Genomic DNA, 60,948 nt, shown 5'->3' with positions numbered 1-60,948 from the left:
TCACCGTAGCCTTGTCAGTGGATTCGTCCACCAGAAGGGATAACTGTGTGCGCAAAAGCTCACAGAGCTCTTCGCGACTCTCCTCTCCAAGCACATGCTTTATGATTGCAGCGCACTTTGTCCGGCGGCAACTTAAGTTCTTTGCAATCTGCGAGTCGTCACACGACGCCTTGACAACATCAACTAAATGCCCCATGGCATTAAAAGGTAGATTGTGTTCCTTGACAAACGCGGCAAGTCTGATTTCAGCCTCTTTGACCGATTTGTCTACTTGAGTTTGCCCACTTATTGAAGACATGGATGTCAGCGCGCGGGTCGATTGCAAGCTTGCAGCGCTTTTCTTGTGCTTGGAGCTTGCAAGGTGGCGGTCGATTTCTGGTTTTCCACCTTTACAATCGGATCTGCATGCTTTGCAGGAAAAGTACAAGGGCCCTTTTTTACTGGCTGACAACCACCCTCTGTACTTCGGATCCGCTTCCCATTCGGTCAAATATTTTTGGTCGTACGCTTTCGCTTTTTTTTTGCTTGGCTCACCATCATCAAAGTCTCCTGGTCCAGAAGTTGCCATCTGACATGCAGCACGTTTGAACGGTGAAGGTACGCGGTGAGCGTAAACGTAGCGCGTTGATGCTGACACTACAAGTCAAAATTCAACTTTTTCTTTCGTAGAGCAGCAGTCACTCGTAGCGCCGGAGATCACACGCACGATTAAACAGTTTGAAAGTCATATGGTTTCGTTTTACCTCGCTGTGCAGCAGCCGATTATTTCCCGTTGCAGCAAAGCAAAGAGAAAATATCTAGATCTAGGGATAAATTCCTAGGGTTGGCATCACTGACTCTAGTTGCGTGAAATGGCCCTTGCGCCATTAAACACCAAACATAATCATCATCATCATCTAGTTGCGTGAATGAACAGCTGCTAAATTATAGTGCCTAGTGCTATAATTATAGTGCCTAGAATATTCTTGCTAGTTTGCCGAGGGCGCGCGCTCGCGTGGCGGCCGAGGCGATGCCTTCCCGCAGCCACCGCGTGGTGGCGCTGCCAATCGCTAAGGTGCCACCACGCCTCGTTCGCTGCCGAGGCAGCGTAGGTGCGGCAACTCTGGCGTTGGTGCGCTGCGCTTTTCACTGCGAAAGCCTGTCTCTGAAGGCTTTGAGAGCAGTTTTTGCTTAAAAACTCCACTGGCTGGAGACAATCTTACCGCCCTGGCATTATCCGAAAAAAATCCTGGACTGAAACAGCGCTCGGCGAAACGTTTGACACGTACAACCAGGTCCAGTGTGCTAAATTTTTATTCGTTTATTCTTTGTGGTGAACCGCGACAGGACTTAAGCAGAAGTCATATTGACCGGCTAATGTTCAGCGAGGTACCCAACTTCAAGTAAGCAACGAAATTTAATGCGTTGGCCGCATTACGTTGTTGTGATAGAACGATCGAGTATGGTCCGGACTCATTGTTGCTACATGGAAACTTAATTCTGATCGAGATTTTATTCGACTAGGGTCCACTCGATTGCGATCACGCATCGCGATCGCGGGTGAAAGATATCGTATACGCCTTCATGCTGAGTGAGCGCTCAGCCAGCTCTGTGCAGGTGGAAAGACCGAGTAGTGGCCCCCATTGTCAATGGCGAGCAGAACATCTAACCCGGAATGGCGTCGCATATAGGTAAAAGACAAAAGCAGGGCGCTATCGCTCTTTCCCACCACGGCTTCCGTCTTCAAAGATCGCATGTGACGATCAACACAAGCAGTTGGAATAGGACACACTATTGGTGTATTTTATTTGCAAGTCACAGCTAGCTTGCTTATAACATAAAATACTTACGCAGGTGTGTATGAGCTTGCGCTTCCCTTTGTAACGGAACAAAAGAAAATGGTGATTATACAATTGATTCTTATTTACAAATATGGAATACAGTAAAAACAGATAAAAAATACGCAGCAACAAAAACAAGCGAAATTTTGACATTATTTAGCTAAAGTTTTCATCAAATGAGACATTACACTGGAATCATTGTTGATTAGGTGAAAATAAATCATTTGAGGCTGGTTGATAAAGATTTACCGGGTCTACAATTTTATTATCAAACAAAACGAAAGGGCATGGAACGAAGCACACGCAAACCCCACTCAGAACTGGACACAAGTGGCGTCACAGGCCCGCTCTGACAGACGTCTAAACAAGTTGCTCATCAATACGAATTCATAAGCATGCACCCGCACACACAAACGGCTCATGGCCATGAAATTACACCATACTCACAATATATGCCCCCGCAGGGGCGTCTGCGCGAGCAGGCGTTTGGTGTGTTGCGACACCACGTACCCGAGCACACGAGGGTTGGACCCTCCCGCGTGTAGCCGTGCGCGGCTTAGCCGTGTCTGGGGAAAAGGGGATCCTGGGGGTTGAGCCGACGCTGGGTGTTTGGACCTTTAAGGCCCCCCGGCGGAGGCAACACACCTCTTCGGCCTCTGCTTCACATACACGGCACCCTCGGGCTGACCCACCCGGGGGAAATCGGTAGTCACCTCTTCCTGTCTCTCCCTCCTCGAATCTTCGTCTTTATCTCTCACTTTTCGACCTTTCCTGTCTCCTTCTTTCTTCTTTTTACTTCCTTTCTCCTGGCGGCAAGGGTTAACCCTGTGTGGCTATCCAACCTTGGGTACACCATATTCGGTTATAGTGACGGTGTACGACTGGCGTCGTGCAGACTTGCATGCAAGCTCTGCCGCGTCCCCTCGTTGGGCTCCGTGGTGGGCGGTCGGCGCTGTCGCCGAATGTATACATTTTTTCATAGAAACTCCTTTCCCCTCCCTTGCTGATCGCCCTCAGAAATGAGGGCGCACTGAAGATGCCTTCAAGTTTTTCGAACGCCAAACCCAGAATTTTCCCCGCTTCCACGTTATTCATTCCAAAAAGCCAAACAAAGCAGTGCGAAAAATTTCACCATTCCTTGTTTCAAAGTCCCTGAGCGATGTTTTTGGTCCAGGTTACAAGGTGTCGAGGATGGCAAGCGGCGACCTCCTCTTGGAGCTCCGCGATGTAAAACAATATGAGAAACTACCGCAACTAGTGTCATTTGGAGAGACCCCCATAACAGTAACCCTGCACCGTACAATGAACACCACTCGTGGTGTTATGTCAGATGATGATTTGCTTGAGCTGACTGAAGCGGAACTCCTGGAAGGCTTCAGCGAACAAAATGTGATCAATGTCAGAAGAATTAAGATGAGGCGGGATAGTAAAGAGATTCAGACGAAGCACCTAATAATTACTTTTGGATCAAGTATCTTGCCCGAATCAATCGAGGCTGGGTACATCAAGCTCCGTGTTAGGCCGTACGTGCCAAACCCACTCCGATGTTTCAAATGCCAGCGCTTCGGTCACAGCTCGCAGAGCTGCCGAGGCCGCCAAACTTGTGCTAAATGTAGTGCCCAAGAACACACCTCTGAAGCTTGTGAGAACGCTCTCCACTGTGTAAACTGTGACGAGGAGCACGCCGTATACTCGCGGTCGTGCCCCTCCTGGAAGAAAGAAAAAGAAATCGTAACGATCAAAGTAAAAGAGAATATCTCGTTCAAGGATCCCTTATGAAAATTAGTGTTGAATTTTAGTAGATATTCCATTGTCGTCTTATTGCTCAATCAACAAAATTTGAGTTGAAATATCATTGTCCCACTATTGCAGATTTGTTGACCAGCATTGAAAAGTGGCCACCGTGAAACCATTGTAATTTCATTGACCAATTATTGTCTTGATATCCTATGGAATTCCCATGGACGAACAATTGTACTTCCATGAAATGTAATGTGGAATACAAGAATAAGTTCATGGATTGTAAAGTGGAATGCAACAATAAGTTAATGGAGTGTAAAGTGGAATGCAACAATAAGTTTATGGATTGTAAAGTGGAATGCAGTATTAAATTTATGGATTGTAAGGTGCAATGCAACATGAAATTAACTAATGTTGATATTCGCCACTGAGGCATTGCTTGGCCTTGGGCCATTTTCAAGGTGCATTTTTTAGTTTTCCACTGCAAGGCCTCTTTTCCTGTAATGTCATGGAAAAGAAACTTACAACTTCGTGATTAAGAAAAAGCATGTGAATCATTCATTTTATAGAATATCAAAAGTTTATTGGACTTCGGGTTCCTTCAGCTCCCTCGCAAGCATGGATGACAGGCTATTCTTTATGTAGCCGAGGCTCGCTGACGGAAATTTGGAGCATGTGTAGTCTGGAAAAGATATACAGCATAAGATTACCAATGCATACAGAATTTTCAGACTTTCTAGTAAAAGAATAACACATTGAAGTCCTATGCTATGTCTAAGTGCAAGCCACACTGCTAGTGGAAGTCATAAACCCTCATCACACAGTAATTTAGCTATACGTTGTGTACTTAGCCAGGGTCTGCAGTTATCAGGTGTGCACCACGATGTTGTAAAGAGTAGAGACAGAATGAAAAAATTATGGGGTTTTACGTGCCAAAACCACTTTCTGATTATGAGGCACGCCGTAGTGGAGGACTCTGGAAATTTCGACCACCTGGGGTTCTTTAACGTGCGACAGAATGAAGATAAACATCTCAGTACTGGTGCCAAGCTCTTTGGCATGCATAAAGACAGGTCAGAGTGTTAGCAGCTATTCAGTGGAATTTTATAATTCATTTGCACGTACAGTTAAGCCTGTGTGACGAAGCCGGTAAAATCAGCCCTTTACTTCATTGCATAAAAATGTTTTTGACTGAAAATTTCACTTTTTGTAAATTTAATTTTCGCCACTGTCAAATTTTTTTACCCAAAAGAGCACGTAAACCTTATCAAATTATCGGGCAATCGGATAAAACGAATTTCAATGACAAAGAAAGTTGAAATTTCCCCCAAAAGTGGTAGCAGTGCTAGCAACACCAAAGTATCACTCAACTACATGAAGGCTAACAGGCGTTGACATGCAGCCTTGTTGGTAAGGCACACTTAAAGGGTCCCTGAAACAGTCTAGTAAAGCATTGCACAACAAGCTGTGTAAAGAGTCTCACATTAAAGGGACCCTGAAACGAGTTTGATGATTTTGTACAAACATACTGAACCGTTCGAGTATAGGTCCTTCTGATCATTAATTGACGCATCTAAGTGCTCGGGGTAAAGCACGTAATTTATTATAAGGTTTCAAAAATTTATACCGCTGCTGATCACAGCACACCACGCGACTGAATATTCAGCTGCCCTTAACCATTTGATGTAAATTGCCCTAATGATGCTAGTAGGGTGAGCTATCCGACTGGCTGCCCAGGGTGCTTCATCAATAATTTTTCTAACTTTATGTTGAACAAATGTTTGCAATAGTAGGAATGTTAGTTAATTTGTTTCTATAAAAAGAAAGTAACAAAGAATGCACACGAACAATTTCTCACTACACTTAAGCACTTCCGGCACACAGCAAGTGTCGTCTGCTTGTATTACAACATGCTCCATTTTGACGAGAGCTCCACGGGCAGTGTCAGTCTGTCTTTTCGCGAGAACCGTGATTCGCCTCTGTTGCATTGAGGGCTGCAAACGTAGCAACTGGCAATATGTCAAGCTGCAACATTGTGTCCCTCTGCAAGGCAGAAGACAAGTGGAGCGGCTGCAGCGTATCGGACTGTCGCTATCCAATTGGTGAAAGGATGTGCGAGTTTGTAGCCGTCACTTTGCACAGGAGGATTACTACTACAATAGCATTTCACGAGTCCGGTATTCAAATAAATGCAAGCACATGGAGACAGGGCCCGGCTGTTTGACTGCCGTTTCACAGGATGAGCAGAAGCGCAAACTGCATGGTGCAGTCACCTTGTGGCACAGAGCTCAACCAAACACAGTAGCAGTAACGAAGTGTATTCTTCTATGCTACTGGTGTAAATGTTTAAAATGCTTTACACTGGGTTATAGCAATATTAGCTCTTTGTTTGGCTGGTTAAGCTCTGCGCCAACAGGTGGCTAGACCGTGCAGACCAATCAGTTCACTCATGTACGTCTACGCTAAAGTTCCTTCATCAGCTTGAGTTTATACCTCCAGCCATCTGTCGAAATGCCCAGCTCACCTGTGGTTACCGGAATACCAGACACGTTCGGCGCTGCGACAGAATGCTCACAATGCATGCTGCTTCAATAGCTCTCGCTTGGGGTGGAGTACCAAACAGCCGGTGGAGAGGTTGGAGAGGCTGTGCAGGCTCGATCATAGAGAACCGGAAGTAGACGGCATGTGCCATCCTGATGCAGAGCCAGCGAAGGCAGAGCTTATATCGCCCCGATCACTTGGCAAACGAGTTGAGGAGGAAATGCATGGCTATGGAGGAGGGTAACTTGTAATCGTCCGTAGCTCTCTTAATATGCAATGCTTCACACAAATTGTGGTCTGAATGATTAACTTTAGCGGTATCCTACGTGTCTACAAAATTTGTCCGAACCGTTTCGGGGGCCCTTTAAGAGAGCTTTGGCCAATTACAAGTTACCCTCCTCCATAGCCATGCTTTTTTTTCCAATTCACCAGACTAAGCTCCGCCTTCACTGGCTATGCATTGTGATGGGACATCGTGTCGTCTCCTTCCGGTTGTCTTGTAGCCGGCATACCAAGCCTCTCAAACCTCTCTGCCAGCCGCCTGTCAAAGCAGCATTTGTTGCAAGCATTCTGTTGCAGTACCAAGCGTGTCTGGTACTCCAGTAACCTGAGGCAAGCTTTCGACATTTTGACAGATAGTTGGAGGTGTAAACTAAACCATCTCCATACTACTATTGCTGTGATAAGGAGCTTTAGCGTAGGCATCCGTGAGCGGCCTGATCGCTCTGTATGGTCGAGCTACCTGGTGGTGCCGAGCTTAACCAGTCAAACTAAGAGCTAATATTGTTGTAACCAAGTGCAAAACTTTTTAGACATTTAAAAAAACATGTTCATGATTACACTCCTGCCAAAATTTTACACCAGCAGCAAAGTGAAATACACTTCGTTACTGATATACCAGTTCTGCGTTTGGCTGAGCAATATACTACTAGATGGCTGCACTATGCCGGCCACTTCACTCGCATGTTGGCCTTGCAGAAGGACACAATGTTGCACCTGGACATGTCGCTGATTGCTACGTTGCAGTCCACAAGGCAATGACGAACCATGGTGCTTGCGAAATGACATATTAGGATCAATGCAGACCACGCAGCTTGCGTCAACACGAAGTACACTGTAACACAAGCAAATGTCACTTCCTGTGTGCCAGAAGTGCTTGAGTCTAGTGATAGATTCAAGCACTTCTGGAGCATTCAGGTCCTTGAGCATTCTTTTTCTGTTACATTTATTTTTTTATAAAACAAATTATCTAACATTCCAACTATAGTGAACATTTGTGCACCATAAAGTTGGAAAAATTATAAATGGCGCACCCTTGGCAGCCAATCAGATAGCTTGCCCTACTGACGTCATATGGTCATTGTGCGTGACTTAGTCAGGGGTGGCTGAAAACTCAGACTGGTGCCACTGCAATAGGGAGCGATGCACATACTTCAAACCTTATAATAAATTACACAGTTTACACGGACTGCTTAAATGCTTCATTTAAGGATCAGAAGGGCCAACCCTAACTCATTACATTTGTACAAGATCGTCAAAATCCATTTCAGGGTCCCTTTAAGATTGCAGGTTGAATTGTGAAGTGTGTGAGCATGCATTGTTTGTCAAGAAAAGAACTATTTTCTGAACGTGATTTACATTCATACAAAATTGTGCACCTGTTGTTAATAAGGCACTGGTTGAAGCAGGCGCTTGTACTCGTCTACTTGCTTGTCCCTGTGATCAATGTGCTCAAACAATCTTAACTAAGAAATTTCATAGTTTTACCGGCCATATAAATTGCAGGAAATATTCGCTTATCAATTAAATGAGCAAGCATCATGTCACATGTGCACACACAGGCAAACATGAGCAGATCTCACTCAATGACCGTGCCCCTACTGTAGCAACACTGCAAACAGAGGGGAGAAAATGCTATGACCTCTTCATTCAATGCGTTTCTACTACATATGCGCAAGGACTGCAGATATGCGTGGCTGTGCACTGTCAGTGTATGCACCGCCACGGCTTCACACCCTTGATAATGTTACCGTGCTGAGTTAGCTAAAGAACACGTGCAGAGGTTTATCGGCCATACACCACAATAATTGAAAAAGTGCAAATATTCGAAAGATGTCTTTGCATGCACTGGGGCATGATTTGTGCAGCATTTCAGCAGGTAGCATGTGCTATGAACAGTTGCTGCTTATATTAATGTAAGGAATGAACAATGTTGAGAAGATAGCACAAAGACAATACACATGCCAAACTGCAAAAATCAAATCAGCCACGTATAGACACCAAGAGGGCTTCCCACCTATGCTGGCGCATAGACTGCAATTTGCAGTTGTACCATTAGGATTGACATACATACCAATCACAGCTTGGACACGAACAGGGTCCAAGGCCTCTTTTAGTGGTTGGTTGAGGTGCAGATTGCTTTTTCCGCCCAGGAGTGTTTTGCCCCTTAATTCTTCTGCCGTGAAGACATTTCGCAAAAGAGCCCTCGCAAATTTGCCAGGGCCACTTTCACAAGCTCGGCAAAGTTTGTCGAGGGTGCCTTGCTCGACGCTTACGCCATGCCCAATGTCCACCTGGGAACATAAAAATAATCATTTGGGAGCTGTATAGCCAATTAACTTTTGCAGAGTAAGAGATTTAGAATTTGCTGGTAATGACATATCTAAAAAAATTAAATTGTGCTGTTTTACGTGCCAAAACCACGATCTGATTATGAGGCATGCTGTAGCAGGGGACTCCTGAATAATCTGGACCACCTAGGGTTCTTTAACGTGCACCTAAATCTAAGTACACGGGTGCTTTTGTATTTCATCCCCATCGAAATGCGGTAGCTGTGGCCGGGATTTGATCCCGCGACCTCGTGCTTAGCAGCCCAACACCATAACCACTAAGCAACCACTGCGGGTGACATATCTAGGAACAAATAGCAAAGCTTAAAGGAGAAAAACAATGTGGTAATCTGCAGCAGTTACTGACATGACTTGCAGCAGCAAGTTGTTTTCATCCAGAATCATTTTGCTTTATCATTTCTACACTTAAATAAAAAAATACAAATAACTTTCCCTATGCTTTCCTTGGCTTATCTGTTGGTTTCACATGACTGTGTTTAACAAAATCAGGCCCCTCAGTGCTCTTTGCCGTTAATTTCATAGTGAAGGTCTTGAATCAGGCAGGTTTGATGTCTTCAAGTAGCACACAAGTTTATTGGTCAGCTGCCTACTCATAAAGTTCATGTACTATGCGTCGGCATTGGCCAAAAGGATGGTCCACATCCAATGGATTGGCCTAAGTAGCACTGGCTAACACTCCGAGGGTTACACATACATAAATACGCAAGAATCTACTAGCACAATTTGTAGTGCAGAGGTTGTAGGTTCGGCTCCCACCGGAGGCCAGTTTGGTTTTTCTGGCACTTTCATATCCATTTATCATTTCTACAAACAGCATAAAGGCAGGGGAAAAGCTCAAGTGCATAATACTCTGATGACCACCATAGCCCTCAATATCGGGTCACTTTTTTTTCTCATGGAACACCAAAGTGACATGTATCAAGTGAAATTGTGCAGTCTCATGACATTAATGTTACTCTCTGGTGATCGTGTAAGTTATCAGTGGCTTAAAAAGGTTTGAACGCTAGCTCATTGCCACAAATTCGTCAAACAGTGCTAAAAAACACGGATGAGAAAGGAAGACAGGATGAGTGCTTTTTGGCAATAGTAAGTATAGGTTCAGACATGGATGCTACACAGCACATATTATATTAGGACTATACGTGATGTTTCTAGCCAGAAAGAAAAGTGCATAATTACAGTGAAGACAGTGACAAGTTTTCTCAGGGGTCAATCCTAATGTGTGCTTTCACAGACAAAATTGATCATGAAAAATGCAGCCTAGCAAAGAGAGGTCATCCTGCTCCCTCACTTTTTAAATAAACAGCAATTGCTGATGATGCACTGCTATACCGATGTGCATGTTCTTGCCTTCAACACAACTTGAAGAGACTTGGTGCTTGTAAAGAACAAGTTTAAGGATAGGGCAAAAATTCATTTTTCTGACAGTATCATTTCATGCATTTATGACGTTAGCCAAGACAGAGGATACAATAGATATATGTACCTTTGGGCAAGCAACAACGGCTCCAGCCGTCTGGTCGGCTTGGTTCTCAACTTTTCCAAGAACTCTTTTTAGTCTTTTCACTAATGTGGCAGCCTCTGCAAAATAAATTGGTTACAAAATTATGGAAGCAATCACTTATGGTTCTTCAGTATATCACAACAGACAGGTGCTTTTGGTTTTGCCAGTCAAAATGCAGCCACTGAGGCATGGCAGCATGTGAAATAAAATTGGAAATGGATAAATGCACAAGTTACCTAGAATGAACAAGCGACCACTTGCTACTTTGTTCATTTTATGGTGCTTTCTGCTGTCCCTTTCCAAGTCTTCGCGCGAGTGGATGCATGCACATTTTATTGCTTTTCTCTCATCCTTTGATCTCGTTATATATTGAGCCTGTAGTACTAAACACGAGCGTTACTGCGCCATAAGTAGAGGGTAGTGCAAACAGATTTTATGTTGATTCTTTCAGTGCTGGGATGGTACGAGCCACTTCAGTCAAGCAGAGCTGCTAATTATATCTATTTACCAGCACGTCGCTGTCTACTAATTGCCGGCTCGTCATCCTTACACAGTACTGGGCAGCATAATCACACCAACTTGTTTGATATTTAGGAGAATATAATGCAATTATTATTTTTGTTAATTATTGCATTCTGCCCAATTCTAACTAGTTTGGCACAGGTAGTCAGGTAGCAAACACGCCGGTATCAATGCAGTGCCCAATGCTGTGTAAGGGCACCAACCAGGAAATTAGCAGACAGTGACTTGCGGGTAAACACATATAATCTAGCAGCTCTGCTTGACTGAAGAGGGTCATAACCACCCTAGCAATGAAGCATCACCTTGGACTAACCTCTCTTTATTGCTACAGGAGTGCCTGTATCCATGCACTCTGTCTTTGGTGCCAAGAGGCTTCTTCCCCGCAGGGGCGTCTGCGTCAGCAGGCGTTTGGTGTGTTGCGACACCACGTACCCGAGCACACGAGGGTTGGACCCTCCCGCGTGTAGCCGTGCGCGGCTTAGCCGTGTCTGGGGAAAAGGGGATCCTGGGGGTTGAGCAGAAGCTGGGTGTTTGGACCTTTAAGGCCCCCCGGCGGAGGCAACACACCTCTTCGGCCTCGGCTTCACATAGACGGCACCCCCGGACTGACCCACCCGGGGGAAATCGGCAGTCGCCTTTTCCTGTCCTCCTCTCCAATCTTCGTCTTTCTCTCTCGCCTTTTTCATCTTTCCTGTCTTCTCATCACTTCTCCTCACTTCCTAGTTTCTCGGCGGCAAGGGTTAACCTTGTGTAGCTAGCCAGCCTTGGTTAAGCTGTATTTGGTTATAGCAGCGATGTACGGCTGGCGTTGGCAGGGTTTCTATAGCAAGAGCTCCTGTCACGTCCCCCTGTTGGGCTCCATGGTGGGTGGTCGGCATCGCGGCCGAAAACCCAACTGTACTTATGGAAAACGGTTTTCCTAAACTGCCTGATCGCCCTCAGAAACGAGGGCGCACCGAAGAAGTCTTTCAGTTTTTCGGACGCCAAGTCCACAATTTTCCTCGTTTTCATGTAATCCACGCAGAAAAACCAGCTAAACAAGTACGAACAATCTCCCCATTTCTAGTATCTAAGTCCCTCACCGAAGTTTTTGGCCCAGGATATAAGGTGTCGAGGATGGCTAGCGGTGACCTCCTCCTGGAGCTCCGCGACCAGAAGCAATTTGAGAAGCTGCCACAGCTAGTATCATTTGGGGAGACCCAAGTAGTAGTAACCCCGCACCGCACGATGAATACCACCCGCGGCGTTGTCTCGGATGATGATTTGCTGGAGCTCAGTGAGGCTGAACTCTTGGAGGGCTTCAGCGAACAAAATGTCATAAATGTCAAAAGAATCAAAATAAGGCGCGAGGGTAAAGAAATTGCGACCAAGCACCTAATCCTCACCTTCAATTCAAGTGTCCTGCCCGAATCAATCGAGGCCGGGTACATCAAGCTCCGTGTAAGACCGTATGTGCCAAATCCCTTGAGATGTTTCAAATGCCAACGTTTTGGCCACAGCTCGCAGAGCTGCCGAGGCCGCCAAACATGTGCGAAATGCAGTGCCCTTGAACACCCAACTGAAGAATGTAAGAACTCTCTACACTGTGTAAACTGTGATGGGGATCACGCCGCGTACTCACGGTCGTGCCCCTCCTGGAAGAAGGAAAAAGAAATTGTAACCATAAAAGTAAAAGAGAATATATCGTTCAAAGAGGCACGAAGGCGGGTAGCATACCTGCCAAAGAAAAGCTTTGCCGAAGTGGCGCGTCAGGGGGCAGCGTCACAACGGCCTCCGGCGGCTGTCCGACCCACAGTCAGTGAGTCGCTAGTTACGCCGTCTGCCCCCGCGGCGGTTGCAGCTAGCGCTGCTCCGCCAACCGAGAAGGGACCATCGACCCCGAAGGTGGGCGCAGCCGAGGCTGCCTCAACCTCCCAGGTCCCATCCAGCGCTGGCAACAGCCGGCGCAGCCAAATCCCCCAGGGAGCCCCATCGACCTCCGGGCTGGTGGGCGCAGGGGTCTTGCCCTCCAAGGCGGGACTCTCCCTGGTGACTTCTCGCTCGCAAGAGCACGTGTCCGGCGCCTCACAAGAGGCAATGGACACTACACCTATCCTCAAGGCGCATCAAGCGCCTAAGGAGCGGCGAGGCTCCCTCGAACGCTCCAGAAAGGGCAGAACCCCTGTTACAGGGCCTCGAAAGAGCTCTGTAACCTAAGGCATCACCTCCCTTTCCATAGACACAGCACTTATTTATTTCCAATATGGCTACACAAATAATTCAATGGAATGTCAGAGGTCTTCTTAGGAACCTTGATGACTTACAAGAGCTTATCCAAAAACACAATCCAAAAGTGCTGTGTCTACAGGAAACACACTTAACATCACAACACACAAACTTTCTCCGACCGTATGTCAAGTTCCGCAAAGATCGCGATGATGCTGTCGTATCATCAGGCGGTGTTGCCATTCTTATTCATAAAAGTATTTCCTGTCAGCGTTTACAGCTACAAACGCCCCTTGAAGCAGTGGCGGTTCGAGCTGTTTTTCTCAATAAACTCGTCACCATTTGCTCGCTTTACATACCCCCACACTACAAGTTAACGAAACATGAATTCCAATCCCCGCAGGGGCGTCTGCGCAAGCAGGCGTTTGGTGCGTTGCGACACCACGTACCCGAGCACACGAGGGTTTGACCCTCCCGCGTGTAGCCGTGCGCGGCTTAGCCGTGTCCGGGGAAAAGGGGATCCTGGGGGTTGAGCCAATGCCGGGTGTTTGGACCTTTACGGCCCCTCGGCGGCGGCAACACACCCCTTTGGCCTCGGCTTCACGTAGACGGCACCTCCAGGCTGACCCACCTGGAGGAAATCGGCAGTCACCTTTTCCTGTCCTTCTCTTCAATCTTCGTCTTTCTCTCTCACTTTCAATCTTTCCTGTCTTCTCTTCGCTTCTTCTTACTTCCAGACTTCCAGGTGGCGAGGGTTAACCTGGTGTAGTTTATCCAACCTTGGGTCTATTATATTAGGTTATAGCGGCTGTGTACAGCTGGCGTCTGCGTTTCCTTCGGGTCTTGTAGCGTCCCCATGTTGGGCTCGATGGTGGGTGGCTGGCATGGCTGCCGAAATAAAATAAATATGTATGGATTTATCATCCTTCCCCCGTCTGTCTGATCGGCCTCTTAACAAAAGAGGACGCACCGAAGAAAAGTTGCTGTTTTCTTGTCAACCTAAGCAAACGTTCCCACGGTTTCACGTTATTCACAGTGAAAATCCTGAAAAGACAGTTAGAATGATTTCGCCGTTCACGGTTGCGAAATGTCTCACTGACTCAGTTGGCCCAGGCTACAAAGTCACAAAAATGGCTAGCGGTGACCTCCTGCTTGAGGTGCGTGATAAACAACAGCATGACAAGCTCCCAAATCTGGTCTCCTTCGGTAATGTAAAGGTAACAGTGACTCCACATCGATCCATGAATACAAGCAAAGGAGTAATTTCCGACGACGACCTGCTGTATCTGAGCGAGGAAGAACTTCTAGAAGGTTGGAAGGAACAGAACGTCACCATGGTAAAGAGAATTATAATCAAACGGGAAAACAAAGAAATTCCAACTAAACATCTGATCGTTACCTTTGCTTCCAGTGTGCTACCAGAAACATTAGAAACAGGCTATACTAAAGTTCGAGTCCGACCATACATCCCGAACCCTCGGAGATGTTTCAAGTGTCAGAGATATGGCCACGGCTCACAAAGTTGCCGGGGCCGACAAACCTGCGCAAAGTGCGGTGTCCAGGATCACCTTTCAGATAATTGTAATGACGCGCTCCACTGTCCCAACTGTGGCGGTGGACATGCAGCTTTCTCTAGAGCGTGCCCTACATGGCAGAAAGAAAAAGAAATAATTACCCTAAAAGTAAAAGAGAACATTTCCTTCCAGGAAGCGCGAAAGCGCATTTCCTTTCTTCATACCGCAGGGTATGCTGCTGCGGCGCGTAAGGGGGCAACGCCGCAACTGACTCCGGCTTCGGCCCGGACCACAAAGAATGTGGCCGCGGCAGAACCACCAGCCCCCCAGGCGACAGCAGCCGGCTCTGCTGCGCCATCTCTGAAGGCGGGTCCATCGACCTCTGGGTTGGTGGCCTCCAAGGCCATGCTTTTCGAGGCAAGGCCTAACGTGAAAACACCCCGCTTGTTTGAGCGGAAGTCTAGCGGCTCCCAAGAGTCGATGGACACTACCCCGAGCCAGAAGGCGCATCCAGCGCCTCGGGAGCGGCGCGAGTCTCGCGACCGATCCAAAAAAGACAAAACCCGTACCATAATCACGGGGCCTGAAAAGGCTCCGTAAGACATTTCTCTAACTTGACTCCTCTTGACACACAGCATAAAAACACGAACAATATGGCTACACAAATAATACACTGGAACGTTAGAGGTCTTATCCACAACCTCGATGACATTAAAGAACTCTTACACGAACATAACCCAAAGGTGCTGTGTGTTCAGGAGACACATCTTAAATGCACACAAACAAACTTTCTTTGTCAATACGCCATCTACCGTAAAGACCGCAACGAGGCGAATACCTCGTCTGGCGGTGTGGCAATAGTTGTAGACAAGTCCGTAGCTTGTCACCAGGTCGCCCTTCAGACGCCCCTTGAGGCAGTGTCAATTCGGGCAATTCTTTTTAATAAATTGATCACTGTATGTTGCATATACATACCCCCTAACTTTCATCTGGAAAAAAGTGATTTTTATAAACTAATTGACCAGCTTCCGCACCCTTACATACTCGCAGGTGATTTTAATGCACACCACACCATGTGGGGGGACTCGCGATGTGACGCGAGAGGTCGTTTCATTGAAAACTTTCTGGTGAACTCCGGTTCATGCCTCTTCAACAAGAAGGAGCCAACTTATTATAATATCTACAATAATTCATATTCATCAATAGACCTGTCTATTGGCTCGGCTTCAATTTACCCGGACTTGCAATGGCATGTAATAAAAAATCCATATGGAAGTGACCACTTCCCTGTAATGTTAAAATCAATGCCTCAATATGAATGTCCCCTACATACACCCCGATGGAAACTAGCCTCCGCCAAATGGAATGATTTTAAGGAAGCAACTTACCTATCACGAGATTTTATCACTGATTTTAACATAGACAATGCTGTAGCATATTTTACTTCTTTTATATTCGACGCAGCTGAAAAGTTCATTCCCCAAACACAAGGTCTCTCTTGTAAAAGACGGGTACCCTGGTGGAATGAACAGTGCAGACTGGCACGAAAGAAACAAAACAAAGCGTGGGGTTTGCTGCGTCGCTCCCCGACAGCAGAAAACCTCATAGAATTTAAGCTCGCAAAGTCACAAGGAAGGCGCATACGGAGACAGGCAAGGAGGGCTAGCTGGGAGAGGTTTCTCTCGGGCATCACTTCCTACACCCAAGAGTCCAAAGTATGGAATGGCGTACGGAAGATAAAGGGGCAACAAATCCACCCTCTGCCCTTAGTGGACGACCAAGGGACTACCTTGGAGGACCAGGCGAACGCTCTGGGCGAACACTTCGAACAAGTATCAAGCTCCACACATTACACAAAATCATTCCTCAAATATAAACAATTAGCTGAACTTAAGACACTTGATCGCAAATGCCGTCCAGATGAACCATATAACCGTCCTTTTAATATTGCCGAGCTTAAAGCTGCATTGAGCACATGTAGAAGCTCTGCACCGGGAGCTGACAGAATCATCTATGACATGATTAAGAACTTGCACGAAGACACACAAATGACACTTCTGGCACTTTTCAACTCTATCTGGGCTGCCGGATACCTCCCATCCTCATGGAAGGAAGCTATTGTTATTCCCGTCTTGAAGCTGGGTAAAGACCCTTCCTTGGCAGCAAGTTATCGCCCGATAGCTCTAACAAGTTGTCTTTGTAAGCTCTTCGAAAAAATGATTAATCGTAGACTAATACACTTCCTTGAACTGAACAATATGCTTGATCCCTATCAGTGTGGCTTTAGAGAAGGGCGGTCCACAGCAGATCATCTTGTACGCATTGAAGGAAATATCCGCGATGCATTTGTACATAAACAGTTCTTCTTATCGATATTCCTCGATATGGAGAAGGCGTACGACACGACGTGGCGATACGGGATCTTGCGAGACTTGTCGGGGATGGGCATCCGTGGAAATATGCTAAACATAATAGAAAGCTATCTGTCCAAACGTATCTTCCACGTGAAACTCGGCAATGTACTGTCGCGACCTTTCATACAAGAAAATGGTGTACCTCAAGGAGGTGTGCTTAGCTGCACACTCTTTATCGTGAAAATGAACAGCCTTCGTGCTTCTTTACCGCCAGCCATTTTTTATTCTGTTTACGTAGATGATGTACAAATAGGCTTCAAATCCTGCAACCTTGCAGTGTGTGAGAGGCAAGTACAACAGGGCTTGAACAAAGTATCTAAATGGGCAGACGAAAACGGATTTAAAGTGAACCCGAACAAAAGTTCCTGTGTGCTTTTCACAAGAAAGAGAGGCCTCTTTGCAGATCCCAATATCCAAATGTATGGCCAGCAAATCCCTGTGAACAAAGAGCACAAGTTCTTAGGTATTTTCCTTGACTCTAAACTAACATTTATTCCACACATAAAATATCTCAAGGTGAAATGCTTAAAAACAATGAACTTACTGAAAATTTTATCCCATACTGCATGGGGCAGCGACAGAAAATGTTTGATGAATCTTCACAAAAGCCTCATTCGATCACGATTGGACTACGGTGCCGTGATTTATCATTCTGCATCCCCGAGCGCGCTAAAGATGCTGGATCCGGTTCACCATTTAGGAATTAGACTGGCCATTGGCGCTTTCAGAACGAGTCCCATACAAAGTTTATATGTAGAATCAAATGAGTGGTCACTTCATCTTCAAAGAACATACATCAGCCAAACATATTTTCTGAAAGTCCACTCAAATCCACAACATCCCTGTTTTAATATCATTAATGACATGACATATGCTACACTCTTTCGCAATCGACCCTCTGTAAAACAGCCTTTCTCGCTGCGTGTGAGGGAGCTTAGTGATGAAATGCATGTTCCACTCCTCGAGTTTCGCCTAATGCATCCAGCCAAGCTGCTACCTCCTTGGGAGTGGCAGCTAGTACAGTGTGATATATCTTTCCTGCAAGTTACAAAGGAAGCCCCAGATATCGAAATTCGAATGCATTTCCTGGAACTCCAGTACAAGTACTCCTGCACGGAGTTCTACACAGACGCATCGAAGTCACGCGAGGGGGTGTCCTATGCAGCCGTCGGCCCATCCTTCTCGGAATCCGATGCACTGCATCCGGAAACAAGCATATTCACGGCTGAGGCCTACGCACTACTGTCGGCTGTAAAGCATATAAGGAAAACAAAAATAAAAAAATCTGTTATATATACGGACTCCCTAAGCGCTGTGAAGGCTTTGATGTCATTTTGTAAGCACAAAAATCCAGTAATCAATGAACTATATTCCGTCTTATGTAAAGCGTATATATGTAACCAGCATATCATCATATGCTGGGTGCCGGGTCATAGGGGCATCGAAGGCAATGTTCTGGCGGACCAGATGGCCGCATCAATTGCATCGTATTCTGTAAATCCTACCGCTGCAGTCCCTGTTACAGATCTGAGGCCCTTCTTGCGCAGGAAACTGCGAAACTACTGGCAAAGCTTGTGGGACAGGGAAACAAATAATAAGCTCCACATAATAAAGCCACAATTAGGTTTCTGGCCTTCTGCAATAAAATCACGTCGGACAGATGTCCTATTCTGTCGTCTTAGAATAGGACACACATTTGGCACCCATAACTTTTTACTCACCGGAAATGACCCTCCAACCTGTGGCAGATGCGGAGAGAGGCTGACCGTGCTCCACGTCCTCCTGGAGTGTCGGAAAGCCGAATCTGAGAGAAGGAGACATTTTTCTTTAGCATACCATCAACACATTCCTCTTCATCCTGTAATGTTTCTCGGTCCGGAACCGCTTTTTAACACAGAAACAGTCCTAGGTTTCCTCAGAGATGTTGTACTACACGTTATTAGTCCCATACATTCGTAGCGCTTCCTCTCTAGAGAGGATGCCGCTGTGATAGTCATACTGTATAGCACAGGCCTCCAGGCTCTTGTGTTTCAAGGGCTCTGGCGAGGCAGTAGTGCTCCAGGTTATTTTAACATCTCACATATCTTTTATAATGCATCATTCTCTCACGACGGATTTTATTGCACATAGAACATGTCATTATCATCGACATAATTTTGTAACAGATAGTTTTTACGCACTCTAGAGCGATTTTTTTTTAAGGCCCCTTTACAGCCACGTTTCATGAACCTCACTGAACTTATAACTACATTGCGAATTCATCAACACTGGCTTGGCGCTCTTTGGCCATACCTGGCCCTTGCGCCAATAACAACCAAACATTCATTCATGAATTCCAATCGCTTATAGACCAATTGCCAGAACCTTATGCTGTTCTTGGCGATTTCAATGCGCACAGCTCCCTGTGGGGCGACTCTCGTATAGATGCGCGAGGACGTCTTGTCGAACAATTCCTTTTCTCTTCTGGTGCGTGCATTTTAAATAAGAAAGAACCCACTTATTACTGTCTTGCAAACAATACCTTTTCTTCAATCGATCTGAGCATAGTTTCCCCGTCCATACTGCCTGAACTCGAATGGGAAGTTACGAACAATCCCTACGGAAGCGATCACTTCCCCATACTATTAAGAACACTTAAAGAAAATGAATATCCACCACAGGCTCCTAGGTGGAAGGTTGACACAGCAGACTGGAAGAAATTCCGAAACTTAACTAGTATATCATGGGATGACATGTCTTCTTTAGAAATCGATGCTGCTGTAGAGTACTTCACAGCCTTCATAATAGATGCCGCATCTAAATGCATACGTGAAGTAAGTGGTTCGGCATGCAAACGGCATGTCCCGTGGTGGAATGATGAATGCAGAATAGCACGTAAGAATCAGAACAAAGCGTGGGGGTTGCTACGCGCTTCCCCCACTGCAGAAAATCTTGTCAACTTTAAGAAAATAAAGTCCCAAGGCAGAAGAACCCGCCGACAGGCTAGAAGAGAAAGTTGGGAGAAGTTTTTATCGAGTATAAACTCTTATACAGATGAGGCGAAAGTATGGAACAAGGTAAATAGAATTAGAGGGCGACAAACATATTCACTCCCTCTGGTAAATACACAGGGCGATACACTGCAAGATCAGGCAGACTCACTTGGGGAGCACTTTGAGCAAGTGTCGAGCTCAACGCACTATTCCCAATCCTTTCTTAAACATAAAGAAATAGTAGAACGTAAGCCAATCATACGAAAGTCCAAGGAGAATGAACCGTATAACCGGCCTTTCGGTATTGCCGAGTTGAGAGCTGCCTTGAACACATGTAAAAGCACTGCACCGGGACCTGACAGAGTCATGTATGACATGATCAGAAACATACATACTGACGCACAAGTTACACTTCTTACACTTTTCAATACTATTTGGGCTTCAGGATATCTCCCATCCACATGGAAAGAAGCGATTGTAGTTCCTGTTCTAAAACAGGGAAAAGACCCTTCTCTAGCATCAAGTTATCGTCCAATAGCTCTAACTAATTGTCTGTGTAAGCTTTTTGAAAAAATGATAAATCGTAGACTTATACATTTCCTTGAGCTCAACATTATGCTCGATCCTCATCAGTGTGGATTCAGAGAAGGGCGGTCGACAACCGATCATCTGGTGCGCATTGAAGGAAATATCCGCGATGCATTTGTACATGGGCAGTATTTTCTATCGGTATTCCTTGACATGGAAAAAGCGTATGACACGGCATGGCGTTACGGGATGTTGCGAGACCTGTCGGAGATGGGCATCCGTGGAAACATGCTGAACATAATTGAAAGCTATTTGTTGGATCGTAGCTTCCGCGTGAAAGTCGGCAACGTATTGTCGCGACCTTTTATACAGGAAACAGGTGTACCCCAGGGAGGAGTACTCAGTTGCACTCTGTTTATCGTTAAAATGAACACACTTCGTCGTTCACTGCCAGCGGCCATTTTTTATTCCGTCTACGTAGATGATATACAGATAGGTTACAAATCTTGCAACCTTACTGTGTGTGAAAGACAGGTACAGCAGGGCCTAAACAAGGTGTCCAAGTGGGCAGACCAAAATGGATTTAAAATCAACCCGCACAAAAGCTCTTGTGTTCTCTTCACAAGAAAGAGAGGCCTGGTACCTGATCCCTGTGTAGAACTGGGTGGACAACAAATTCCCTTCAAGAAAGAGCACAAATTTCTAGGTGTTATTCTCGACTCCAGGCTCACTTTCATTTCATACATAAAATATCTTAAAGAAAAATGTCTAAAAACCATGAACTTACTTAAAGTTCTATCCCACACTACATGGGGTAGCGACAGGAGATGCCTCCTAAATCTTTACAGGAGCCTAGTTAGATCACGATTAGATTATGGTGCCGTAGTATATCACTCTGCTGCACCGAGTGCGCTAAAAATGTTAGACCCCGTTCATCATCTGGGTATCCGCCTGGCCACTGGCGCATTTAGAACAAGCCCGGTGGAAAGTCTATATGCTGAGTCAGACGAATGGTCACTACATTTTCAGAGAACGTACATCAGCTTTAGCTATTTTCTCAATGTGCGCTCCAATAAAGAACATCCGTGTTTCAAAACTGTTAACGACTTAACGTGTCAAACACTTTTTCATAATAAACCCTCCATGAGACTTCCTTTCTCACTGCGTGCAAGAGAACTTAGCACGGAAATGGATGTCCCTGTTCTTGAACATCGACTAATGCCTCCAACTAAGCTATTACCGCCCTGGGGGTGGCAGGTGATAGACTGTGACGTATCCTTTGTAGAGGTCACAAAACACGCACCCGACATCGAAATCGCTATGCATTTCCGCGAACTTCAATCGAAGTACAGGTGCTCCGAATTCTACACAGACGCGTCTAAATCACATGCTGGTGTATCTTATGCTGCTGTTGGTCCCTCTCTTTCTATATCTGACTTACTGAACCCGCAAACAAGTATCTTCACTGCAGAAGCTTATGCAGTACTGTCTGCAGTAAGACATATACAGAAATTATATCTCGACAGAGCAATTGTATACACGGACTCGCTAAGTCTCGTAAAAGCGTTAATTTCATTACAAAAGCTTAAAAATCCTGTATTCATTGAACTTTACTCCCTCTTATGCAGTATTTATATATCACATATACATGTAGTAATATGCTGGGTACCTGGCCATAGAGGCATCGAGGGTAATGTACTGGCTGATAAAATGGCCACATCACTCACATCACTAAACACTTTTTCTGCAGCTGCTGTCCCGGTGACAGATCTGAAGCCTTTCTTGCGTAAGAAACTGCGACAATACTGGCAACGCATGTGGAACGCAGAAATAAACAATAAACTTCACGTTATAAAGCCACAGCTAGGTTTTTGGCCCTCTCCAACAAAATCACGGCGAACAGATGTCTTATTCTGCCGCCTCAGAATAGGGCACACATTTGGTACACACAATTTTCTGCTTACTGGAAGTGAACCGCCAACCTGTGGTCGATGTGGTGAGAGGCTGACCGTCCTCCACGTCCTCTTGGAGTGTCGCAAAGCTGAACCTGAAAGAAAGAAGCATTTTCCTCTTGCATATCGTTATTGCATACCTCTTCACCCAGCTATGTTTTTTGGTAAAGAACCATTTTTCAACACCAAAGCAGTCCTCAATTTTTTAAATGAGGCTGTCCTACATGTTATGAGCCCAATAAATTCGTAGCGCATCCTCTCTCCAGAGGATGCCGCTATGATAGTTGTTTTATATAGCACCTGCCTCCAGGCCCTTGTGTCTCAAGGGCTCTAACGAGGCCATGGTGCTCTAGTTAATTTTAGAAACCTATGCGTTATTTTATATCGTATCATTATTTTACAATGCACCTTAATGCTCATAGTACACGTCATTTGTCACCGCCATAATTTTATTAAACGTACATTTTACGCACTTCACAGCGACTATATTTTAGGCCCCTTTACAGCCACGTCACATCAACTTCACAGAATTCACAACTCCACTGCGAAATCACTAACACTTGCATGGCGCTCTTTGGCCATACCTGGCCCTTGCGCCAATAAAACCCACACATTCATTCATTCATTCAAGAGGCTTCTTGAAGTGATGAGATGTATTGTAAATTTCGAGACCGGTTGAAGAGCACTTGAAAATTCTTTTTTCCCCATTTAAACAAAAAATTATTCTATTAAAGCTTTTCAGTTTATTAACAATGCAATGAGCTATCACATGAGGCAGTGTTTTGCATATTTTTTGTCCCATTCATTGTTAAATTAGCAGACCGTTACAGCTCTCTTGAGTGGTCGTCACCTGTGTGCACTGTTGTACCATATTTCATCCAAGCCTATTTTTTTTTTTGCACTGTACAGGTCCTGACCACTTGACTGATGCAAGCTTTAAGCTTTTGCAGGAAAAAATAATAAATACACACCATTTTAATGCCTTTTGATGGCTTATAAAAAATTCTATAAATGAAAGATAATCAGCGAATGCATTACGGTGTAAAGCTTCTTTCTCTTCACTATCCTGAAAAATTTTGGTGTGCTCTCACAACAAAGAAAAAGTGTTCTTGCCAGCGCCCTAAAAAAATTATGGGGTTTTACGTGCGAAAATCACTTTCTGATTATGAGGCACGCCGTAGTGGAGGATTCCGGAAATCTCGACCACCTGGGGTTCTTTAACGTGCACCTATATCTAAGCACACGGGTGTTTTCGCATTTTGCCCCCATCGAAATGCGGCCGCTGTGGCCGGGATTCGATCCTGCGACCTCGTGCTCAGCAGCTTAATAGCCACTGAGCAACCACGGCCGGTTTGCCAGCGCCTTTTATGACATATAGTTTGGCACTTTAGGACCAAATTCACATGGTAATAACGGAAGTAAAAACCTTTTCGTTGAAAAACATGTTTCATGAAATTAATTTTTTTCTTATTTTGAAGGGTCTCCAACTTCTTTAAAAGCAATGGCAAGTGGTTAAGCACCAAGGTTAGGACAGCTGCCATGGGGTGACTGTATACACTGTAAGAAAAGTTTACACCTTTTGGAGTGCCCCTTCTGCCGCATAATAATAATCATCTGCGTTGATGTGTTTCCTTCCTTTAACGCTGCGAGCCCGGTACTTTCCAGTAACAAACGGCATGCGTGTTATCAGCATGATAGCCTTCCCGACAGGAAAGTAGCGGGCGCGGCGTTTACAAAAAAGGAAGAAACGCATCAAGGCAGATGACGATTATTGTTGTGTGGCAGAAGGGGCACTCCGAAGGGTGTAAGCTTTTCTTAGAGTGTATACAGTCACCCCATGGCAGCTGTCCCAACCTTGGTGCTTGACCACTTGCCATTGCTTTTAAAGAAGTTGGGGACCCTTCAAAATAAGAAAAAAATCAATTTCATGAAACATGTTGTTGTGTGGCAGAAGGGGCACTCCAAAGGGTGTAAACGTTCCCTAGGGTGTAATGTTATGGCAACATATGTTGAAAGGCTTTTTACCAGAAATGTAATCATGCTCTTCTGCCACCCGCTTCATCCGCTCCACTTCATCTTTTAATTCTTTGTTCTCTTCTTGCAGTGCCTTTATTTGAAAAGCACAGGTGCTGCATGGGTTGATCTGAAATTAAGAAAAAGCATCTATTTTTTAAAGACAGAAGGAACAATTGGTTTAGCGGCAGCACGCACACAAAAATTATCTGCGGGCAGTGCATTTTCACAGACTTTCTTTGAAGTTATCCACATGAAACCTTTTACAAACACCACTTAATTCAATCTTGCCAATGGTAGTTGACAAACTACTGAAGCACCATCAAATCAGGCCTTTGGCAATACCAGTTATTCGGTTGCTTGATTCACAAGTTATTCAAAGCCTAAAACTGGACAACCAGTGATTGGTTAGCCTGCATGGTTGTTTGATGAATAATATGTCAATGTTAGGATGTCCCAATTCTTTTTTTGTTTACTCCAGACCGTTTCAATGGCAACCAACCGTTTCACACAGTTTCAATGGCAACCTTACTTATTATTTAAATATCTAAAAAAAAGACAATGATCCCTTGCGTATGCTGTGTCAGGTCCTGTACATACTTGAGCGAATTTTTATTTGTACAAGGGTTGATCCAGAAATAAGGTTCCTAAAGAGCTCCAGCCACACAGGAAGGTGCGAGGCGAAATCCGGCCACACTGATGCATGCGGCTGTTCCCCCACTCTCGATTCCCCCCAGCCGCGCTTCGCTGCACCGCTCATTCTTGGCTCAGCAGCCGTACGATATGGAGGTTCTCATTGTTGATCCCGCCAAGTGCGAGATTCATTCCATAATTCGCTTTTTGCACGCCAAAGGAACTCCACCCATGGATATTCATTGTCAGTTGACAGAGGTGTATGGTGACAAGTGTATGTCCAAACACATCCGCAAGTGGGGCAGGCAGTTTAGTGCCGGTCAGAAAGAAGTCCGCAATGAAGAACGGAATCGGAAGACCGTCAGTTTCGAAGGTGGTTATTGAGATGGTCCAACGCGAAGTGCTTCAAAACAGGAGGATGACCGTCCGTGAACTTGTTGCTCAGATTCCTGGGAGTTCTTATGGTACAGTGGAAAAAGCTTTGACTGAGAAATTGGGGTATCACGAGTGCTGTGCTCGATGGGTACCGTGGCTATTGACATCAGAGCGCAAGGAGAAACCCCTTGACTGTGCTCGCCAATTTCTTCAACAGTGTCAAGATAACGAAGGGTGGTTGGACTCCATTGTTACAGGAGACAAAATGTGGGTGCATTTCACTCCCGAAATGAAACAAAAATCCAAATACTGGTGTCATCCAGTCACCAGTTGCAAAAAAGTTCAAACAAACTCCTTCTGCTGGCAAAGTCAAGACCAGTGTTTTTTGGGATCATAAGGGGATAGTGCTGAACGATTTCATGGAACGTGGGACAACAATCAACTCAGACAGTTATTGTACAACACTAAGAAGACTAGGGCAAGCTATCCAGAACTGCCTGCGAGGATGACTGGCAGCCGGTGCAATGCTGCATCACGGCAACACCCCACCTCACGTCTCCCGCCAAACCCAGGAACTTTTGACAAAGTTTGGTTTGACTGTCATGCCTCACCCACCATACAGTTCAGGCCTCACACCTAGTGATTATCACTTGTCCCCTAAGTTAAAGGAACATTTGAGTAGGAAATGCTTCCGGAGCGACGATGAAGTCAAAGAGGTGAAACGCTTCTTCAACGGGTTGGTGGCAGAGTTCTACGACATTGGGATATAGAAATTGGACCAGTCTACAAAAATGCATAGAAAAACATGGCGATTATGTAGCAAAATAGAGCAAGGTTTGATCTTTCCAATGATGTAAATTTCTATGAGAATGAACAATGTTGTCCATTTCTAAAATTGATGGGAACCTTACTCCTGGATCAACCCTTGTATTTACTTATACAGAAAGAAGTGACGAGCATGGCCGGTATTTTGTAACGACGCCTTTTCTCGATGCCAATGTCTTTAGTGCATATCGCGTTTATGAGTGGCCTCTTTCAATGCTCCGCCCGGTACATAGCCTCGCTTGACCACTCACAAAGGCAAAAAGCACTGAAAGGCAATGTCATCGGGAAAAGGTATGGAGGAAGGAAAGCGTGGGAGAGGCGCTGGCCAACACAGTCTGTGTTGGAGGAAGTGTGGCAGAAATCGCATGCTGTTTTTCGCAATGCAGCAATGGGAATGGTACCCAAACGTAAACATTGCCATAGCAACCATGCTCCAGAAGCTCTTGCTGCTGCTCTAGGCCTCTGAAAAGCGAGATAAGTTTTTTTCTACCTGTGTCTTTCTCGCAACACATTATGTTCACGAGACAAGCTGACCTCGGAGCGAGGTGTGTAAGCTTGAAAATGTTTTGGGTCTGTGAGTGCAAGTGTCAGTCAGCAACAGACACACTCAAGTAATCAAAGTGCAGGCCTTCATCATCTTCTTCAATGTGCCACGGAAGAGCACAGGATCGCGACGGCTTCACTAAAACTGTTACAAAAGTTTCATAGGCTTTGTTCTGATGCACGTCAGCAGCCCACACTTCTGGCAGCTCGTAGCAATGAAAGTTCAAAGCTTGTGCCTAACTGCTTCGGCGAGCTGATTGGAGGCACAAAGTGAGATGGCACACCAACGTGGCTGTATTTCCGGCTTCAAAAATGTGACGTCAAGGCCTCTTCTATTTTGTTTCTTTCCTCCATGGGAAAAGGCATTGCTACAAAAACCAGCCCGTGCTTGTCTTGACTAAATAAGTCTGGTTAAGTACCAACCTAGCTTACATAATGAGCTTATTCGCAACCAGCCATAAATGACGATTACTTTTTTTTAATTTACAAACATCTTTTTTGGTAATAGTGTAAAGAACAGCCAGCTATGTCATCTAACCTTTCAATCTCCCTCCTGTACTATATATACAGGTTGTCCCACATAACCTGAGCCAAAGTTTTAAAAATGAAAGGCACTCTGGACGCGAGTTTAATCGAATGCATAATGTTGGCACTGGCCTAGACTTACTCAGGCTATTTTTAGTTTTCTCCTGAACTAATGGATTAGTTATGTTTAATTATTCAACTTTTTAAGTATTGGCTGCAGATGCCAAGTGTGATATGCTAAGTTGTAGAGCACCTTGAGAAACCTCTCAATAAATTGTTTCCAACACTATATATCTCATGTGCTCCTTTTTTCCGCGTTCCAGTGAAAGCCCGCGAAATATGAAAAAATGGCATACGCACATTTTCTGTTGGCACATCAGGTAATGCTGCAGTAGACTCCGACACGAGACGTGCTCTCTTTTTTTCCAGTTGTGATGGGTTCCCTGTTAAGGAAATGGTAGATGCCAATATTTGAAGAAGAAAGGAAACCGAGATGCCCAATTTTTGTTAGTCATATCACAAGAAGCCAACAAAGAGACCATTTGGTAAGAGGATTGCATACGTAATGCAAGGTTGTGGGTTTGTATCCCATATGCAACCAGGTGATTCTTCATCCACTTTCATTTCCAATAATTAATCATTTGTTTAATTCATTTAATAAGTACAAGTAATTTCCCTTATGCTGTCTTTGTTCGTCGGTTTCTTATGATATGATTATTTAAAGAAGTATTTCATTAATGCATGTAGATATTAGCTGCCCAACGAAATGCCACTGAGATAAAAAAAATAATCAATATCTTTCAACAATAGCGCAACCAAGTGTTTGTTGTTAAAGGCACCTGTGCTAACAATAGTATTTCCATGTTATCAAATGAGCTAAAAAAAGAAAATTACTTAACCACACTTTCATAAAGTTTTGGTAACCGCTCTAGAGCGCGCGCACACACACACACACACACACACACACACACAAATGCATGCATGCATGCACTCGCAACAAATGCCAAAAGAGGACAACCACCCTTCCTTCCCTCCCTATCGCACAAAGGGGGTCCCTTGTTTGGTGTGTGTATGCGTGAGTGCATGCACGTATGCGAGTGTTTTCGTTGCTCTGGAGCTGTTGCCATGCCTACCGAGGCAATCAGAATCAATGTCGTGTTGCGGCAGTTTTGCAGAGATGTTTAAATAAAATTGACGTCTAAGAAATTTTCTTATTTTACCTAAAAGGCGTTCTCCAGGCCTAATATGGCTGATTAGTACATTTTCTTCCGGTCTTCATCAGCGGGAAATATATGCCGGACACGTCGCGAAGCTCGATCGTCATATTGATGTCTTTCAAAGACTACCTACTGTCAGCTTTTTCTGTGTGTGTGTCAGTGCGAAGGAGTCTATGTGGTAATGCGCAATTTGCATGTTCTTACCATAAGCAACAAGTGTCTAAGGGAGCACAATCATTAAGAGAGCACAAATTAACTCAAATGAAAGAATGTTATGCGACGTTGAAATATCGGCGAATTTCTGACTGGTGTTGCAGAAGTCGCGGTAGCCTTGCCGAAATATCGAGCAGAATGACTGATAGCCGGGCAAGCTAGCACGAATTTATGGCTAGGCTGTGTTACATCGCGTTGCTCGGGCATACGTATGAAAAATATCAAGGTCTAGCACAGAACCTGGTCGTGTCGATCATATTCGCTACGTTCTTTTTTTCCCCGTATCTTAGCGATCGACCGATGCTACGTGCAGCACGCTACACCGGCAACCTGTACAGCGCATAAACTTTTCCGAGACAGGTTCCGTGCAACGTGGATGAATCCAGCAGGCCTTAAGTTGGGACAGCCGTAAAAAACACGAGATGTACTCACCGAAGGCAAGAAGTACAGCCGGGGCCGGTGGCGCTCCTTCTTTCCAACTCACGCGTTGGACGCTTCCTCTTAACTGTTTGATCGACCCTTGCTGTGATAGCAGACGGAAGGCCACATCCGCGTCCGCCAAAGCATTCACGGGATACACGTCCCACTTTTGATCGTCAACCCACTTAACAAGGACGTGTGACATCTTTCACTCCAGCTGTCGCAGCAAACAAACGCACGTGGAGTCCGGGACACGATTAAGAAAAAAACGTGCAAAATGGCGACAAAAAATGACAACAAAAGAGATGTTATCAGTGTTCCCTGCTTATTTTTTAGAGATGGCTAAGTTTGGCAGAAAATGATAAAAAGTAACTCATGACAAAAACCTGAAACAAAACTTTAATAAATGTTTACAGCCCTGTTAGTGACATACTATTGCATAATACTATAAAATTTTGTTTCCCAGACTTAACTCTTTGATGCACTCATCTAACGTTACAATGTTGAGTCGTTGAGCGTCGAGGCAGGTGGCCGGCTGGCAACACTTTAGGTATTCTAGCGAGCAGGTAGGCGCAGTACACGTGGAAGTCGCTTCTGCAAGCTGTACTGCCCCGCATCCGCATTCGCCGTTCGCTGTTTTCCTCTGTGTTGCGCTCTATATTTTATCGTATGGTAATCGTGAAAGCCCCGTAGGTGCTGTGCCTGCGCCGTTCGCGAATAATGCCGCCGAAAAGACAATTTGGAAAGTACTTGTGGGACCCGTCCATCGACGTTCCCATACGTTCAAAATATAGGTTTAAGAAACGTGCATCAGTTGGTTCTTCGTCTGCCGCGTTGGACAGTGCACTAGGTTCTACAAGTGAAAGCGAAGCTGACGCTGACGAAGGCCACATCGAACCGTTCCCGTCAACTGATGCTTCAATTGAAGACTGCCGCCATCCATCGGAAAGCACGCGTGAAACCTCGTCGGCCTCGTCCTCTGAGAGCAGCGATTCGGAATGTGACGCTGATCGCGCTGATGTGCATCCGGACCACGGCGAGCAGCTGTAAGGATGACTTGGTAAGCGTTGTGGTGGCAGGCGTCATTTCCAGATATTATTTTGTTGCTGTAACATCCCAGGTTATCTCCTGAAGCTTCTGCAGCGTAGTGACCTAGTGATATAGTGAAAATATTGATGTGATGGAATTAGACTTTTATTACGTTAGTGTTCGCTGTTAAAATATAATGAAGTGGGGAGCGTACCGATGCAATCATTGCTCGCAGCAGTTAAGTCTCTCAATTAAGGACAAAACCACGCTGTTATATTCATATTACTGATGTAAACGCAGTTTTGTCGATATGCTGCGCGACAAAACTAGGTGCTGGTAAAGTGTAGCTGAGGTAGGCATAGAGCTTCAGAACAAGTAATGTGCCGATGAAATTTCCTAGGGTTTTCCTTCAGTGTTCAAGGGTTATCTTGGCGCCTGTTGTAATATATATACAGAAATAATGTGCGTGTGTGTGTGTTTTGATCGCAATCAAGCCCGACTCAGATGGAATTTCTCGGTCTTGATTGGCTCCTTTGCACAAAATGCGCGAGAGAGCCAATCGCAGTGGAGAATTTCGATCCGGAACAGTCCTCATTGCGATCAGAAGTGTACGTGTGACACCGGTATAATTTTGTCGTGTTCTGGCCAAAGCCTGCTTTTTTGTGTCATTTGCAATTGAAGTTCACAAGTCTTCCTTGAACATTTATTGTAACTTAATAGTGCTAATAGTTGCTGGATTGGGAAAAATTGGGGATAAGAGTTAATGGAGAATACCTTAGTAACTTGCGATTCGCTGATGATATTGCCTTGCTTAGTAACTCAGGGGACCAATTGCAATGCATGCTCACTGACCTGGACAGGCAAAAAAACAAGGGTGGGTCTAAAAATTAATCTGCAGAAAACTAAACTAATGTTTAACAGTCTCAGAAGGGAATAGCAGATTACGATAGGTAGTGAGGCACTGGAAGTGGTAAGGGAATACATCTACTTAGGGCAGGCAATGACCGCAGAGGGCAGGCAATGACCGCAGATCTGGATCATGAGACTGAAATAATCAGAAGTATAAAAATGGGCTGGGGTGCATTTGGCAGGCATTCTCAGATCATGAACAGCAGGTTGCTGTTATCCCTCAAGAGAAAAGTGTATAACAGCTGTGTCTTACCAGTACTCACGTACGAGGCAGAAACCTGGAGTCTTACGAAAAGGGTTCTACTTAAATTGAGGACGACGCCATGAGCTTTGGAAAGAAAAATTATGGGTGTAACGTTAAGGGATAAGAAGAGAGCAGATTGGGTGAGAGAACAAATGCGAGTTAATGACATCTTAGTTGAAATCAAGAAAAATAAATGGGTATGGGCAGGGCATGTAATGAGCAGGGAACATAACCGATGGTCACTAAGGGTTATGGACAGGAATTCAAGAGAAGCGAAGCATAGCAGGGAGTGACAGAAAGTTAGGTGGCTGGATGAGATTAAGAAATTTGCAGGGACAACATGGCCACAATTAGCACATGACCGGGGTAGCTGGAGAAATATGGGAGAAGCCTTTGCCCTGCAGTGGGCATAGCCAGGCTGATGATGATGAATAGTGCTGCAAAAGTACATGGTAAAAATATCTGCTGTCCCAAAGCACACATTTCATGGCAAGACAGCGCTTGGTCTCACTGTGCTGCAAGTACCATCACTACTTTAAAGAGGTTTCTTTGGTGGCCATCTGGTGTTCACCATGCAGAGTTGGCATCTGCATTGTTTTGAGGCAGGTCGCAGTGTAAAAGGGGTAGCTTAAAATGGTGCATTAAAGTTGGTTGCCAGGTTAAGTAACAGGTTAGCCAGCATAAAGCCTGTGCCAGAAAATTACTCATGAAGCCCTTGTCATGGCAGGATTTTCTGTCCAAATTTTTGTGTAGGCAACAAAACAGGCATCTACAAGTGTATGATTGTACTGTTGTACTTTTTCTAACACAGCCAATGTTTACTACCGTTCCTCTCTGCTTAGGATGAAGACCTATTCTTTGGAGCAAAGCTTACGAAAGCTGAAAGCCTCCTCATGGTCATGGCCCACAGCTTGCGTCATGGCTGCTCAAAGGAAGCCACCGAGAGCCTACTCCAGCTTCTTAGTGCTCACTTGCCAAAAGGTGTCGCATATCCATCATCAAAGTATACTTTTTTTCGACACTTTGCTGGAGCCGAAAAACAGTATGTTAAGCACTTCTACTGTAGTGTGTGCTCTGCCTATATTGGTGAACTACCAGAATCACCAGGAAATGATGTGGTCTGCAGTCAGTGCAGTATGAACCATGCAAGTGGGAGCTTACTAAAAAGCTCGTCATTTTTTCTTGTAATGGACCTGAAGGGCCAAATACAAGATGTGCTAGAGTCAGGAAAGCTGCAGTGCAGTAGAACAGGCACTTCCTTTGATGTGTGCGACATAACAAAAAGCTACCAGTACAACAAGTTGCCTGTGACATCAAATGACGTTACACTGACATTTAATACTGACGGTGTGCCCCTCTTTGAAAGCTCTAATGCGAGCATGTGGCCTCTTCTTTTGATGGTTAATGAACTTCCATACAAAGAACGTGTGCAGAGTCTTTTGTTGGCTGGGCTGTGGTTTGGCACAGGGAAACCATCAATGAACACCTTTTTAATACCGTTTGTGAAAACAATGAACGAACTATCATCCACTGGAGTTGTTTGGAAGGACAGCAGTGGTACATTGCACACGTCAAAGGCATTTCCTGGCCCCTGTACAGTAGATAGTGTTGCCAGAGGTGAACTAACTAGCATGACACAGTTCAACGGTGCTTATGGTTGTGCATGGTGTGAGGACTCTGGGCAGGTTGTTCCAAAAGGAAATGGGTTTTGTCGTGTATATCCGCCAAGTGCTTCTACAAACAAGCTCAGAACGCATGAGTCATTTTTGCACCATGCTCGTAAGGCCAAGGCCATGCAGGCCCCTAGTTGTGGCATCAAAGGAGCAAGTGTGCTGACACTTCTTTCATATTTTTCATTTGGTGAGGGCTTTGTAGTGGACTACATGCATGCCGTTTGTTCTGGTTTTGTTCGGGCAACAATGTTTATGTGGCTGAAGTCCACACAGTGCCGCCGATTTCATCTACACCGACATCTTGCTGATGCAGACGAATGTCTTTTGAGCCTCACCCCCACATGGGAGCACTCGAGGCTGCCAAGGTCTTTAAAAGACATAAAGGAATGGAAGGCTGCCGATTGGAGGAATTGGCTGCTGTTTTATTCCCCAGTCGTATTAAAAGGCCGCATTCCAGAGAGACATTACAATCATTGGTTGAAATCTGTTGAAATCATGCATTATCTTCTTGGTCCTTGCCCCGCAGGGGCGTCTGCGCAAGCAGGCGTTTGGTGTGTTGCGACACCACGGACCCGAGCACACGAGGGTTGGACCCTCCCGCGTGTAGCCGTGCGCGGCTTAGCCGTGTCCGGGGAAAGGGGGATCCTGGGGGTTGAGCCGATGCCGGGTGTTTGGACCTTTAAGGCCCCCCGGCGGAGGCAACACACCTCTTTGGCCTCTGCTTCACGTAGACGGCACCCCCGGACTGACCCACCCGGGGGAAATCGGCAGTCGCCCTTTCCTGTCTCTCTCACCTCAAATCTTCGTCTTTATCTCTCACTTTTTGACCTTTCCTGTCTTCTTCTTTCTTCCATTTACTTCCTTTCTCCACGGCGGCAAGGGTTAACCTTGTGTGGATATCCTACCTTGGGTACACCATATTTGGTTATAGCGACGGCGTACGGCTGGCGTCGTGCAGGCTTGTACACAAGATCTGCCGCGTCCCCTCGTTGGGCTCCGTGGTGGGCGGTCGGCGCTGTTGCCGAACATACTCATTTTCTATGGCAGCACAAACCTCTGTCGTCTATGATCGGCGTCTGAAAAGATGCCGCACCGAAGTACCATTCCATTTCTCCTTTCGGAGCAACGCTCCATCCTTCCCCAAGTTCTATGTAGTACACAGCGAAAGCAACATGCCAGTAAGAAAACTCTCACCATTCCTTGTAGCCAAATGCCTGAAAGAAAAAATCGGACCCACGTACAAAGCCTCCAAAATGTCTAGCGGGGACCTCTTCCTAGAACTGAATGATAAAGACCAAGCAGAGAAGCTCACTGACCTTACCAGTATTGGCGACGCCACAGTGACGATTTCACCACATAGAACACTGAACACAAGCCGGGGAGTGATTTCTGAAGAAGACTTTATTGGATTGAGCGATGAGGAACTCCTTGAGGGTTTCCAAGAACAAAATGTGACAAAAGTACAAAGAATAGTAATCCGCAGAAACAACCAAGAAATCCCCACCAAACATGTTATACTCACCTTTGGAGCAAGCGAAATGCCTACTTCACTCGATGCAGGTTATGTTAAAGTCAATGTCAGAGCATATACCCCGAACCCTAGACGATGTTTTAAGTGCCAAAGGTTCGGACATGCTTCACATGCATGCCGAGGACAAACAACTTGTGCTAAATGCAGCTCCAACGAACACCAATCTGAGAATTGCACCTCTTCCCCACATTGTGTTAACTGCAAGGGAGATCACCCAGCTTATTCACGGTCCTGCCCTTGCTGGAAAAAAGAAAAAGAAGTCATTGCTCTAACTGTAAAAGAAAAAATTTCGTTCTTTGAAGCCAGAAAGCGGCTATCATACCTTCCGCGAAGAAGTTACGCCGATGTGACGCAGTCGGGGGCAGCGTCACAGAGGCCTCCGGAGTCCTCCGAGCCCACGCGCAGCGGTGCTGCAGTGACTCCTCCCGCCCCCGTGATGGAAGCAGCCGACGCTGCTCCATCCTCTTCCAAGGCCCTGCAAACACCCGCCCCGCAGGGCCCTAAGATCAAGCGAACTCCAAGGCCCGAGGCACGTGTCTCGGCGCCAAACTCTCGGCCCTCCAGCGCCTCAGAGAGAGCGATGGAGGTCGACACTAAAACTCCGGTGTCATTGACACCGAAGGACAAGCGCTCTCTCGAGCGCGATAAGAGGGACAAAATCCCAGTAACCGTTCAAAATAAGAAAGCGATAACCTAAAGGTTATCGCTCATTTGTATTAGCCTTTTTATCCATGTCACCTATAACCCTACCTCTTAGTTTTTCGTAGTGCCATTTTTTACCTTTCAATTTCAAGATGGCTTTTATTATTCATTGGAATTGTAGAGGGCTTTTACACAACTTAGGTGACATCAAAGACTTGTTAAGTAACTTCTCGCCTGTGGCCTTGTGCTTACAAGAAACAAACTTAGGCGAAAAGCACAAAAACATTTTAAAAGGCTTCACTGTTGTGCGGCGCGATCGTACTCAGCCGAACAGGCTTTCGGGTGGTGTAGCTATAGTCCTACAGAGTGGCATTGCAGCTAGAGAAGTTGCCATTAATACTCACTTAGAAGCCGTTGCAGTCACGGTTTTAGCACATAAAACCATTACCATTTGTTCAATGTACATTCCACCACATTCACATTTTACTGTAAGAGATCTGGAGTTAATTTTAAACCAGCTACCTAAACCTTTTTTAATAGCAGGTGATTTTAACGCTCATAACATATTATGGGGTAGCAAAACAACTGACACCAGGGGACAAACAGTTGAAGATTTTATCCTGACTAACGAAATAAGCCTTTTAAACACTGGTTCGGCAACGTACTGCTCCCCAAGCACAGGAGCTATGAGCTGTCTTGATCTGGCGCTGTGCACTCCATCTCTGTTGATAGATTTTAAATGGAGTGTTATTAACAATCCTTATGGTAGCGATCATATGCCCGGCATTATTAAAAGAACATCTCCTTTCCCTACAGTACCATTAAGATCACCCCATTGGAAACTCCATCTAGCAGACTGGCCTCTCTTCAGCGAGAAGGCCAGTCTCGATGACATATCAGATGAGCAAACAATAGACGAAATGAATGAAAAGATTATTGCCTCCATACTTGCTGCAGCAGAACAGACGATCCCGCAATCCTCCGGTTTCTTAAGGAAAAAACTAAAACCCTGGTGGACGAATGAATGTACACAAACTAAAAAAGCACAAAACAAAGCGTGGGGTATCTTTCGGCGATACCCAACACAAGATAACCTCCTGTACTTCAAAAAAGCAAAGGCGAAAGCCAGGTACACGCGTAGGCAAGCCGAAAGACAGTCATGGCAAGCATATGTATCCACCATCAATAGCTCAATAACATCCAAAAGAATGTGGGATCAGCTTCGTAAATTTAGAAGCGAGTACGCTCCTTATACAATCCCCATTCTCTCACCTCCAGGTACACAGACGAATTTAAAAGAACAAGCAGACATATTAGGGCAGCATTTCCATAACATATCAAGCTCACCTAACTACTCCACTGAATTTCAAAAGTACAAACAATCAGCAGAAAAACAAAAGCTTCCGACAGCAGGAAGTTCCGAGAAACCATATAATGCCCCCCTAACACTTTCCGAAATTAACAGAGTACTCACTACTGGCAAAAAAACAGCGCCAGGTCCGGACAGAATACATTGCACAATGCTCGCACACCTATCTTCAAAAGCAGTTAAGACATTGCTCCGCTTTTTTAACATAATCTGGGAAACAGGAAAAATGCCGAATGCGTGGAAAAAAGCCATTATAATCCCTGTCTTGAAAGCTGGAAAGCATCCTACAACAGCTACCAGCTACCGACCTATAGCACTCACAAGCTGTCTCGCCAAGTCATTTGAGTCCATTATAAACATCAGATTGGCATACGTCCTCGAAACTGAGAACCTGCTCGATAATCATCAGTGTGGGTACAAGAAAGACTGCTCCACAACAGATCATCTAGTTCGGTTAGAACACGAGATACGTGCGGCCTTTCTACAAAAGCAATATTGTCTCACAGTTTTCTTTGCTCTTGAAAAAGCGTACGACACAACATGGAGGTTCGGTATTTTAAGGGATTTAGCGGATTTAGGGATCCGCGGCAGAATGCTTAAATGTCTAGCTGATTTCATGTCCGATCGAACATTCCAGGTGCGTTTAGGAACGGTGCTGTCCAGCGTATTTATTCAGGAAAACGGAGTACCTCAGGGATGCGTATTGAGCACAACACTGTTTGTGGTAAAAATGAACTCGCTCAATAATGTAATTCCATCTTCTATAATGCATTCACTATATGTGGGTGATCTTCAATGTCGTGCATCGAACATGGCAACCTGCGAACGACAAATTCAAATTACACTAAACAAACTAACGCAGTGGGCATCTGAAAACGGCTTTCGCTTCTCAAGTGAAAAAACGATTAGTGTTGTCTTCACACAAAAAAGAGGCCTACAACCAGATCCCATCCTTAAACTACAGGATGTCACACTACCCGTGAAACAAGAGCACAAGTTTCTGGGTGTTCTGTTTGATAAAAAGTTGAACTTTCTCGCACACATCAATAGTATTAAAATCAAAGCGAACAATGCACTTAACATTCTAAAAATCCTCTCCCAGAAACGGTGGGGCTCTGACCGTAAATGCCTGCTACACATCTACCGCACTTTGGTGCGTAGCATATTAGACTATGGTAGCATTACATATGGTTCAGCCAGACTATCTTACGTCCGACGACTTGATCCAGTCCACAACTTAGGACTACGACTAGCATGCGGTGCTTACAGAACATCACCTATACAGAGCTTACATGTTGAATGTAATGAACCTCCTTTACAGCATCGCAGAGCGCTACTAACTTTTTCCTACATACTCAGAATCCGATCCTCACCACAACACATATGCTACAACATCGTCACAAAGTGCAGCTCACGCTTACATTACACAAATAAACCAAACATGATTAGGCCGCTTATCTTGCGATACGAGGAATACTGTCGGGATTATGACATCCCTCGGGAAGTCCTCCAGGTTGCGAGAAAGCCAGAACGTTTACCCCCGTGGTGTGATTTCACAGCGTTATGTGATTGGACACTAACACATCTAAAGAAAAGAGACACACCACATCAACACATTATACAAGATTTCCGCTCTCTTCAAGACAAGTACATAAACTACATAGAATTTTATACTGATGGCTCTAAAACGGAAAAACACGTGGGTGTAGGGGCTGTAACAGAAAATTGGGAAACATGTGTTCGATTACCTCAGCATGCCTCTGTCTACACAGCCGAAGTGTATGCGATATGGACGGTAGTTCAAAAGATCATTGCTGACAAACTTGAAAACACTGTCATATACACAGATTCCTTAAGCGTACTGAAGGCTCTACACATGAAATCCCAAAGTGAACCCTTGTTAGGCGATATTTTGAATGCATTAACGTCAAACAAATATGGCAGATCAATTAAGTTATGCTGGGTACCAAGCCATGTTTGAATATTGGGTAACGAAGCGGCGGATAGATGCGCATCAATGGCAGCCTACAAAAACATTCAAAATACAGCACTTCCATATAAAGACAGTGTCAATGCGATTCGGAAGGCCTTGATGTCAAAATGGAAACGCGATTGGGACACTTGTTTAAGCAACAAGCTTCATCTAATTAAACCTGTCATTGGAGAGTGGAAATCATGCAGTCACCGGCAACGATTCTACGAGGTGATCTTGTGTCGACTTCGAATTGGACACACACATCTGACGCACAATTTCCTTCTCCGAAAAGAAAACCCGCCAACTTGCGAAAAATGTAATGAAGCTCTTACAGTCATGCACATCTTAATAACATGTCCACACATCGATACACTGAGACGGAGGTTTTTACACAGCCTGTATAAATTGCACATCCCATTACACCCTACCCTATTACTAGCAGATGACCCCCTAGTGCCATTTCCGAACCTCTTCGAGTTTTTAGAAAAAACTGGTTATTTACACCAACTATAATGTAATGCAAGTTTACCTGCCCTAACGGTTCTCTTTATTTTGTCTTGTGACTGGCGCAGCATGGCCTTAGTTGCCTTTGTGCCACTAAACCCAAACTAACTAACTAACATCTTGGTCCTTGCATCTGCGTCCAGCAGCTTGCCACAATTAGGAGAGAGATGAAAAAATTTCTGCTTGAGTACGAAGAATTGTACGGTATCGAGTACATGACATATAATGCTCACCTCCTTGTGCATGTGGTCGACAGTGCCATAAACTGGGGTCCTTTGTGGGGTTACTCCCTTTTTCCATTTGAATCTATGAATGGTACACTTGGACGATATGTCAATGGCACCAGATATCCGCAGTTTCAGATTGCCAAGAAGTTTGCGATTTTGCAAGCTCTCTCAAAGCTTTGGGCGTCAAGATGTGTGGAAAACATCCATCACACTTTAGGGTCTTCTTTTAAGACTCTTATGAAAGGCTACTCCCTACGAAAAAATGTTTGCTCTGTAGGTTCTGTACTGCTCATAGGCAAAGGGGTTGAGAAAGAGGACAGAACAGAATTTCAGAAAATGATGGTCGGGCCATTTACGTTCTGCACAGCTCATCTTGATAAGTCTAAGAGAAATAACTCTTATGCAGAAGCTAACGGCATTTTTGGTCGCATTATTGAAATTTTTTTAAGACGTAACTGCTCAAGTGGAAATAGCCATGACGTGCAAGTGTGTATGGAGGTTTTCAGAATGAAATCAGAATTGTTAACAAATCTTTCTGAAGTCAAATTTCTGCATTTTGTGGAGGTGGTTCCTGCTATGGAACGTTGTGTCATGAGCGCAAGAATCCTGAAGAAGTGCATTGTCTTAAATGATAAACAGTCTGTTTACTTGTGTTCAATGCATGAAAACTTGGTTCTAGAATCTGTGTAAGTTTGTAGCAGGGTGTCAAACTGAAAGATCATAAGCTTGGAAAAGCTAAACCAAAATGCTGTACTGTATACAGTCGAACCTGGCTATATCGAACCCGTTTACATTGAATTATTCTGTATATCGAAAAATTTCAGAACACGGAATAGTTAAAATAAGCATATATAAAAAAATTATGCATACATCGAACAAAAATTGCAGTGGCTCCCGATATGTCAAAGGACAAGCAGCGCAAAAGTGCCTCCAAAAGTTGGCTTTCCCCCCAGTGGTGCAGCTCCAACCAACCACTCTCTTTACTGTGACCACGCAGCGTGGGGCGAGCCGTCGACACCCGCCTACAAAAAATTATCTTCGCTTGCCCGCAGCGCTTGTTGGACAGCTAATGAGAGGCTCTTGCGCCCTCGTCGTGCAAGATGGCGCAAGTGCGAGTTGCCTCGCTACTTTTCTGGTTCATCGTGTTTGTGCCTTGTAGGCCTTCTCCCGCAGTGTTGCCGTGATGAAGTGGCAGAATTTGCCTTTCACCGTGAAGCTTGAAATCATAAACCGGGTCGACCGCGGTGAGAGGTCGAATGTCCCCACAGCGTGCAAGATTCTAAGGAGCACTCTTGGCACGATCTTGAAGAATAAGGGGGAGATTAGGGCTAAAGCGCACAAACTCGCGACCCGGTGCCCGTGGCTACCGACGCGTCCACACGGCTGTGTACAAGTGGTTCATCCGAAATTGCTTCAGAATGGCTTCCGCGTGCCCGTTAATGACTGAATACTGATGAGTGCGATGAAGCCGTTGCCAATGTCGCCGAAGTTTCGAGCGAGCTGTCAGTATTTCCAGAAGCCATTGATGCATCAACAGTCGACGAGTTTGTGAGTGCAGATGATGGTGTCGCGACCACGGGAGAGCCGCCCAATGATGAAGACTACATTGCCGACATTGTACCGAGCACAAGTGAAAATGGGCACAATTGGGAAAGCAACGATGGTCCTTTGCCCACATCCTCCGAGGTGATTGGTGCACTCGCACTAGTCCGGTGCTTCTGCGCGAATGCGGAAGGTTGCGGCCTTAGCTGATCCGACTCTTTAGACAATGTGGCGAAGTGCATGTGTCGCAGGTAGCGAAATTGCCTAAGCAGAAGAAAATACAGAACTATTTTATGCAAAGCTAAGCTAGTTTCATCAGTAAAGTGATTTTATAAATGTTATGTGCTTTTATGACATCCAATTCTTTAGCATGTTTATATCGAATTATGCCTTATATTGAACTCATAGGCATCTTTTTGCAAGTTCCATATAGCCGAGTTTGACTATATATTTTGTTCTAGAACATAGCTGCCCAACATATGGCCCTCAGGTTGCCTGGAGTCCATGAACAGATTTTTAGCAACCCACACCTAAGTTCAGACTTTATGTTGTACTGGTGCCACAATTATAACAAAGCCATATGATGAAAAAAATGATACTTTTGTCTCTTGGCATGATATGTGTTACAAACCACTGGCAGAGTCAATGAATTAAAAATAAATATGTGGGAGTGTTGAATCTTTTTTGGGAATGCATAAGGAAGGCATGCAATCATCCGAAGTGGTGCTCAAACTACCAGCGCCGAGACTATTGACAGCATCCATAATTCAACATGTGCTTTCTTTTCAGTCTTTCTGAATAATTGCTCACACATCACCACATCAGGGTTAACCTTCAAACAAAGGTTATTTTAATGTAGTAATATTGGTGCAAATATCACTCAAGGCTTTGTGCTAGGCCAATACAAATAATGTCCCCCTCTACACACTTCAGTGAGCTGTAAATTAAGTGGCCAAGGCTATTCACATGATTGTAACCTGACCTGTCAGGATTAAAATGTAGACATAGCCACTTATCATCCATTGTAACAGTGAAAGGTTGAAGGCTTTGGTCCATATATTGGAAAACTTGAGTGAGAATGGCTTTCTTCCTCAGAGTTTGCAGACATCCATGTATAGTTTCAACGGTGTCTCACTTAGTTTGAAGATTAGAAATATAGTGACCATCTCTATTGCGCCCTTTCTTGCCAGCTAGAGCTGCATAAGCAGCCACACATTTAATTTTGTAAAAAGAAAATGGCCTAAGTTCATCTCTGTGAGAGCACATACGTCAGTGAGCAGATATATTGTTCAATCTCTTTAAACAAGAGCAGCCTCCTGTATTTACCGATTAATGTCACATAAAATTTCCTGAGAATAGCAGGAAGTGTCGTGACATTAAACATGCAACTGCTCTTTTGCAAGCATGATGTGTAGTGTTTTTCACTGAAGAGCAGTTCTGTGGCTCCGAGAGAAGTTGGTTTTGTCCTTGCAAGTTTTGAGTCATGCGGCCTTGCTCTAGAATAAAACCAGTTACTTTTCGGGTTTAGTACAGTATATAATTGGACATTTTTAATTGGCACAATCAACGACTTTCTTTTTAAATAGTGCACACTGTTAGCTATTCTGCCATGGTCGGAGGCTGTGCGTCTGTAATCTTACCAGCATGTTCTGCTTTAAACATTTTAGTGAGAGCCACACTTCGGGAGCTGCTATGTGCTTTTCCTAAGGCACCTGTGTTTCAAAGAATAACAAATTCATGCACGCATATTTTTTGTGCAGAAATAGCTGTGCTAAAGCCCTAAGCCCTTTATGAAACACTAGTGTGTGCCTTGCAGGAAATTCAATATGAATGAGGAAGAAAGAGAAACCAGAAGTCTAAAGCAAGTCATAAAGGGGTCGTGAAATACTTTTTTGGCAAATGTGAAAGTATTTTGTGGTCAGCATAGCATCTTCTAAAAAGTATATCCCCAAAAGATGTCTTCTAAAAGGGCTACTGTTAACAAAACTGACTGCATTTTGGTTGTTGTCCATTATCTCTCAACTTCTTTGCTGCATCTTGTTTGAGGCACAACTGCAGCTGCATCCCACTAGCCATATCTGTATCATTCCACAGCATTTTCCCCCTTTCATGAAAGCTGTCCTACAAGCTGGTACATAAAGTAGCTGTAAAAGTGATTTTGTGACAGTTGTGTGCTAATAATGACTGCATCAGCTAGAAGTGGACTATTGCCCATTGTGAAAAGCTGCAGGTGAACATAATTGTTAACTGTGTGCTGTACTAAATAGTCCCTTGCTAACTTGCAATACAGCAGTTCGATATGTATGGTATCATTGTTCGCAGAAAACTTCCATTGTAATTTCACATCCTGCACATCCTCTAAAGTGATGCACCATTGTCTCTTTGAAGCTTAGCTTGTAAGGCTTCTATGCTGGCCTCGCGGATCACACTTGACGGGATCAAAGTGTCCGCTGTCCAGCTAGATAACGGGTCGAACGCAGTTGAACATTTAAAACAAACTTTAATTACACTGAGAAGGTCAAAAAAGCAAGTTAAAAATACACAAAACGTTCAGTTTTAGCCCCGTAAAAAAGTGGTCCGGTCTACCAACAGATACCAACATTCTTCGTCCACGTGAAGTGGTGGAGCTTCCTCTGCATGACCCTTGATGAAGAGCTCGTTCATGAAGTTCACGAAACGTTCCCTTGTTTCAGGATGTTTTCGCAGGGTACGCCGTAGTGACAGCAGACGAGACAGAGCTTGTTCTCTGTTGTTCGGAAGCCGACATCTCGGTGTGCGAAAGGGGAGAGGGGCGACCCAATTGTTTAATTTGTCTTGGGTGAATTCACTATTCATTATCTTGAGGAATGTCTTGTCTTCCATGGAGAGAGCACGCTGGTTGTCAAGTTCTGTTGTCTCGAAAAGATTTGGGGCCAGGGTGTCATCCAATGTAGCTGCCAATCGTAAATCTTTTGAGACCTTATCCGCAGAGTAGAAAATCGGCGCCTCCCTAACAAAGAAATGTCTTGGGCACGGCTCAAAAAGAGATGGTCGCCCACTGTCCAGCACATGGGTCTTGAACACGTTGACGCTGCCCGTTTTCCGCGTTCAACCAACGCAAACATCGCCGACAATGACCAATCCGAGGTCGAGCTTCTGAGCATACGGCGTCCGTTGAGCATACGGCGTCTGAGCGTGGGGTACGTTGATTGTCTGACGCACCTTGTGAGTTCTTAGGATGTCCCGGCCAAGGAGGAGCAGTATTCCAGCCTCCTCAAGAGGCGGAATGTGATCTGCTACAGACTTCAAGTGCGGGTAGTGCCTTGCAGCGTCAGGTGTCGGAATTTCATCTCTGTTTTCTGGAATTGCCTTGCACTCGAGGAGAGGCGGAAGAGGGAACCTGACTTCGCCTGAAATGCTCTGCACGAAAAAACCATGAGCGACTCTTCCAAACACTTCAGTACTGCCGGAGCAAGTGCGGAGCGTGTATTACGTAGGCGTCCCCTTCACTCCAAAATCGTTGAGGAGTTCTGGCCTAACCAACGAGCGATTACTCTGGTCGTCAAGAATCGCGTACGCTGCGTTTCTCGAATGTTCAAGAAATCGAGAGGTGTCACTTCCTCGCCTTTCTTGGCTATCAGCAGCATTCCATCGAGAGACAAATCATCCGTCAGCGTCACCTTTATGTTGGCGGCCACATCGCGAAGCAGTACGGCTGACATGTCTCCACTCACTTTGCCTTCTGAGAACATGGACTTAATTCTAGCAGAAAGTGTGGCGTCGTTGGGGACCACATTCAAGTTTACGACAGGTTTGCTCACAGTTGGACCCTTGTAGAACGCTTCTATCTCCGACGCCCCAGTGGTCCTTGTCCATTTGGGAACTGACACACTTGTTGTCTTTTGCTGACTTGGGAAGTAAATGTGGAGGGTCAGCTCGGACTCCTCGGGCCGGTAAGATGCTAAAGACGCCATCTTGACCCTGCAAGGACAAAAGTCACGTTAGTATACGATCACCCCCCTGGTCTCCGGGTACAACTCAGAGCTCAGCTAATCACAATACTCACTCGGCGCTCCTTGCGAAGCAATCTTAAATAACGGAGTCGAGTTTAGCACAAAGTCGTGTGCTAAAATCTGCCTCTACGAGGCAGATTTTAGCACACGACTTTGTGCTGTTGCCAGCGTTTGCCACTTCGGTACGCCTAGATGTGACTCTTCTTTCTGAGTCATCTGTCGTACTGTCATAAGACCCACTAGCCCTTGACGGCTCTGAGGTTGGCGGTGCTGGGTGAAGCGCTGTGGCGTGGTCGGCGCTGTCGCATATGAGGCATCTCACAACTGCCTGACATTGCCACTGCATGTGGTTTTTGGATGAGCAGCATCGTAGGCAGATCCCTTGCTTCTTATGAAAGATTGCCGCTCTTCCAAGGTTTTCTCACGGAAGGCGCGACACCTTTCCAAAGGGTGAGGTTTCTTGTGATATGGATACCACCTTTTCAAGTCCCTCGACTCTGGTTGCTGTTCGTTAGCAGTGGCATCTTGATTAATCTTGGCAAAAGCAGGATGCACTTCCGTTTTCCTCGCTGACACAGATGATCTTTGCTGCGTGGTCTTGGTAGCATTGTCTTCCTTCCTTTGATTGAATTCAGACGAATCATTTTGTGGATGCAAGATGAAACTCGGGTCGTTCCTCATGCTGGCCGGATCTCTAACAAATTTTCTAAAGAAAGAAAAGGGTGGAAATGCGGTGTCATGATCTTTTTTGTATTTCGACCCCGCCGACATCCAATTTTTTTGAAGTCCAGATGGCAACTTCGAGACAAATTTGTTGACCCCTCTTGCGGTATCCAAATAGCCAAGACCGGCAAGATACGGGTCAGTTTTCGCAGCCTCGAGTTCTAGCAGGAGGTCGCCAAGTTCCTGGAGTCTGGTATTTTCCCGGTAAGCTATTTTCGGGAAGTCTTCCAGCCGCTTCAGTAGTGCATCCTCAATTGCCTCAGGGCGCCCGAAGACGTCGTCGAGCCGTTTCCACACAACGTTCAAGCCCGTTGAAAAGTCATCCATGTGCACCGATTTCAACCTCCGAGCCTGATTTGACGATTCAGGGCCGAGCCATTTGATGAGAAGGTCCAGCTCTTCCTGGGCCGAAAGACCTAGATCTCTGACGACACCTTTGAATGATGATTTCCAAGCGCGAAAGTTCTCAGGTCGATCATCAAACTTGATAAGACCGCTTGAAACAAGGTCTTTGCGACACAGGAATTTAAGGACACCGGCTAGCTCTGTGCTTGAACTGTTGTGTGCCAGGGCGCGCACAAGCGGCTGCGGATCAACTCCTAAGTCCATAGGACGACTTGTAGCTCCAGCATGCTTATAACTTGGGTTGTTAGGGGCAGCATGGTAGTCAGGTGGACGTTCATCAGCTCGCAGGCACATCGAATTATTCGCAGCTGTGTTGGCCCTTGGCGACGTGCGAGCATTGTTTACGTCGTCGCTTGAGTTGGTAACGGCCTCCTCAGTAAACACGAGCGCAGAGTTGCGTAGGGCTTGCTGTTCATCGATATAACTCCTAATCTGCAGCGTTCGGTCCACAGGAGGGAGCGTGCACATGCGCTCCCCGCCATCCTGCTCCACGGCTGCCTCGAGCGCATTCGCCTGTGCGTTTGCAGCTGCCGCTTCTTTTTCATGCTGCAAAATATCCAATTCAGCCTCAATCCTTGCCTTCTCAATACGCATCGCGGCCTCTCTGCGACCAAACTCTGCTCTGGCCCGGACGGCTTCACCTTGTGCGCGTGCTTGTACGGCGGCTAGGCTGATTGTTGACGAACCCGATCGTCGTGACTTCGAACGCTTGAGTGGGCCGATAGAGAGTGCTGCGACATTACCTCTTGTAAGCGGTCGCGTTCTCGTTCTGAAGCCTCACGTAATTTGTCGCTCACAGTCACATAACGATCTGCGTCAATTGCTTTCTGAAGTTCTAATTCCTGCTGGGTTTCAGATCTGCTCGTTTTGGCGAGGAAGGTAGAGTATCTGGCGGCGATGTGCTCGTAGCGCTCATAGCTTGCGCGAAGCTGCGTTGCGGCGTTGTTAACGTCTTCCTCTTTTGCACATGACACTTTGAAAATAGCTGTCTCCACGTTCTTCCAGGCAGTGTCTATTCTCCGGCAGTGCTCTTCGCGGCTCGTTTCATACGTTTCTTTAGCTTTCATGGAAAACGTAGTTGCTCTTTGAGATCGAATGTTTGCCGCAGAAGCTTCATGCTCTCCTGTCATAACTTGAGACATTTCAGGCGTCAGCTTGTCCTGATCCATTTTGGCGTGCGTGCTTCACGACGTATCTCACTCAAAGCGGACGTATGTGGTGAAGCCTGCTAAGCTGCGCGATGAAATTTGAAACGAGCCCACCTTGTCGATGCCCTGTGTGCCGTCAGCTGCTCAACTTGTAGGCGATGCCGTGTCCTTGCAGTAGGTGGATGTCATGGTCAAACCGGAGGTCTTGCCGTGCGACGTATTCCACTGCAGCGGATGTTGAGTTGGCGGCCGATGGCAGTCGACTTCACTTTTTTTACTATGCTGGCCTCGCGGATCGCACTTGACGGGCTCAAAGCGTCCGCTGTCCAGCTAGATAACGGGTCGAACGCAGTTGAACATTTAAAACAAACTTTAATTACACTGAGAAGGTCAAAAAAAGCAAGTTAAAAATACACAAAACGTTCAGTTTTAGCCCCGTAAAAAAGTGGTCCGGTCTCTAGGGCCGGTGGGGCGAGTCTGCCCGTCCCGCGCTTTTCCAACCGCGGTTTCCATCCCCGTCGCCGCCCCCAGACCCGGGAAACAACACCCGACACTCCGAAGCGTCGTCACTGGGTCACTTCCAGGAACCGAACGGAGGGAGCGGGCCCTTTCTTTTGCGCACAGCTCGGAGTCCGCGGGGGGGTCAGTGAAAGAGGAAGCAATAAAAGTAACGAAGGCTCGCTTCCCTCTTGAAGGAAAAGTCCGGCCGTGCATTCGCGATGCGCACAGAACAGCTTCTAACTACCATATTTACTTGAATCTAGGCTGGCTATGATTCGAAGCCGACTCCTGGAAGTCCGAAGCCAGGAAAAGAAAAAAACCTACCTCGAATGTAGGCCGAATAAAAAAGCGAGGACAGTGCTCACAAAATGAAAACAGATTTTACTGAATGATGACCATGCCCAGCTCATTCTACGTTATGATCGCTGCTAGCCTGGTTGCTGTCATTCTTATTGCTGTCATTTTCAAACACTGCACTATAGTCGAGCAGTAAATGCCACCTTCGTTATGGCGCAGGCAAAAAAACGTCTCCCTTTGCCCCCTCCAACGACAAACATTTTTCTCATTGATGCCGAAGTCCCGCCCGGCTTAAACATTTGATGGTGCCTCTGCGGCTAGCACAACTTTTCATTTGAAAGCAGCACTACAGTAGCATCGCCTTTTTAGTGCCATTACGATAATGCCATGCTGCACGCCGCTACTCGCCTTTTTATTGCCATTACGATAATGCCATGCTGCACGCCGCTACCACAGATTTAAGAACCAGGTCCACGGCACAGGTCAAAATGGCAATGTCGCTTGTATAGTTCAGCTCGCTACTGGCATGGCCGGTAGCGGCTGTAGTACTGACTTTTCAAGGTAGCACTAGCTGTGCATCATTTTATAAATTTCAATTAAAAGCCGGCGCATATTTTTAAAGTACAAATCTAAACTAACCCTGGAGTTTGGTATATGATTATTTGAAAAGACCTGTCGGCCTAGATTCGAATAAATATGGTATATTCTACCTTGTGCCCTTGTCTTAAAACATAGAGCACTAGTTCAAGATGAGATGTTTGCGTAGTATTTTGTTTGAGATAAGTGAGTGATAGTTGTCCAAATGGCATGGCGAAGTAACATTTTCCTTAAACTATTAAAACATGAGTAATATGAGATGCCGTGACAGGGCTTTAGACTTGCTTTAGCCATTAACTGCCTGGAAGTTGCTCACAAGCATTTACACTCAATTTCATCACTTGTTACAAAATGACTACTGCAGCTGCGTTTTGATATTCCAACACCATGGAAACTGTTGCATTACCTTTCAACAGAGTTCAGTTGGAAGGCTTTATGGGCTCTTTTGCATTAAGCGCATCCTATTTAACCATGTTTGCTTTTAAGTTATGTGCGTGATGTCGTGCCACATTTTTGTGCTTTAGTATGATGTGTGCTGTGAGCAAAAAGTGATTTTTTCAGGTATTCATGTATTTCATGTATAGTATGCTTTTGTACACTGTTTTGTGATGCCTGTAAATAATAAAGAGCATTTTATGACTGATTCCTTGAGTGACCATTGCTTAGGGGCTTAGCATACAGCTTCACGAGTGGCCCCTCATATTATCACGAGTAATGTAATACATTGGAATCATGGGGTGACACAAAACATACAATGTTTCAGTTTCTCATTTGCTGATCCACATCTACAAATCTGAAAATTAGTGTAGCAACACTGTGCAACCAACAGCAGTCTTCATTTGCAAGCTAGATTGAACTTGCAAAATATAGGTCTATTGGGGCATATATTAGTCTTACAAGTCAGTCTACTTTCAGCCCTAACGGTGTGACATATTTCGGGTGAGCTTTTTCCTCTGAAGACAAAAACAAGTTTCTTATTCAACAATCACTGAGTGAAATAAGGTAATCGGAATGTGCACTTGCAGCATGCTAACAAATGTCATTAAACAGCATTGTACTTGTATCAATACAGGCTGGCTGCTTGTAAATCTGCATGTAGACAAATACGTGTAATAAACAAGCAGTACAATAGAGCGAGAGCTGTATTTTCTTTCATATTGTAGGAGACGGCTATCCTGGCTCCCTTAGGATAGAATACATACTCTCATACTGTCACGAGTGTGACCTAGCTGATCCTCGGGCAATGATCACGACAGTTCACGTAGTGTCAGTAATTCGCAGATAGCTGCCTTTGCCTTGTTGCAGTCTGCCTGTACTTTATCCTAATTCACACCTGGAATATTAAGAAAAGAAACCAGATGACAAACGAGCACTCATCTCATTCTTTGTCTGTTTTCTCTGCTAATCTTGTCAACATGTCGAACAACATGCCCAAACAGCCACAGTTATGAAAGATGCCTGGCTTTCGTCATTCCATCTAATACTGGTGTCGCAAAGTCACTTTTGATTGCAATCAAGCCTGATACGAATCACATTTCTTGATTGCAGTCGACAGTGATAGCTGATAACACTGTCCACTTAAGCGATCCTTGGATGGAGTTTCAGGTGTTGCAGGTCCAAGGCATTTGTCAAATTTTTCTAGTGTGCTGTAAAAATTTCAATATAAAACTTCTTTTTAAGGAAAATATTTCGTTTGTCATTGTGAGTATAGGGCCGTTATCGTCAGCTGTTTGTATGCAACTGTTCTTGACATATTCTTGCTTCTCATTATGAGTCGCTCTTAATTGTGTACTTCTGTAATAATATGCTATTCCTTCATTCTCTCAGTTTTCTCTTTCATTTCTATATTTATGGTTTCAGTAGTCTTCCGAATGTAAACAACCGTCCTCAATAAATTCAATGCTACTTATAGTGCTTGGATCCACACTAACCTTTGGCTAAGCATCGAGACAGTGTTACCCATGTATCAAACAAATGATCGTCAGCCTACGATCGCGGTAAAGAGGCTCGAACGCGATGCGCGTATTATTGATCCTAATGGAGCAAGATCACGATTGAAAGTGAACATGTGGTACCGGTATAATTGCAACGTGAAAATACAACGAGAAATCAATGGGAACGCATTCAACGGAAAAATCATTGACAGTGCACAACGGAAATTCCGTTGAACTCTCGTTGTAGTGAGTCAACTGGTGTTGAAATTCCATGTAATTTGACTTGACTCAATTATAGTACAACAAATCTGCAATGGAAATTCAACACCCATTTTCGTATAGGGAGGCAGGCAGGCGGGTATCGTACCTGCCCAAGAAAACCTTTGCCGATGTGGCGCATCAGGGGGAAGCGTCACAACGGCCTCCGGCGGCTGTCCGACCCACAGGCAGTGAGTCGGCAGTTACGCCATCTGTCCCCGCGGCGGTTGCAGCTAGCGCTGCTCCGTCAACCCAGCAGACGGGGCCACCTACCCCGAAGGTGGGCGCAGCTGAGGCTACCCCAACCTCCCCGGCCCCTTCCAGCGCTGGCAACAGCCGGCGCAGCCAAATCCCCCAGGGAGCCCCATCTACCTCCGGGCTGGTGGGCGCAGGGGTCTTGCCCTCCAAGGCGGGACTCTCTATTGTAACTTCTCGCTCGCAAGAGCACGTGTCCGGCGCCTCACAAGAGGCAATGGACACTACACCTGTCCTCAAGGCGCACCAAGCGCCTAAGGAGCGGCGAGGCTCCCTCGAACGCTCCAGAAAGGGCAGAACCCCCGTTACAGGGCCTCGAAAGAGCTCTGTAAACTAAGGCATCACCTGCGTTTCCATACACACAGCACTTATTTACATTCAATATGGATACACAAATTATTCAATGAAACGTCAGAGGTCTTCTTAGGAACCGTGATGACGTACAAGAGCTTATCCAAAAACGCAATCCAAAAGTGCTGTGTTTACAGGAAACACACTTAAAATCCAAACACACAAACTTTCTCCGAACGTATGTTACGTTTCGCAAAGATCGCGATGATGCTCTCGCATCATCGGGCGGTGTTGCAATTGTAATTCGAAAAAGCATAGCCTGTCAACGTTTACAGCTACGAACGGCCCTTGAGGCAGTGGCGTTTCGAGTTATTCTGCTAAACAAACTTATCACTATTTCCTCCCTTTATATACCCCCACATTATAAACTAAGCAAACATGAATTTCAGTCCTTTATAGATGAATTGCCAGAACCCTATGTTGTTCTTGGCGATTTCAATGCACATAATTACCTGTGGGGCGACCCTCGTATAGATGCGCGAGGACGTCTTGTCGAACAGTTCCTTTTTTCTTCTACTGCGTGTCTGTTGAATAAGAAGGAACACACATATTACTCTCTTGCAAGCAGAACCTATTCCTCCATAGATCTTAGCATAGTCTCCCCGTCTGTACTGCCTGAACTTGAATGGGAAGTTACCGACAACCCTTACGGCAGCGATCACTTTTCTATACTGCTAAGATCACCTAAAGAAAACGAATATCCACCACACGCTCCTAGGTAGAAGATTGAGACAGCTGATTGGGAGAAATTTCGATCTCTTACTAGTATCTCATGGGCTGACCTGTCTTCGTTAGGAATTGATGCTGCAGTCGAGTTCTTTACAGCTTTCATAATAGATGTCGCATCTAAATGCATATCAGAAGTAAATGGCTTGGCGTTCAAACGAGGTGTCCCGTGGTGGAACGACGAATGTAGGATCGCTCGAAAGAAAGAGAATAAAGCGTGGGGGTTGCTACGTGCCTCTCCCACTGCGGAGAATCTTATCAATTTTAAAAAAGCAAAATCCCAAGGCAGGCGAACCCGCCGACAGGCCAGAAGAGAGAGTTGGCAGAACCTTTTATCAGGCATCAACTAGTATACAGATGAGGCCAAAGTCTGGAACAGTGTTAATAGAATAAGAGGGCGGCAAACATATTCACTCCCTTTGGTAAACACGGAAGGCGATACCCTGCAAGCTCAGGCAGACTCACTTGGGGAGCACTTTGAGCGCGTGTCGAGCTCAATCAACTACTCCGAATCCTTTTTTAAACTTCAAGAAATAGAAGAACGTAAGCCAATCTTACGAAAATCCAGACAGAATGCACCGTATAACCAGCCTTTCAGTATTGCCGAGTTGAGAGCTGCATTAAACACATGCAAAAGCACTGCACCGGGACCTGACCGAGTCATGTATGACATGATCAGAAACTTACATACTGAAACACAACTTACACTTCTCACACTTTTCAACACTATTTGGGCTGCGGGTTACCTCCCATCCACATGGAAAGAAGCGATCGTGGTCCCTGCTCCTAAGCAGGGTAAAGACCCTTCCTTGGCGGCAAGTTACCGCCCGATAGCCCTCAAAAGTTGCCTTTGTAAAGTATTTGAAAAAATGAATAATCGGCGACTCATTCATTTCCTTGAACAGAACAAAATGCTTGATCCCTATCAGTGTGGCTACAGAGAGGGGCGCTCCACAACTGATCATCTTGTACGTATTGAAGGAAACATTCGTGATGCAGTTATACACAAACAGTTTTTCCTATCGGTATTCCTCGATATGTTGAAGGCATATGACACGGCATGGCCTTACGGGATCTTGCGAGACCTGTCGCAAATTGGCATCCGTGGAAATATGCTGAACACAATTGAAAGTTATTTGTCAAATCGTACCTTCCGAGTAAAAGTCGGTAATGCACTGTCACGTCCTTTTACGCAGGAAACTGGTGTACCCCAGGGAGGCGTGCTCAGCTGCACTCTCTTTATCGTTAAGATGAACACGCTACGTGCTTCACTGCCACCGGCCATTTTTTATTCCGTACACGTAGACGATATACAAATAGGCTTCAAATCCTGCAACCTCGCAGTATGTGAGAGACAGGTACAGCAGGGCTTGAACAAGGTTTCCAAGTGGGCAGACGAAAACGGATTTAAAGTGAATCCCAACAAAAATTCTTGTGTGCTTTTCACAAGAAAGAGAGGGCTCATTGCAGAACCCAGTATCGACATGTATGGTCAGCGAATTCCTGTGAACAAAGAACACAAGTTCTTAGGCATCATACTTGATTCTAAACTAACTTTTATTGCACACATAAGGTACCTCAAGGTCCAATGCTTAAAAACAACGAACTTGCTTAAAGTGTTATCCCACACAACATGGGGCAGCGACAGGAAATGTTTAATGAATCTTTACAAGAGCCTCATTCGATCACGGTTGGACTACGGTGCCGTGATCTATCATTCTGCAGCCCCGAGCGCGCTAAAGATGCTAGATTCGGTCCACCGTCTAGAAATCCGACTGGCCACTGGAGCTTTCAAAACAAGTCCCATTGAAAGTTTGTATGCAGAATCGAATGAGTGGTCACTTCATCTGCAGAGAACATACATCAGCCAAACATATTTTCTGAACGTCCACTCTAATCCTCAACATCCGTGTTTTAATACCGTTAACGATATGACATATGCTACACTCTCTTATAATCGTCCCTCCGTTACGACAGCCTTTCTCGCTGCGTGTGAGGGAGCTTAGTGATCAAATGCATGTCCCACTCCTCGAGCTCCGCCTAATGCATCCAGCCAAGCTGCTACATCCTTGGGAGTGGCAGCTCATACAATGCGATATATCTTTTGTGCAAATCACAAAGCATGCTCCAGATATCAAAATCCAAATGTATTTCTGGGAACTTTCCGGGAACTGCATTTCCGGGAAGCATCCCCCCCCCTGTCTTTATTGGGCCCGAACATATATAAGCACACATGTCACAGGAGGCGCCACAAAAGGGCGACCTCTACAACCTCCAACTATGGCGACCTCTACAAGATGTTCCGAGGGGATGTGGGCGTGCGGAAAGGAGGCACGCATGTAGACAGCTCTGCGAGGGAGGCCAGGCGAGTGCAGGCTGCGGAGTCACAGCCGTCAAGGTGGCACTAAGTGGGGCCGCTGTATCCGATGTAGCCAGGCAGCGAGACCTCCTCTGCATGCGGGTACGTTTTCTGGAAGGCGAGGGCGTTGTAGTCGTGCAGAGGAAGCTGCTTTGCGAGCTCAGCGTGTTGGCCGCGCTAAGAGTTGGAGGTCCACTGCAAAATGTGCGGTTGGGAGACACTCATAGCTCAAACTGCCATGGTTAGTCAGAGCCTCATGGGCAGCAAGTGCTGTGACTTACAGTGGGCGTGCAGGTGAGGCCCGCGGCAGCCAGGAGCGCAATTACAGCGTCGCGGCGGTGGGCTGGCACCATGGGCATCGCCGGCGCAGGGATCGATGTGTTGCCTGCGACAGGCGGCTTCGCCGGACGGTTACCCGCGATGCCAGAAAATGTGCGACCGGGCTCGACCTGCGAGGAAGCGCGGGGGGCGGTGAGAGGTTGCGGTCTCCTCGGCACTGGCTTATCCCATGCGCGAAGATGGCCGGCTGCCTGGCGTCGCGTAATAGGCTGTAGGGATGAGGCGACCGCTTCCGCAACCTTTGCTCTCCTTGCCAGTTAATTGGGACAGCGCAGCTCAGTAGTGCTGTGGTGGCCGCCGCAGTTGAGGCAGGTGGGGCTCTTTGAGGTGCAGCCATTCGTGGGATGTGCACCGCTGCACATGAGGTAGTGCCGCGCCGATGTGCAGGCCACGTCGACATGGCCGTATGCGCCGCAAGGGTGGCAATAAGGGGGGGGGGAAGGGGCACTTAGATTAGAGGGGCCGACGCAGCTTGAAGAGTGCCACATCAGCGGGCGCTGTCTTGCCCGAGAAGCGGACCACTCTATTAACAAAGCCATACCCCCCTCTGTTATGCACTCTATATACGTCGATGATCTGCAAATAGAATGCCGCGCCTGAAACTTACCCGCTTGTGAAAGGTAGCTCCAGATCACAATAAATAAACTAACACGATGGGCTGAGAAAAATGGCTTCCATTTCTCTACTTAAGAAACTGTTACAGTGCTATTCTCTCGAAAACGAGGATTGTGCTTGGCCCAGTTTTAAAATTGAACGATGTCGCGCTGCCTGTAAAACGATTATAAATTCTTTAGAGTAATCTTTGACAGAAAACGGCACTTCTTAGCCCACGTTAAAACACTAAAGATTAATGCAAATAAAGCGTTGAATATCCTCGAAGTTTTATCTCGTGAGCACTGGGCTTCCGACAGAACGTGTCTTTTGCCTATTTACTGAACATGATTAGGCCGCTTGTCCTGCGATATGAGGAATGTTGTCGAGATTGTGACATTGAAGTCCTCCTGGTTGCAAAAAAACCACGATTCCCCCGTGGTAAGATTTTGCAGTTATGTGACTGGACGAGCCATCATCACATCAAAAGAAAAAAGACGCCCCACACGAACACATCATACAAGGATTCTGCGCTCTGCAGGACAAATATCAAAATTGCATCGAATTTTACACTGGTGCCTCTAAAACAAAAGAACACGAGGGCGTGAGGGCGATAACGGAAAATTGGGAAACAAGTATTCGATTACCAAGAAATGCCTATGTTTTCACTGCAGAAGTTTATGCTATATGGGTTGTAGTTAAAAAGATTATCACTGACAAGCACAAAAATAGTCATATACACCGATTCCTTAAGTGCAGTAAAGGCTGTACATCTGAAATCTGAGTGTGAACCCCCTCATAGGGGACATCTTAAACATGGTGGCGCTTAATAAATACAAGAGATCAATTCGTTTCTGCTGGGTCCCAAGTCATGTTGGAATACAGGGTAATGGAGCAGCTGACAGATGCGCATTGATGGCAGCGTACAAGGGCATAACAAGCACAATACTTCCATATAAAAATAGTATCCGCGCAATTAGGAAAGCCTTAACATCGAAATGGCAACACGAATGGGACCATTGTGCAGACAACAAGCTTCATCTTTCGAAATAAATAAATAAATAATAAAAATAAGACATAATAAATAAGTTCTCAACAGTGGCATTCTGCCTTCAAGAAACAAGCCTAGGCCCCAAGAACAGTCAAATCCTTAAAGGTTTTACCGTTGTCCGAAAGGACCGCGAACACTCTAGCCGTCTGTCAGGAGGAGTCGCCATAGTCGTCCAGGGCGGCACCCCTACACGAAATGTTCAGCTGAATACCTCTTTCGAGGCTGTTGCCGTCACCGTTCTATCGCATAAAACCATCACCATCTGTTCACTTTACATACAACCCCATACGCATTTTACTACTAGACAATTGGAAAATCTAATACACTAGTTACCGGAGCCTTTTGTTTTAGTAGGAGATTTTAATGCCCATTGTACCCTCTGGGGCAGCGATAGAACAGACCAAAGAGGGCAAGTAATCGAAGATTTTATTTTGTCTAACAGCATATGTCTTTTAAACTCGGGTTCACCTACGTATTTTTCACCAAGCTCACGCAAATTTAGTTGTCTCGATTTAGCCTTCTGCTCACCATCTGTCTTTAGTGATTTTAAGTGGGAAGTCCTCGACACTTCATATGGAAGTGATCATTTGCCGCATTTATCAAGCTAACATCCCCATTACCTACCCTAAACTCCAAGCCACGTCGCTGGAAAATACATCTTGCCGACTGGCCGCTTTTTGTGAAACACGCAAAACTGGGAGAAGTCTTTTCAAACGAACTCAGTGTAAATGAAATCAGTGAAAAGTTCACTGCGGTTTTAATTTCAGCGGCAGAAAAGTCAATACCACCAACATCCAACCTTCAGCGCAAAAAAATCTACCCCTGGTGGACTCCTGAGTGCACAGAAGCAAAAAAGCTTCAAAATAGGGCCTGGGGCATGTTACGATGACACCCCACCTACACCAACCTCTTACGCTTTAAGCAGGCCAAAGCCAAAGCACGATTTATCAGAAGGCAGGCAGAAAAATCATCGTAGAAAAAATACGTATCGTCCATAAACAGTTCAGTCACGTCTAAACGCATGTGGGAACAGGTAGGAAAGTTTCGGGGAGATTACTCATTTTACACAATACCGTTACTTACAAGTCCAGACACACAGACAACAATACAAGAACAGGCAGATATATTTCCGTGATGTATCGAGTTCAGCAAATTATACAAAGGAATTCTTACAGTACAAACAGTCTGCTGAAAAACAGAGGCTGCCCACCACTGGGGCATCTAACGAACCGTACAATTCCCCCCTCACACAACAAGAAATAAACAGAGTCCTTTCTGCAGGGAAAAACACAGCGCCAGGACACGACCGTGTTCACTACGCAATGCTGGCTCATCTATCCCAGGCATCTGTAGAAGCTCTCCTTAAGTTTTTCAACATAATCTGGGAATCAGGTATAATACCCGAAGAGTGGAAAAAAGCTATAGTAGTTCCATTTCTAAAAGCCGGTAAATCCCCAACATCCGCAAGCAGCTACAGACCCATTGCCCTCACGAGCTGTTTGGCAAAATCATATGAAAGCATTATCAATATCAGACTCATTTATTATGGAATAAAGAAACCTCATAGACCCTCACCAGTGTGGATATAGAAAGGGTTCTTCAACTACTGATCATCTTGTCCGTCTTGAACATGAAATCCAACATGCATTTTTACACAAACAACACTGCCTTGCAGTTTTCTTCGATTTAGAAAAAGCCTATGATACCACATTGAGATATGGAATTTTAAGAGACCTGGCTGACCTCGGAATCCGTGGAAAAATGCTGAATTGTCTAACTGATTTCATGTCTAATAGAACATTTCAGGTACGTCTGGGTACAGTTCATTCTAATACATTTACGCAGGAAAATGGCGTTCCGCAAGGCTGTGTTCTCAGCACGTCGCTTTTTATAGTAAAGATGAATTCAGTTAATAAGATTATACCGTCGTCTCTTATGCACTCTGTTTACGTAGACGATCTCCAAGTTGCTTGCCGTGCTTCAAATTTGACAACCTGTGAAAGGCAGCTTCAAATGACAAAAAACAAACTTACACAATGGGCCAACAAAAATGGTTTCCGTTTCTCCACACAAAAAACACTTGCTGTTTTGTTCTCTCAGAAACGAGGGCTACACAGCGATCCAGTCTTAAGAATGAACGACACCATACTGCCGGTGAAACAAGACCATAAGTTTTTACCCCGCAGGGGCGTCTGCGTCAGCAGGCGTTTGGTGTGTTGCGACACCACGTACCCGAGCACACGAGGGTTGGACCCTCCCGCGTGTAGCCGTGCGCGGCTTAGCCGTGTCCGGGGAAAAGGGGATCCTGGGGGTTGAGCCAATGCCGGGTGTTTGGACCTTTACGGCCCCTCGGCGGCGGCAACACACCCCTTTGGCCTCGGCTTCACGTAGACGGCACCCCCGGACTGACCCACCCGGGGGAAATCGGTAGTTGCCGTTTCCTGTCTCTCTCTCCTTCGACCCTTCGTCTTTCTCTCACTTTCCAGCTTTCCTGTCTTCTTCTCACTTCTGAATTTCTGATCCTTCTGGCAGCTAGGGTTAACCTTGTGTGAAATAACCAAGCTTGGTTATATCATATTTGGTTATAGTGGTTGTGTACAGCTGGCGATGGCAGGCCTCGTTTATTTACAAGGCCTGTCACGTCCCCTTGTTGGGCTGCATGGTGGGTGGCTGACACCACTGCCGAAATTACTCCAATTTTTATGGCTTCTTCTTTCCCCAGGCTTCCTGATCGCCCTCTCACAAAAAGAGGGCGCACCGAAGAATGTTTCAACTTCTTTAATAAGCCCACTGAAATTTTTCCACGTTTCCACGTGATTCACAGCGAAACCCCCGACAAGACCGTAAGAACTGTATCACCTTTCGTTGTCGCGAAATGCCTAACTGAGACCCTAGGTGCAGGATACAAAGTCACGAAAATGGCCAGTGGTGACATTCTCCTTGAAGTCCGTGATAAAGCTCAGCATGAAAATGTGCAAAAGCTCACCTCGCTTGGCGACACCCAAATCTCTGTAAGTCCTCATCGTTCATTGAATAGCACACGAGGGGTAGTATCAGATCAGGACCTGCTGGAACTGACTGAGACAGAGCTCCTAGAAGGCTGGAAAGACCAACACGTTACGAATGCACAGCGAATTAAGATCCGGCGTGACGACAAAGAAATTCCGACAAAACACCTCATACTTACCTTTTGTACGAGCACACTCCCTGAACAAATCGAAACCGGCTACATGAAAATAAATGTAAGACCATACATTCCAAACCCCCGACGCTGTTTTAAGTGCCAAAGATTCGGTCACGGCTCTCAGAGCTGCAGGGGCCGTACCACCTGTGCAAAGTGCGCATCACATGAGCACCCTGCAGATAACTGCAATGATCCACCCCACTGTGCAAATTGTGACGGTGAACACCCGCAATACTCTCGCTCTTGTCCCTTATGGAAGAAAGAAAAAGAAATTATCACGCTCAAAGTAAAAGAAAATATTTCCTTCAAAGAAGCTAGAAAACGCCTCTCGTTTGTGGGGCCTTCTTTCTCCGACGTGGCACGGCAGGGGGCAGTGCCACAACGGTTCTCGGCGGCCGTTAGGACCACGCAAAGTGGACCGACGGTAGCGCCACTCGCCCCCACTGCGGGATCAGCTAGTGCTGTTCCGCAACTCAGCAAGAGCCAGCAGTCCACCGGACCTGCGGGCTCCACGACTTCTAGGGCCTCTGTTCGCACAGAGAAGCCCGAAACACCCGCGAACGTACACCGCGAGCGGGCATCCAGCGCCTCTATGGAGGCGATGGATACATCAAGTGTATCGGCGTCTCAGACGCCGAAGGATCGGCGAAGCTCTCAGGAGCTGCCCAAAAAAAAGCAAATCCCGCATCACAGGGCCTGGCAAGGTTCCTGTGGGATAACATAGTTTTCCTCTCTTGAACACACATCACCATACACTTTCACTATGGATACACAAATATTATATTGGAATGCCAGGGGTCTTCTTCACAATCTAGATGATGTCAAGGAACTCCTACATAAACATAACCCAAAGGTGCTGTGTGTTCAAGAGACTCATCTGAAAAGCACACAAACAAACTTTCTTCGTAACTACGCCATCTTCAGAAAAGACCGTGACGAGGCTAACGCGTCGTGCGGTGGCGTAGCAATTGTCGTAGACAAGTCTATAGCTTGTCATCATGTAGCCCTACAGACACCCCTCGAAGCAGTATCAGTGCGAGGAGTTCTTTTTAATAAGTTGGTCACTGTTTGCTCCATTTACATACCCCCAAACTATCACCTTCACAAAACAGACTTCTACAACCTTATAAATCAGCTTCCGGAACCCTACATACTCGTTGGTGATTTTAATGCCCACAACACCCTGTGGGGAGATTCCCGTTGTGACGCGAGAGGTCGGCTGATAGAACATTTTCTTTTGACATCCCGTGCATCCCTATTTAATAAGAAGGAGCCGACTTATTACAGTGTGCATCACAACACATACTCATCTATAGACTTAGCAATTGGCACTGCTAGTCTTCTGTCTGACCTGAAATGGAATGTCATCAAGAATCCTTTTGGAAGTGATCACTTCCCAGTCACTCTAAACTTAACAACACAGTATGATTCTCCACCGCATGTCCCTCGATGGAAATTAGCCTCAGCCGATTGGAAAAGTTTTCAA

The 60,948-nt window shown here is 45.6% G+C and overlaps 2 protein-coding genes across 2 annotated transcripts; one reads left to right on the top strand and one right to left on the bottom strand.

Annotated features, from left to right (window-relative positions):
* Positions 1 to 4,123: 4,123 nt before the first annotated feature.
* On the bottom strand, positions 4,124 to 27,694 carry LOC142576297 (uncharacterized). Its single transcript, XM_075686355.1, has 5 exons — positions 27,617 to 27,694; positions 24,368 to 24,485; positions 10,218 to 10,312; positions 8,455 to 8,674; positions 4,124 to 4,242 (listed from the first exon to the last, which is right to left on the bottom strand). Exons 2-5 carry the CDS (start codon positions 24,402 to 24,404, stop codon positions 4,142 to 4,144), a joined length of 453 nt encoding a protein of 150 aa, XP_075542470.1. The 5' UTR covers positions 24,405 to 24,485; positions 27,617 to 27,694; the 3' UTR covers positions 4,124 to 4,141.
* A 4,441-nt stretch (positions 27,695 to 32,135) lies between these two features.
* On the top strand, positions 32,136 to 49,181 carry LOC142573828 (uncharacterized). The gene is made up of 2 exons (XM_075683068.1): positions 32,136 to 33,507; positions 39,126 to 49,181. Exons 1-2 carry the CDS (start codon positions 32,182 to 32,184, stop codon positions 39,897 to 39,899), a joined length of 2,100 nt encoding a protein of 699 aa, XP_075539183.1. The 5' UTR covers positions 32,136 to 32,181; the 3' UTR covers positions 39,900 to 49,181.
* The last annotated feature ends 11,767 nt before the right edge of the window (positions 49,182 to 60,948 follow it).

The sequence above is a fragment of the Dermacentor variabilis genome, chromosome 3, assembly GCF_050947875.1.
Source record: "Dermacentor variabilis isolate Ectoservices chromosome 3, ASM5094787v1, whole genome shotgun sequence".
Taxonomy (NCBI): Eukaryota; Metazoa; Arthropoda; class Arachnida; order Ixodida; family Ixodidae; genus Dermacentor; species Dermacentor variabilis.
This window is presented reverse-complemented; position numbering and strand designations above follow the sequence as displayed.

Excerpts from the sequence above, each read along its gene's own strand:
- LOC142576297 (XM_075686355.1), bottom strand. The coding sequence starts at position 24,404 with ATGAAGCGGGTGGCAGAAGAGCATGATTACATTTCTG. Across the intron at positions 10,313-24,367 it reads AGAGCATGATTACATTTCTG|AGGCTGCCACATTAGTGAAA; the intron begins GTAAAAAGCCTT and ends TTTATTTTGCAG. Across the intron at positions 4,243-8,454 it reads TCGTGTCCAAGCTGTGATTG|ACTACACATGCTCCAAATTT; the intron begins GTATGTATGTCA and ends TATCTTTTCCAG.
- LOC142573828 (XM_075683068.1), top strand. The coding sequence starts at position 32,182 with ATGGTCATGGCCCACAGCTTGCGTCATGGCTGCTCAAAGGAAGCCACC. Across the intron at positions 33,508-39,125 it reads GGGCGTCTGCGCAAGCAGGC|CAGCTTGCCACAATTAGGAG; the intron begins GTTTGGTGTGTT and ends ATCTGCGTCCAG.